Source organism: Rana temporaria, chromosome 3 (genome assembly GCF_905171775.1).
Source record: "Rana temporaria chromosome 3, aRanTem1.1, whole genome shotgun sequence".
Lineage (NCBI taxonomy): Eukaryota > Metazoa > Chordata > Amphibia > Anura > Ranidae > Rana > Rana temporaria.
Window position 1 is genome coordinate 43,953,867 of NC_053491.1, and position 69,233 is coordinate 44,023,099.

Here is a 69,233-nt window from a genome sequence, read left to right on the forward strand (position 1 = left end):
TTGGATGGCTTTCCTCTCACTTCCTGTTTAGGCTATGGGAGAGGAAGTGAAGGGAAATCTCCACAGTGGGACATATATTTGGAGACAAATCCTTTTAGGGTTGTCCCGATACCACTTTTTTAGGACCGAGTACAAGTACCGATACTTTTTTTCAAGTACTCGCCGATACCGATACTTTTTTTTTAAAATGTGTCCACAAATGCAGCCATGTCTCCCCACATATAAAGCCATGTCCCCCACAGATGCAGCCATGTCCCCCCACAGATGCAGCCATGTCCCCCCACATATGCAGCCACGTCCTCCAACAAATGCAGCCATGTCCCCCCCACAGATGCAGCCATGTCCCCCCATATATGCAGCCATGTCCCCCCTATATCCAGCCATGTCCCCCATATATCCAGCCATGTCCCCCCATACCTAGATGACGCCGCCGCCCCCGCATGGTTAATCAGCGTGCGGGGAACATTACAGCTTCCATTTGAATAGCTGTAGTGTTCCCCGCTGCGCCGCGTATAGACACTCCCCCTTGCTCGGGATTGGACAGATCACCCGAGCAAGGGGGAGTGTCTATACGCGGTGGGAAACACTACAGCTATTCAAATGAAAGCTGTAATGTTCCCGCACGCTGCTTAACCAGGTGGCGGCGGTGTTGTTGCGGTATGCGGCGGCGGCGTGGGGGGCGAGTATCGGATGAGGCATTTGCGGGAGTACAAGTACTCCCACAAATACTCGGTATCGGTCCCGATACCGATACTGGTATCGGGACAACCTACTTGTAAATTATATTTGGTGACATTTTATAACGATGACTGCAAAGTACAGGAGGCTGTCTGTGCATTACACAGGAGAAAAAAAGTTCATGGGGAGTCTATAAGCCCGGTCACATGACCCGTCCCGGGGATGACCGCTCCGCTATAGGACGGACTCCGCTCATAATGACATTTGAACGTACACAGCCACAACCACAGCCCCGGGCGCATGCGCACACCCTCCCTCCTGACCTGGGCGTGGTCTCTTCACCAAGCCCGCCCTAATGGCCCATTGGTGGGAAAGAGCCTTGCGCAGGCGCACACCCTCATATGTGAACAGGGCGTGGTTTCTTTCCCAGTCCCCGGTTGCGTCACCGAGAACAGCCAATCGGGTGTGAGAGCGCTGGAATCTTGTGGCAAATTTGAAAAGTCTGTGTGTGGTGAGGAGAGGGAACGGTTAGTGCGGTGACAGGATCTAACATACAGAGGAGAGAGATAGGGGAGAGGAGCGCCGCCATGAGGAGAAGGTGGGTGACATTTCATCAATTAGTGCTAATTATTATTATTAGGTGAGCTGAGGTAAGGAGGGGTGCGGTGGACCGGCGGGGGTGACTGGACGGTGAATGTTATATATGGGAGGTGATGGCGCAGTGTCCCGGGTATGTACCGGGGGCTGTTAGGCCTGGAAGTGTCCGCGGACCGCCTCCGGTTATTGTCATCCCTGCAGAGCCACGAACTGTCGGTGCACTACAAGTTTCAGCATTCCCAGTCTGGTCATAGCGCCCCCTGTGGAGGAGGACTGACCCTGAGTACTTGTCATGTCCCCTGTACATTGTTCTGATGGGCTCTGTACTGTCTGTATACAGGGAATCCTAAACACAGAACCCTGTGCTAGTAGAACTACAAGTCATAGCGCCCCCTATGGAGGAGAGCTGATTCTGGGTGTCTTATGTCTCCTGTACTGTCTGTATACAGGGAATCCTAAACACAGGAGCCTGTGCTAGTAGAACTACAAGTCATAGCGCCCCCTATGGAGGAGAGCTGATTCTGGGTGTCTTCTCATGTCTCCCTGTACTGTCTGTATACAGGGAATCCTAAACACAGGGGGGCTGAGGAAGGGACTACAACTCCCAGCATGCACTGCTTTCCCTCTACCTGCTGGTCCGGGCACTGTGCCCCACCCCTGAAACCTGTCTTGAGTTTCACCCACAGATAAAGGGGTGATTGTTTCCATTCACTGCACTATGAGATGTGTGTATTGTTGGTAAACTGGTTCTGGGTTTCTGCATTTCCACCTGCTGTGTATGTTCTGTTATGTGTCTTTCCACGCATTTTTGGACTTATGATTTCATGACTGTGGCAGTGGTTCTCAATATTTGGCACCTTTCAAGGGGGGAGGGGGGTGCAGATACCTATCTAAGGTATTTGCACCCACTTTTGGGCATGGACTCACGCCCCCCCGTCTCTTGGCAAACACACTGGTCCCTGGAGAGAGCGGGGGCCAGAGGACGGGCCGCGCCGCTCGCACTTTCGCAGTAGGGAACCGGGCAGTGAAGCCGCAACGCTTCACTTCCTGATTCCCTCGCCTAGGATGGCGGCGGGGGCAGCTGAGAGACGAGCGATTGCTCGGCCTCGGCTGCCGACATTGCAGGCGCGCTGGACAGGTAAGTGTCCATTTTTTTTTTATTAAAGTCAGCAGCTGCAGTATTTGTAGCTGCTGGCTTTTAAAAAAAAAAAAATACAATTCGGGTGGACCTCCGCTTTAAGCCCCATACACATTATTAGATTTTCCAAAACCGTATAATATGAGGTCAAACCTTTAGGAGTTTCAATTTGTATGCAATCAGGTAGGCCCTTTCACTACATCGTTTGGGTAATCTGAAGCCAAAAATCTAATAGTGTGTATGGGGTCTTGGATATAAAAGCTGTTCAAAATACCAAGCCATTGGGCCAGATTCACAAAGAGATACGACGGTGTATCTCCAGATACACCATCGTATCTCTGACTTACACTGGTCCTATCTATGCGTCTGATTCATAGAATCAGATACGCATAGATAGGGCTAAGATCCAACAGGTGTAACTGTGTTACACTGTCGGATCTTATTTTCACTTTAAAAATGGCGCCGGGGGCGTTCCCGCTGATTTACGTTGAATAATATGTAAATCAGCGAGATACGCAAATTCACGAACGTACGCGGACCCGACGCAGTCTTCTTACGACGTTTCCGTAGCGGCTTTCCCGGCGTATACTTACCCCTGCTTCTATGAGGCGCAGCCAATGTTAAGTATAGCCGTCGTTCCCGCGCCAAATTTGAATTTTTTTTACGTCGTTTGCGTAAGTCGTTCTCGAATACGGATGGACGTCGTTTACGTAAGCGTTGAAACCACTGACGTCCTAGCGACGTCAGTGGGAGCAATGCACGCCGGGAAATTCCATGGACGGCGCATGATCATTTAAATCGGCGCGGGAACGCACCTGATTTAAATAGTACACTCTCCCCTAGCCGTGGAATTTGAATTCCGCCGGGGGATTTACGATCCTCCGCCGCCGCAAGTTTGGAGAATTACCCACTTGCCTCGCAAACTTGCGGGAGCGGATCTTAAATCAGGTAGATCGAGCAGATATAAAGATCCACTGATCTACGTGAATCTGGCCCCTTGACTCTGATTAAAGTGGTTGTAAACCCCCAAAAAAAAAAAAAAACTCTGCAAGACAAAGGCATAATGAGCTAGTATGACTAGCATACTTGCTCATTATGCATTACTTACCTTGGATCGAAGCCGTCCTCGTCTCCCCCTCCGGCCGCAGACATATCTCGCGGAGGTTACTTCCGGGTATTGCCGCACTGGCGCTGTGATTGGCCGGAGCGGCGATGACGTTATTCATTCAGAAAACCAGCATTCTCAGTGCGCGTGCGCCGTAGGCAACGGTGCATACTTTTTGGCAAATATCTCCTAAACCGTGTAGGGTTTAGGAGGTGCTGCAAACACCTACAGGTAAGCCTTAATCTAGGCTTACCTGTAGGTGAAAGTTCTAAGCTATAACTAAGCCCTAGTTTCAGTGCGAAACACGTCAGCAGTGAGGTTTTATTTTATGTTGCTGTGACTTGTAGTGCTGTCCTTCTTTTAATAAAGGCTACAACTTGTTCAGAGTGCGGCTGTCCAGAAACAATTTTTGTTCCTGCTTTGCTAAGTGCATTGCCTGCACCTGAGTTGTCTGCAACGGAGGATATTCATCTGGGTTCCCACCTGGAGCGGCTACTCCCTTTTCCCCTAGGTGAAAGTTTCGAATGTCGGGTTTACTTCCATTTTAAAGCACCTGTGCAAGATAAAGGAAAACCTGCAAATGTGGGCTGTTGGGGGGGGGGGGGGGTACTCGAGGACAGAGGTTGAGGACCACTGCTCTGTGGAAGCTCAGTGTTTACCTGCATGGGGGGATGCACAGGTTTTCTGTGCAGGCAATCTCATTCACGATAATTGGGATGCAGCAGCTGCATGGACACAGCCGCTGCTCCTAATTTGTCATCCATGCATGTGGGTGCCGGGCCCTGAATGTACACCGCTTGTAGTCAGGACTGTGTGCCAGCACTGATGTCAAATTGAGAGCAGTGGCGGTGTCCATGCAGCTACTGCGTCCCACTTTTCGTGAATGAGTTGGCCTGCATGAGGATGCATGGAACACCTATGCAGGTAAGCGCGACTCTCCCACGGGGGACACATTTATATGTTCTGTATGAACGAGGCCTTTCATGTGTTTTTGTTTTGTGTAATAACCGCTGTGACATTATTACTGCTATGAGGAAAACGCTGAACCTCTTGCGGCCCAAGTAATGCATACGTAAAGCAGCAGAGAGGGTGAGCTTTAACATTCACACCGCACGTATGTGTCAATGGGCGGCAGGGGTTTCTGTGCTGAGCAACACTCGTTGCACACCCCCAGCACAGAAAGCAAGCTGTCGGTCAAAGGGAACCCCCCAGCTTCTCATCTGTTTATGGATAAGCAGGGTGCCGGCTCAGAGAAGCCCATCCTTGCTCACCATTTGTAGAAAATAGATGAATAAGAGACGCACTCCACTCTTCTCATCACCACCTAGCTAACGCATTTCACCATTAAAGGCTTGGCCACTGTCCTAGGACACATCATGATTGCAGATATAGTGTTGATGTGTGAATAAAAGTACCTGAGAAGAGTGGAAATATCTGTGTTTGGGGCAGTATGCGCCCAGGGATGAATACCTGGGTGCATAAGGCCCTAAATGTAAGTACCACTAGGCGCGTCGTCCGGCCCCCCTCCAGCAGCTGTCAGCCTCTCATAGGATTTGACAGGCTGCCAGCAGTGGGGCTGGATGGTACACTTGTGCTCTTCACCTGCACCAAAACACCAGAGCTTCATGCATGGGGGGGTGCATAGGTGAACTCCCAGTGTGAACGGAGAAATGAGCTGAAGTTAAATATTGTTTGTTATGCATCACCAGGGAAATGACTCACCTGTAATGAAGTGTGACCCACGGCTGGCTGCTGCATAGTGTAGAAATTGTCCCCACATTGCTGATCATTTGACACTGCAAGGGTTATATTGTACTAAATGCTGGGCGTTTTTTTTTTTTTTTTTAAACCCTAAAGTCTATTTAAAGCAGTAGTAAACTGCTGTTTTTTTTTTCTTCTGGAACCTGCAAGGTAAAGCCATAATGTGATAATGTGCTAGCAAGCATATTATGTGAGACTTGCCTTAGAAGGAAGCCCTTCCAGTGGCGAGCTGTCACCGCTGACGAGGCTTCCATCCCCCCCCCCCCCCCCCCCCCCCCCCCCAGCCTTCCTTACACATTCGCAGACTCCGGCTGTGTGAGTGTCCCGAGCCACGATGATATTGCACATGCGCGCAGGATCTGCTGTTTACGGGACACAGGACTCTGAAGGAACGGCCGGGTGGCATTCCTTCAGCGCACGTGTGACGTAGCCGGCAACATGTATAGTAAATATCTCCTAAACGGCGCACATTTAGGGGACATTTACAGTACCTATAGGCAAGCCTCATTACAGTATAGGTTTACCTATAGGTACAAAATTATATGTAGCACTACCCCCGGAGGAGCTGCTGGTTGGTTTTGGGTGGCACATTTACCTTGTGGCTCTTCTGAATTCCTAGGGGTGAATGGTGCATATAGCAATAGTAAAGGAATGTCCGCAACAGGTGTCTTTTCTGTGCTCTTTATTACCCAGCCGGGTAAAAACAATGAATCGGTGATAAAAGGATAGAGTTTGGAAGAACAGCAGATTCAGGCGTAGTATTTATAAACAGTCCTGCTCCCATAAGCAACACTTCTACCTGAGTGGGCTTAGCGTACCAGGACAGGCCTCTCTCACTGACCGGCAGCTGGAGTATCGCTCGAACATTTATAGGATAAAGTCTCTGCCACAGACCTTCCTTTGAATGAACCTGGATTTGAGGGAAAGTCTCTGCCACAGACCCTCCTGGAATGAACTTCAGGGAGACACCTCTGCCACAGGCCCTCTCTGATTGCAAATGCGGAGGCAATCCTCCTCGGAAGAATTACGCCTGGATCTCCTTCTTAACGTCGCCCAGGTACCGACTGACAGGTGATCAATCCTTCAGTGTCCGGCTACCTTGATCCCCGGTTGTTTGTTGAAATCCTTTTGGACCGCCAGCCTCTCATTGGCTCTCCCCAGACGGACTCCCCACCGAACAGCTCTTCCGCTTGGGATCTTCAAAAGTGGGTACCCACTGGGTCCCCGCCATTACTCAAACATTCCGGACCAACCTGGTCCCGCAACCAGGAAAACTGCGTGGCACGAGCACACCAGCCAGGTAGGCCATAACCCCGGGGCGCAGTGATGTGGTCACGCTAAATGTGGGCGCCACACTCGAAGAAGACCCAGACTCAATGGCGTCTGTCCCATAAGTACCCTTGCCCAGCGAGGACACTCCCTCTTGATTGGCTGCTGAAAAAGAACACCCAAGTCTCGACTCTGCTGCTGCCACCTGTCGCCCTGCGGTGGGATAGCACCCCAGCAACAACAGAATGAGCCTGCAGCACAGCCAAGCTACAACAGAGACCCTATATGAACATTGTAATTTAGATCAGAGTCATTAGTACTCTGATCACCTTCTAAATTTTAATAGCACCGGTACTTGGAAGTAACCAGGCACTACATATACATGGGAGTTTATTCCCAGTTTAAATTCTAACAATACATGTACCATATAAAGTTTTTTTTATTTTTTTATATTACATTATGTTTGACAAAAAAAAAAAAAAAGGTAGTTCATCTACCCAAACCTTTTGTGAGTTGCTAAATTTCCATACTCCCTGCTAATGGACTGTTATCAGTCAGCTTTGGTATTTGCTATCTCTGTGGACTGTTATGTAGTTCTAAAATGGGTGTGAGGGGGGGGCAGCAACTTGGAGACCAGCCCAAGCAGATGAAAATTTTAAAAGAACGGGCCAATGAATGACAGGATCTTCCTTCTCCCATCATATACTACTTGTTATATGAAAGGAGGAGGTGGGCAAGTGGCACAAGGACTCGGCTGCAAAAGGATGCTGAATGCTATACTGAGTGTCACTCATGTTTAGGTCGGTATGCGTTCAGAGATGCATGCTTGTGGAGCACAGAATGTCCTACATTCCAGGCATACATCTCTGATCACATCTGTTCCTAAACACCAGTGACACTCCGTACAGCGTCCAGGCACTAAATATTCCATGCACTATTATGTGAGCGTCGCCTGGTCAGGTGTTTGCAGTGTTCTGTGGCTGTAGATGGGGAGGAATGCTGGTTCTTGGTTAACAATTAACACATTTATTTCCCAGCTATTTATTGCTGTTCACTGCAGAAATGAATGGCATGTTGGTAATAAGTAACAGATCTCCTCAAGCCCAAGATATTGTGCATTTATAGGACTATTGCTGTTAGAAGTCCAGAGAGAAATAATGGGGGTTATTTTCTGGTTACCCGCAATAATAATGAATTTTACTTTGTCAGTTTATGTTTCTTTACTTGTGCTAATTTTGAACTTTTTATTGTAGTATTACACATGTGAATGTTCTAGCTTGATACTTTTGCCATCCCCCTATTCTGATGTTGTGGTTGGAGCATTTCTTGTATTCCTCTTCTCAGAGTAGTCATATCTGAATATTAAATCCACTAGATTACATTCACAGCGGTGATTGAGGCCAGTGCTAATTGTAGTGCAGTTTATGCTGCGGCTCTCAGGGCCAAGGTGTGGCTGCTGGGCCGAATTCACGTTGTGTGTCTAGCAGTGATCACCGCAGGTAATTGCTGGCTCTGCAGAGTGGCTGGCGAATAGCTGTGATTACCAGCAACCTGTCATTAAAGTGAACAGGGCCAGTGGCTGCTGAGAGCTGCAGCAGAAACTGCTGCATACATATCGCACCGGCCTTGAAGCAGAACCTCGCCCTAAAGGTTTTTTTCTCATCCCTTTAAACCCAAACACATATAAAGTACACAGGTTATGTGGTTCATTAAGCTGGAAATTAAACTCGCTGCCTTATCTGCATTAAATTGGCTTCAGAACCTGTGTAATTTTATGTGTTTGGGTTTAAAGGGATGAGGTGGTACCCCCCGCTCCCCCCACATTCGTCTGATCACCTTGGTGATCTGAGCAGAAGTTTGGTCCTCCCTCCTTCCCCTGCAGCCTTCTAGGACCCCTCACAAGTCCCAGAAAGCTGCAGGACCAATCGGCTGCAGCTCGCATTTGCGCAGTGAGCTGCCAGCTTTCCATAGTAGGTATGCCGGGGACCAAAGCCTTATGAGGATAGCGCTAGATTTTGAGACAGGCAAGTGTCCTATTGTTAATTCAGCAGCTACAGCTTTTGTGGCTTTGTTCACTGGTGGGAACCATTTGTGAGTTAAACATCGAAGCTGACTTGATCTGTGGATGTTTGCCTGGCTGTCATGCTAACCCTCTTGAATTGATAATCAAAGCCACCAACCAGAACAAGTATACAGGTAATGGCTTCATGTTTTTGATTGGCCATACATTGTTGTTAGGATTTTTTTTTTTCTACCAGCAGACCAATTCCTCCATCCAAACAAGCTAGGCTGATGCAGAAAATCCCCTCTACAGGGACACTGTATTCTGACGATCGCACCTGCTACTGTCCAAGTACATTGATCTCTCAACATGTTGATTGTTTAATCAACTTTTGGCATAGGAGGGAGCCCACACACTGATAGAAATTTAGCCAGTCTATGCTGATCCAATCTAATTTCTATCAGTGTATGGCCAGCTTTATGCTGACTTTACCGATCTGCATAATTGGACCAGGTCAGCAAAAAGTCAGTTCTTTATACAGCATTTGTTACTTCAGTAATCACACATTTGTTCATCAGACGGTTGTGTAACCCCGGGGGCTGCTTTTGAGGCCCCACTGCACTATATTGGGGTCGGTGCCTTCTGTGGATACAGGTGAAGGGTAAAGCATCTATGCTTGGGGGTCACCAATTCAAAATCTTCTGTTAGGCAGATACTTCTCTCAAACCTTCATGTGAAATGTGACGGAGTGTGGTGACTGAGAAGGCTTCTGGTTGGGTCACTTTGTTGCGGCTTGTCATGTATTGACGGGTAAACATGGTCCGTCATTTTAGCACACAATACAAAGTGAGACAATAGTGTATCACCAGGTAGTCTGGAATGCTGCATCCTGTTTTAAATGCTAGTTGTTTTACTTTGCAAACCATTTGTATTACACTGGGTTTAAAAAGTGATGCCATTGGCATTTTTTCTATTCCCACCAAATGAACTTTGTCTATGCCCACTTTTTTTTATTATTTTTCTGGGTTTAATTTTCACATGTATAGAGATTAGTTTTATTTGATATGTCCCAGTTCTTGGATCATTTTGATCATGTTCTTCTACTTTTGATACTGGGCACAATCAGGAGACATGGATCCAACCTGTCTAGTTTTGTCTATGACAATAAAACGGCACAAAAGAATAGTCCAATAATGTTTGAGCCATTTTGTTACGTTGCTATGAGGTTTAGTAATACTATTGTTGTAGTGCTTGGGGGTTTTCAGCGTCGTATGTTGTGGAATAGTATAAAATAAACCAGTGTGTAGATGTAGAAAAGCACTTTCTTTCCAGACAGCCCAGTGATCTCATCTTCTCAACGTCAAGCTATCCCAGTAAGTAGTCTGAGGGTGGGGCGGCGTGTGCTTGTTCTGGCTGCATTTGAATTCCAGCATGGTGCAGTCACACTATAACTGACACTTACAATATGAAAAAGAGATTGGGCAAAGGGTGCCATCTAAACTCCATTTTTGTAATGTCATTCTGGTGTTGTGTGTGTGTGTGTGTGTGTCTGTTTTTTTTTTTTTTTTCTCACATTTATCTAAAATAATTAGGGCTGCAACTAACGATTATTTTCATAATCGATTAGTTGGCCGATTATTGTTTCGATTAATCAGTTAAAGCGGGGGTTCACCCGTACATAACAATTTTTTCCCTTCGCTTCATGCTCATTTTGTCTAGGGGAATCGGCTAGTTGTTTTAAAATATGAGCTGTACTTACCGTTTACGAGATGCATCTTCTCCGCCGCTTCCGGGTATGGGTTGCGGGACTGGGCGTTCCTATTTTGATTGACAGTCTTCCGAGAGGCTTCCGACGGTCGCATCCATCGCGTCACGATTTTCCGAAAGAAGCCGAACGTCGGTGCGCAGTATAGAGCCACACCGACGTTCGGCTTCTTTCGGCTACTAGTGACGCGATGGATGCGACCGTCGGAAGCCTCTCGGAAGACTGTCAATCAAGAAGGAACGCCCGCTCCCGAAGACCCATACCCGGAAGTGACGGAGAAGATGCATCTCGGAAAACGGTAAGTACTGCTCCTATTTTAAAACAACTAGCCGATTCCCCTAGACAAAACGAGCATCCATCTAAGGGGATTCTTTGAAAAAAATGTTTTATGGGTGAACTCCCGCTTTAATAACCTTAGAAAAAAGAATTTTGTGGCGATTTTGCATTTTTTAATTTTTTTTGGGCCAATTTGTTGTTGGGCAGATTAAAAAAACACAAATTGCTGCAAAAATGCATTGCATGCTTTTCTGTAGCTTCTACGTTGAAGTACCGTATATTGAAACAAAACACCGTTTTGCTTTTAAAAAAAAAAAAAGTCCTTGCCCTTTCCAAATACACAGCAGCTGAAAAAATCATGGATGTGAACGTGTCCCATAGGAAAACATGTAAATGAACCGTAGTGTGTTTCTGCAAAAACACCTGAAAACACAGAGGTGTGACCCCAGGCCTGAGATGTTTAGTAACATAATGGAGGTTAAAAAAACTAACATTAGTACAAAAAGAGCAAATAATCGCTACTGTAAGGGGTTAATTTTTTACTGTGGGACAGTGAAAGTAATGTTTACAGTAGCGATTTGCTTTTTGTACTAATAAAGGGCTAATTTTTTATTTTTTTTTTGAACCCCATTATGTTAATGGACGATTAATCGATTATAAAATTAATTGATTACCATTTTCATAATCGATTAGTTGATTAATCGATTAGTTTCGGCCCTAAAAATAATACAGAAATATTGATTTGCCTATGCACCACATGCAGCCAAGTGTCCCAGGAAAAATGGTCCTTGGGTAAAAACGTTTCACTTTGTGATGCTTATTATGAGCATCAAAGTATTCAAAATGCCAGCAATTTCAGGCTGTGCATGGGGACTTGATTTACACCCCTGATCAATAAACATATTCTCCAGCACACCATGGCTCTTCAATTGCAGTCCAAAACTTTTATTGCAGAAAGATCACATCGCAAAGGAATAAGTGCAACGTTTCAGAGCCACGCAGGACCCCTTCGTCAGGCATGTAATGAAGGCATGACGTTGCATGCCTGACGAAAGAGCCCTCCGTAGCTCCGAAACGTTGCACTTATTCCTTTGTGACGTGATCTATGATATTCGTTGTACAGTTTGTAATCACTACAGCACCTGCTACAGATGAGCCTGTAATCGAGGAACATGTGCAATGGGAATAAAGACCAGGTTGATTACACCCCTGTCATTCAGTTATTACATGTCAGAGACCCTTTGTCCTCTGAAATTTGGTGTTTGAGAGAATAAGGATGGACTAAGTTTTAGAAATGTGAGGTTTTAATATTGGCTTGAGCAAAGTGTGAGAAACAATGCCCAGGCTCGGTCTAGTACCCAGGGATTCTGTTAAGGCACATTGATCACTAGGGCATGTGTGGTTCTTGCTTTAAATGTTTTTTAGGCAAGGTTGATGTCAATTGTTTATCTCAGGGCTAGACAAATCCTAGAGCTGGAAACCAAACCTAATTAAGACTCCATTCACACTTGCAACTTGTTTTCAATTTATTTATTTTTAATATATATATATATATATATATATATATATATATATATATATATATATATCTATATATCTATATATATATATATATATATATATATATATATATATATATATTATATAATATAATATATTATATTTTTATATATAAAAATATTTTTTTTCTTTAATACAAAAAAGTTTTGACATGTAACCAGGATTCTGTTACATTATATATGTATACTTGCTTATTATTTGTTATACAGAGTCCTGATCAATCTACAGAAAACACCTCATTATCAAACAATATATACAACATCCAATCTGCTTTCATTACCATTCATCCCACGTCTCCCTAGAAAAAAAATAATAAAAAAAAAACACCCCCATTCCCCTATTTTCTTGCTTTTCCCGTACCTGATTTTACTCTTTCCTTCTCTTTTAAAATTCCCCTTCATATTTTCCCCCCGTTTTCAATTCATAAGTATTCTTCCATTCCTTTTTGAAATCCTGAATTTGTCCCATTTTTGCCATATTACTGGCATTTGACTGTTAATATATCCTTCTTCTCTTATTTTTCCATATATTGTATTTCGTTAATTTCACATATCCAATCTTCAATATTTTTGGCTCTTATTTTTCTCTCCATTTACATGCTATTATTATTCTAGCGGCAGATGTCATATGGTGAAAAATATCTTAATGTTCTTTATTGATTCTGGCATCAGATAATAGTGAAGTATCCAAAGTTGGACTCCTCTCTATTCAACTTTCATGTGACTTTGGACATCAAAGTCGCATGACAAGTCCAGCCCATTCTTTTCAATAGCACCTGTTGAAATTAGTGTGACCTAATCAGTTTAGTCCTGTAGACAAGCCAACACATCTGACTTCGGAGACCAGGTTGCTCAGGAATTTAGCTCTGTAGATGGAGGAATCTTCTTTTTTTTTTTTTTTTTGCTGTCAAGGAAGATCCTAACAATGGTCGCCAGCCTGAAGTCCTAGACCCCTCGTCAGTGCAGGGGACTTGATTGCTGGAACAATTCTATCTTCTGATCAACGTTCAGGAACTCTAAGCTGTCTGGTTGTCCCAACAAGGCTGGACACCCCGACTGAAAGGTTATAAGACGAGGATTCAATCAGACAATGGCACTTCAACTATCAGGGAGGAACAAGAAGTCTTGCTGCAGCAAGAGAAGTAGAAGGGATTCTAGATTTGGCAGAACTACATGGTCTAGCCTTATCCACTGTATACCTCCGCCATCAATGTCTGAGAGTCGGTCCCTACATCCGGGAGTTTTTCAGGACCTGCTGCAAGTGGGGGGGCTGCCTAATGTGGGCCTTCTGACATCCAGACTCGACAACAAACTTGACAGGTTTGTCTCCAGGGGTATAGATCCACTGGCTGAAGCAGTGGATGCTTTGGTGGTTCTGTAGGATCCGTATAACTTGGTCTATGTCTTTCCTTATATCCCTTTTTTTTCTCGTATGCTCCACGGGATCAAGGTGTGGTACTTTTTAACCTCCTCAAATTTCTAGCAGACACCCTGTGAGCTTTCCCGAATTGACTGGATTTTCTTATTCCAAGAACCAGTTTGTCACCTTTCATCACAGCCCCTGACTTTTTACAGCAAGTTGAAGTCCAGGTCTTGGGAGATGGAGGTGTCTGATTCGGTAAATTGCACTCTGTTAAAAGCGAGAAAAGTTACCCCCTCCCCTGAAAGGTTTACTATTGCACTTGGAAAGCTTACTTTACTTGGTGTGAGGAGAGTAAATTTCACTCCTGGAAGAATCCTGATATTTCTGCAATCAGGTCTGATCTGGATCAGCATTTACCCCTTGAATACCATCAAAGGACAAACCATTGGCTTGCAATCTTATTCCAAAGACCGCTGTCCTCCCATTCTCTGGTTAGGAAGTTTGTAGAGGGTGTTTTCATATCTAGATCCTCCAGTACAACTAACTGTTTCTTTATTCTGGTTCTTTCAGTCTTGCAGAAACCACCCTTTTACCCTGTCTGGGATATTCCCCTATCCATAGTTGCATAGGTTAAAAAAAAAAGACACAAGTCTATCTAGTTCAACCAATAAAAGAGGAAAAAAACAATCGTACAATCCCATATACGCAATCCTATACCCACAGTTGATGCAGAGGAAGGCAAACAACTCCATTAATGCATGATCCAATTTGCTACAGCAGGGAAAAAAAATCCTTGCTGATCCGTAGAGACAATCGGCTATTCCCCACATCAACTTTCCCTATAAATATTCGCATCCATTTTATATTCTGTGCATTTAAGAAAGACTCCCCAGGCCTTTCTTAAAGCAATCTACTGAGCTGGCCAGAACCTCCTCTGGAGGGAGTCTGTTCCACATTTTCACAGCTCTTACTGTGAAGAAACCTTTCCGTATTTGGAGATAAAATCTCTTCCTCAAGACATAAAGGGTGCCCCTTTGTCCTCTGATGACCTTAAAGTGAATAACTCGCCACCAAGTTCACTATATGGACCCCTTATATATTTATACATGTTGATTTATATCATCTCCACTTCCCAAGAGGGAATACATTTAGTTCCTGTAATCTTTCCTCATAGCTGAGCTTCTCCATGCCTCTTATTAGTTTGGTTGCCCTTCTCTGCACTTTCTCCTGTTCCCCGATAACCTTTTTGAGAACTGGGGCCCAAAACTGAACTGCATTTTCCAGATGAGGTCTCGCTAATGATTTGTACAGGGGGAAAATAATATCTCTTTCTGGAGTCCATACCTCTCCTAATACAAGAAAGCTTTGGAAACCGCAGCTTGGCATTGCATATTATTATTATTATTATTATTATTATTATTATTATTATTATTCACTAAATTATCAATGCTGCACTGATTATCAATGCTACACAGGCTTGCTTCTCAGCCACTGCTTCAATTAGAAAAACTGACTTTGTCATCCTTGATGGGGACCATAAAGGGGAATCCTGTTCTTACTCACAATATTGTGGTCACTTTGCACATGTTTATTTACCTTTTTAAAGGGGTTGTAAAGCTTCGTGTTTTTTCACTTTTAAAGGGTCACTAAAGGAATTTTTTTTTTTTTTTTAGCTAAATAGCTTCCTTTACCTTACTGCAGTCCTGGTTTCATGTCCTTATTGTTCGTTTTTGCTTTGATGTTGCTGTAATTCCTCTCTGTTCTGGACACTTCCTGGTTGTCTGTTTCCTGATCACCACAGTACTGGGAGATTTCTCACTGTGGTGACTAATCAAGGAGGTAAGATTACTGTATGTAAAAAGAAAATGGATTGGTGCTGAGGAGTTTTAGACAAAGTATCACTACCATCTATTGTCTGACTGCCCTCTATTGGCTCTCTGTACATCAGAGAACCAGGGAACAGCAAAAATGAAACTACACTGCAGGCACATTATATAATTGGTTTTTATCTATTTTTAATCATTTTTAAAAGGAATCAGTTAACTATTATGTCTCTATACCCTGTAAACAGTCATTTCAGCTAAAAAAATATTTTCCCTTAGTGACCCTTTAATGCATCCTATGCTTTAAGGTGAAAAAACATCTTGCACTGTCTGGCTCCCCAGCCCCCCTGTTTTACCTGAGCCCTGAATTTCCGTGGGCGTGATCCCGCGTCGCTCTCTCCACGGCTTCGCGGCTCTTCATTGTATAGATTGATAACAGCTAGAGGTCGACCGATATTTGGGGGGTGTGTGTGTGTGTGTGTGTGTATATATTTTTAGCAGAGACCCTAGGGAATAAAATAGTTATTGTTGCAATATTTTATGTCACACGGTATTTGCGCAGCGGTCTTTCAAACGCATTTTTTTTGGGGAAAGAAATACACTTTAACGAATTTAAAAAAAACTAAACTGTAAAGTTAGCCCATACTTTTATTTTTTTAGTCCAAAAGGTTTGATTACTTGTTTTTGTGTATTTAAGATATATATATAATTATATAATATAATTTTTTTAAATCTAATTTATACATACAAGTGCACTGATTTGGAGGCTTGTTGTGTTTAAAATAAATGTTTAAGGCCTGGTTCACACTGGTACGATTTGAGATGCGATTTGAAATGTCAAATCGGCGGCATTTGTCGGCAATCGCACCGTCCTATTCGGTTTGACGCCGCATCTGCGGCGCTGCACCGATTTCAAAAAGTAGTTCCTGTACTACTTTTTGCGATTTCAGGCCGCGATTTACATTGACATCAGAAACCTGCACATATGTCTCTGAAATCGCATCCGAAATCGGGACTGACAAGCGGGTGTGAAATCGTGCGAGTTCAGCTGAACTCGCACGGCTTCACTCCCGCAGCCCAGTGTGAACCTGGGCTAAATGTAAGAAATTTTCTGTATTACTTAGCGGAGTAATAATGGAACTTCCGCTTTTCGGAATCCTCCACCCCACCCCCCCCTTCCGGTGTCACATTTTGGTACCTTTCAGGGGGGAGGAGGGAGCAGATACCTGGGGAATGCAGGTATTTGCTCCCTTTTCTGGGCATAGATCACCGTGGTGACCTACACCACATCTGGAGCCTACTCCGCCCCCCCTGCTGTCTTCTGGCAGACGCATAGGTCCCAGAAGACAGCAGGGACCAGTGGGATCTCGCAGTGCGACTCGCACATGCACAGTAGGGAACCAGGAAGTGATTCCCTTACCGAAGATGGTGGCAGCAGAACGAGGGAGAGATCGGCTTCGGGTGCCGACATCACGTGCGCCCAGGACAGGTAAGTGTCCATATATTAAAAGTCAACAGCTGCAGTATTTGTAGCTGCTGACTTTTTTTTTTTTTTCAGCGGAACTCCGCTGCTTCGACACTGGACTGTCATTCTAGTGGCGCTATTTGGCTGCTAGCGGGGCGCTTATATCCCAGCTAGCGGCAGATGAAGGGGTTTAATGCTCTCATGTAGCGCCACTGCAGAAGTGCTTTGCAGGCTCTTCGGCAGCGGTGCCATTCATTTCGATGGGCAGGAGTGGTGGAGGAGCGGTATACACCGCTCCAAAGATGCTGCTTGCAGGACTTTTTTTTAACATCCAGCCAGCGCAATACCTGAGTGTGAAAGCACTTGGGCTTTCACACTGAGACTGCAGGGGAGCCGTTTTTGCAGGGACTTTACAGGCGCTATTTTTAGCCCAAAAGCGCCTGAAAAACGCCCCAGTGTAAAAGGGGTCCAACTGTTAGGCCGATTTTCATCTTATAAAATCTAACAGATCGGCCCAAAAAATCGGCATCATATGTCGGCCATCGGCCGCCGCGATTTCTATGCATCGGCCAGAGAAAAACCCATATCCCGCTGCTGTCAATCAAATCCAATGACGCAGCCACCAGGGGGCGGGGCCGAGTCATACACTTGGCGGCTATGCCTATGCATGCCAAGTGTATCACACAGGCGCGCACCCGCAAGGTAACCCCCTTGGGAGAGAATTTCCCAGAGAGGGTTATCTATTCTGGGAAGAAGCCACTGTGGGACCCCAGAAGAGGACGATCTATGCCACTCTGTACAAAACAAACTGCACAGTGGAGGCAAGTATGATATGTATGTTCAAAAAAAAAAAATTAACCTTTTTAGTATCACTTTAATATAGTATTGATTACCAGCTGCTGTATCTATTATTATTTTTCAATTCCATCCTTTATGTGTAAGGAGGAGTGTCAGTCAGCATCTCTCCTGCTCTGCTCCTCCACGCTCATTGGAGCACTGAACTGTGGAGGGGTGGAGAGCGGTCGTCTCGGCAGCTCGCTGAGAGGCTGAAAATGCCATCAGTGCAGGCAGCTGGCGGATCCATACTTCCTAAGTCGGGATGATGCACTGCCTTGACTGATCAGCAGTGGGCGGACTTCAGACCTCTCTCGGCTGAAAACGGGTCACAGGAGTGCAAAACTAATTGCACTACTGTGACCCTTAGGGGAAGCCCAGCCTAAAAAGCTCAGGCTGGATTTTTTTTTTTTTTTTTTACCCATTCTATCCGATTCAGCAATGTGCACAAGCGCAGCAGCTCCATTAGACAGATTGATGGCACCAGGCTCCCCCCGCTGTCAATAAACAGCTGTGATACGGAAGCGGGGTCGGGGGCTGAGTCCCGCTCTCTGTGTCAATGGACACAGCAGCGGGACTTGGGTGCGAGCGCACACATGGGTGCCCCATGGAAATCGACTTTCTGTGTGGGCACCCAATGAGGAGGGGCCTGGAGCGCTGGTGGGGGATCTCAGAAGAAAAGGATTGGGGTTGCTCTGTGCAAAACCATTGCACAAAGCAGGTAAGTATAGGCATTATTATTTAAATGGGTGGGGGGGGGGGGGATGTGATCGTCTACAACCACTTTAAGGACTCAGATTCACATGTCAAAGAGCAGTCTCTTAGGTCTGTGAGTGCTTCTTGGGCTTTTCAGCATCGGGCACAATGTTTCCAGTTTAGCAAGGCTAAGGTGCGTGTTCAGGCCTTTATCTGATGCCAACTTTGGGTGTAAGGTCCTTGAGGCCGCCCTCATTTTTATTGGTTTGGTTATGTGGGCCTGGTAGTGTTTTGTTACTGTTGCCCACCCCTCAGTTGGACTGCTTTTGGACATCCTCAGTGTCTTGGTAAAAAAATCTTCTGTTGTCATGAGCAAGAAAAAAAAAAAAAAAGATTTTTTTTATAATTTTTTTTTTTTTTTTTTACACTTGCCAACAAATCGTTACTTGGAGCTAATTTATGGACACAGGTTTGTTGTATGGACACATTGTGCTCTACTCCTAATACTGCTTTTCCATAAAATAAATCATGTTTGGAGTGGGGAGGGGTTATGTCTGGAGAGTCAATAGCTTTATTTGTTTGCCAGTGTCCCCTTCTTCCTGTCGGCGGCAGTATAAACCATTTGTAATAACTGAATCCCGTATTCCTTAAAGGAGCACCCTATAGCATTTCAATACAGCAAACATTTATTAAAGAGGTGGTTCACCCTCCATGACAACATTTTACCATAAAATTAGGCATAGTAGCGCGAGCTACAGTATGCCTGTCTTTATTTTTTTTATCCCCATACTCACTGTGCACTCGTAGATAGAAGATTACGACTCCCCGCGGGGAATGGGCGTTCCTATGGAGAGGGAGGATGATTGACGGCCGGCTATGGCACGTCACGCTCCCCGAAGACAGCCGGAACAGGTCTCGGCTCTTCACGGCGCTATACGGCGCCTGCGCACAGACTATGCGCAGGCGCCGTGAAGCGCCAAGTCCTATTTCGGCTATTTCCGGAGAAGCGTGACGTGCCAGAGCCAGCCGTCAATCACCTTCTCTCTCCATAGAAACGCCCATTCCCCGCTGGGAGTCGTAATCTTGTCTCTACGATTGCACTGTGAGTACGGGGATAAAAAAATAAAGACAGGCATACTGTAGCTCCCGCTACTATGCCAAATTTTATGCTAGGGTTTTTTTTTTTTTTTTTTTATCAATAGGGTGAACCCCCGCTTTAACTATAATCACATTTAGCTTTGATAAATAAACTTGTAATATTTTGTGATGATTTATCTTGCAGCATTCCTCTTCCTAATAGTGGAGGTGTGTCTAATTAGAAAGTTATTTGGGGGAAAGACTTGTACCCCCTGCTACTACATACATGGCAATACCGAGGAACTGATTGCAAGATATTGGATTTCTCCTCAAGCCCCCACATCCCACCAATACTGAGCAAATTCACCAAAATATGGTGAGATTGGCTGCAGTCCCCTGGGCTTGCTCCTCCACAAGGTTGTTGGTGGCATTGTGGAGAGTAGGGGGTAATATCACTATACGGTCTAGAGGCCCGCAGGGGTCAATAGTGACTCCAAGTGTGATGCATTGCGAAAGGCATCTATTTGGAATATCTGTTCTGTTTGACCCGGAGGAAGGTGCACACCATTTGTGTTGCTCACTGGCTAATTGTTATGTTCTGTTTTTTTTGTTTTCTTGTTTTCTCGGCTTCTCCTTTGTTACTGGAGATGCATTTGACAGTATAATGCACAGGTTTTTTTTTTGGGGGGGGGGGCATATGTTATGTACTAAAATGTGTACAACTTCTTGTATGTTTTCTGCATGAGCTGCCTGTAACCCAAATGTCTATTTTTTTTTTTATTTTTTTTTAATATGATTATTTCTTTAAATAAAATCTTTTTTTCTAATAAAAAAATCTGACTTTTCAAAACTTATGAACAGTGCTTGGCGGCGATGAGTACCGACAATGGGAGCTGCAGTGCATCCCATGCAGTGTCTTATCTTGGCACGGCTGGGCCAGGGACTTGATGGGAAAACAAAGGGATAAAGGCGCGCCGTACTTTTGGCATGGCAGTCTATATTCTCTAGCAGGAATCTCAGGGGTGCAAACTGACCACACCAACATGGGTTGGGTCTGCTTCTGTGCTTGGTGTGGTCAGTTTAAAATGAGAACCAATAGATACCAGCAGGATCATCGGGGATATACAGTAGTAGGGTTGTCGCGATACCGATACTAGTGAGCATTTTCACGAGTACTTGTACTCGCACAAATGCTCCTGATGCCAGATCCGATACTTTTTTTTTTCTTCTAGAGAGCTGGTGGAGGGGGCGGAGAGCCGAGCAGTCCTCCAAGAGAAAGCCAAGCCCCCCCCCCCCCCCCCCCGCCTAGTTGATCAGCACGGGGAACATTACAGCTTTCATTTGAATAGCTGTGTGTTCCGCGCCACGTCATATATAGCCCCTCCTCCTTGTCCGGGCAGTTTGATAGACAGATCACCCATCCCTGGATTGGATGGGTGATCTGTCTGTCAAAGTGCCCGGACAAGGGGGAGGGGCTTTATATGGCGCGGCGGGGAAAACACAGCTATTCAAATTAAAGCTGTATTGTTCCCCGCGCTGATCAACTAGGCGGCGGTGGGGGGAGGGCTTGGCTTTCTCTGTGGGGGGCACATGGCTGCATTTCTGTGGGGGGGGGCACATGGCTGCATTTCTGTGGGGGGGGGGGGGCACATGGCTGCATTTCTGTGGGGGGGGGGACACATGGCTGCATTTGTGGGGGGACACATTTAAAAAAAAAAGTATCGGTACTTGTACTCCGTCCTAAAAAAGTGGTATCAGGACAACCCTATACAGTAGCATAACCTACAAAAATAAAAAGGTTACAGGCTGCAATTGGTAACTGGTATGTGATTGACAAAATGTTATGTTTTTGGGACTTTAATGAACTCCAAGAAACCGTTTTTATGGTAAGTATAAAATCATGTTTTTGTGTTTTTTTTATGTACTCATTAAACATCAGTCTGGGGAAAAAGGGATTTTATACAGATTTGCGAATAGCATTTTATTTTACATTCCACCTGCACAAATACTTACTTCCTTTTCTCTCTCTTATTTAGTGAGGCAATTGCTGCAGAGTCTGTAGCATGCTTGAACTCGGCATTAACCCGTCTTCGGGATATATGGGAGGAAATTGGAATACCTGAAGACCAACGGCTACAGAGGACTGATGCTGTAAAGAGACATGTAAATGTAAGTCTGTTGGTCATTTTTCACAATGGTATTGATTTTAGTTGTTGCAAGTCCTCTTTTGACACTGGTGCGTTTTTCGGGCGTTTTTCAGGCGCTTTGGCCCTTAAAAAAAAAAAAAAAAAAGCCTGAAAGAAGCCTCATCTGCAATCCCAATGTGAAAGCCTCAGTGCTTTCAGAGCCCTTTCACACTGCCAGTGCCCGAAAAACGCTGGTAAAGCGCTGCTAAGACCTCTTTCACACTGGGGCATTTTTCAGGCGCTTAAAAAAAAAAAAAGCTCCCTCAATGGGAAGGGGGCTTTAGGAGCGGTGTATTCAACGCTCCTAAAGCGCTGCAAGGAAGCTGCTTGCAGGACTTTTTTTGACGCCCTGCAAGCGCAGCACCTCAGTGTGAAAGCACTCAGGCTTTCACATTGGGATTGCAGATGCAGCTTCTTTCAGGTGCTTTACAGGCGCTTTTTTTAATGCTAAGTGCCTGAAATACGCCCCAGTGTGAAAGGGGTCTAAAAGCTTCAGATTTGGGGAGGTATTTTCAAAGCATTTAACAACCATTACCCAGTTTTCACAAATTAATTCTGGGATTGTTGAATGAAGGTGTTAAAGTAGAAGTCAATTCAAAAGCTAACTAAGCTTAAAGCGGGATTCCACCCATAATTTTTTTTTTTTTTAAAGTCAGCAGCTACTAACAGTGTAGCTGCTGACTTTTAATAAGGACACTTACCTGTCCTACTTGCCCGCGCTGATGGCCCCCCTTGATGCAGGTCCCGCGCCGCCATTCACACTAGGGGAAACGTGCAGTAAAGCCTTACGGCTTCACTGCCCATTTCCTACTGCGCATGCTCGAGTCTCGCGCCAACTTGTGAATGGGCGGCTGCTCTCTGAGAACACACCGTTCCCAGAAAGCAGCGCGCCCCATTCACTAGGAGAAGCTGAAGAAGACAGACCGCGGCTACGAAAGAGGCAGATTACGAACTTCCGCATAGTAACAGGTATTTCGGGTGAGTATACCCTTTTTTTTTAACCTTAAAGCGGTAGTTCACCCCCCCCCCCCCGACACATTTTACCATCGAGACAGGCATTGTAGCGCGAGCTACAGTATGCCTGTCCCGATTTTTTTTTAACCCCGTACTCACCTTGTACTCGGACATCGTAGATTTCGGCTCCCGCGGGGAATGGGCGTGCCTATGGAGAGGGAGGATGATTGACGGCCGGCCCTGGCACGTCACTCTCCCCGAAGACAGCCGGAGTAGGTCTCGGCTCTTCACGGCGCCTGCGCACAGGCTATGCGCACGCGTCGTGAAGACCAAGCCTATTTCGGCTATTTCCGGAGAAGCGTGACGCGCCAGAGCCGGCCGTCAATCATCCTCCGTCTCCATAGGCACGCCCATTCCCCGGTATCTTCGATGGACGACTACAAGGTGAGTACGGGTGTAAAAAATTCGGGACAGGCATACTGTAGCTCGCGCTACAATGCCTGATTTTAAGGTAAAAGAAAAAAAAATGTTTTTTTTTTTCGTCGATAGGGTGAACCCCCGCTTTAATGCATGCAGAGAAAACATTTAAAAAATCGGCCTTTAGAACTGCTTTAAAGTGAATGTGCGATTTACATCATGCAGGGAAAAACAACAAGTGGGATGTGAAGACAGAACCAATTACTTGTCCTAAAAAGGAAAAGCAGCGGTTCTCCATAGCGTTTCAGCTAACAGAACTAACGCGTTTCATATGTTTTGTACCAATGTAGTGCCTGATCTCTTTGAAGGTTGCAGTTCTTTGTTTTGTATACAGTTGGGTTTTAAGATGTATTCTTCGCTTATCTTACCTGTGTTCACTATGTCCTGTAGATTCTTTTAACAAGAATGATAGAGGAAGAAGAAAATTTGAGGGAACGTCTTCTAAAAAGCATTGATGTCTGCCGTAAAGAACTGTTTGTGCTCTGCAATGAATTGCACCTTCCTCCATTTGAAGTGAGTAAATAGTGCTATTGTGAATGAGACATAATCCATTTTGTTTAAGTGTGCCAACCAAAGTCACACTATTGTTTCTACTACACACTCTATAGAGCAGGGGTAGGCAACCTTAAAGAGATTAAGATCTACCTGAACAACATGGGAGAAGTCAATAACCCAGTGTCGCCTCCTCACACCTGATTTAAACCTTTTTAATTGCCATACTACTGTGTCACAATTGCGTACATTGCACAGCAATCATGGGTTTAAATCGGGTGATGAGGAGCCTCCTCACCACCTGTCAACACACTCTGAGCGCTTTTCAGAGGAGCAGCAGTGCCTGCTGCACTTCTGAACGAGTCCTTAGTTGCATTTGGCAGCGGTATCCTTAGACCTCATTCACACATAAAGTTGAGGGGTTGAAAAACTACAAGATATAATCGAAGTCTATGGCTAAACGCAGGAAAGTTGCAGGTACACTGCATCTGTGGGCATACTGCATCACATCAGTGTGAAAGCAGCCCTATACTATTATGCCCAGTGTATTGCTTCCCACTGACCTGAAGATCTCGGGATTCCTGCTGCTGGCACCACTCCTGGAGAGATCAAGTGCAGTTGGTATCACTACACATGGGGCAGGAGCTGGCACTACAGAGGAGGCATAGGCTTATGTGGCTCTTGCTCCCTACCACATCTCCAACTTTACAAGTAGTCCCTCTGCATTGCACTCTGATGCTTTGGAATGGCAGGTCAGCAAACTCAGACCAAGATCTACCAGTCGCCTGTTCCTGATCTACTGGTAGAACACGATCTACAGGTTGCTGACCCCTGGTATAGAGGGTGGCCAGGCAATCTTGATAATATCTACTGATTTCTAAAAGTTTACAGCTTTTTATTGGCTAATGTGAAGGATAGCCTGCAAAGGGGATTTGCAAAAGTGTCTAGTTTAATAACTGTGCCTCCTACATTTATGCATGTAAACTATATTGGTAGCTCTTTCACATAATACAACTTTTAAAAATGTTTCCCCAAGTGTTGGATAGAACGTGTAAGGATTAGAATCCTTGTCGGGTTTTTACTTGTACTTGAGGCTCAGTTTTTTAAAGATTACGGGCCCTTTCACACACACACACACGGACAAACGGTCCGTTTATTACAAGTCCGTTTACGGACTTGTAATGTATCCCTATGGGATTGCAGACGTTAGCGGATGATGCATCCGCTAACGTCCGCAAAGATCCGCTTTTGCGGACGGAAGAAAACCCTATTTTTCTTCCGTCCGGCGGAACGGATCGGATGAATACGGACACACGGTCCGTATTCATCCGATTTCCCCATAGGGGAGAGCGCAGGAGAGACAGGGCGGTCTCTGCACTGTGCGGGGACCACCCTGTCCGCCGACAGCTCAGCGGGGATTAACGGAGGAATCCCCGCTGAGCCAAACGGGCTAACGGAGCGGATCAATACGGATCCGCTCCGTGTGAAAGAGCCCTACCCCTCACTGTCATAGTAACAATGGTTTTATCATCCTAGCTTTTTTATTACCGTCTGTGCCCTCCTTCCGTCCCAACTGGGGTTCTAGCCCTTCCTCAACTCTGTGTTGGTATTGGAGAATTTTCCTCACTTCCTGCTTTTTATCTTTTAAAGTAATTGTAAAGTCTTTGTGTGTGTGTGTGTGTGTGTGTGTGTGTGTGTGTGTGTGATATATATATATATATATATATATATATATATATATATATATATATATATATATATATATATATATATATATATATATATATATATATATATATATATATTAAAAAAAAAAAGTGTTGCCTGCTCTGTGCAGTTGGTTTTGCACAGCTGCTTGCTGTGGGGGCACCTGAGTCACAGCTCCCTTTTGTCCATTCAGACATGGAGCCCTGACCCCGACCCCTCTCACTCCTGATTGGCTCCCGCTGCTGTCAAAGTAACTTGGTCAATGGCGCTGCTGCTGTGTCTCAGCCAATCAGGAGGAGCGTCCCAGAAGGCTAAGACACTCGTGGACATCGCTGGAGAGAGATGGGGCTCCGGTAAGTAATTAGGAGGTACTGGGGCGGCTTCTACACACAGAAGGTTTTTTATCGTGATGCAAAATGCATTAAGATCAGAAAATAAATAAAATAAAAAACGTCTGCCTTTACAATTCCTTTAAGGCATTAAAAAAAATCTGTCTGCTCATATTTAATTTTTTTTTTTTTTTTATTTTTTTTTTTTTAAATGCTTGCTTATTGTTTGTTTGGTATTCTCTTTTTCAGGCAGATGAAGAAAGCACTATCCTACAGCTTGAAAAGGACATGAGGACACGAGTTGAAGTTATGTTAAAGCAAAAAAAGGAAAGAATTCAAGAACTGAAGCAGTTAAAGCAGCGTGATCAAGAACTGTGTGACATTCTGTGCATGACTCCATACTTCATTGACATTCCGGTTCCGAGCCTGGATGAGCTGGACCAGTTCAGGAGACATTTGGCTGCACTTTGTGCTGAAAAGGTATCAGTAAAATATTCTTGCATCTAAAAACTGTAAATAAGGAAAAGGATGAAATGTGAAAAGCGGTCATAGCAACCGGTCACTTTCTTGCTGTTAGAAAAAGAAAACTAGCTATGGACAACAGCTTTACTCTTCTCCAAAATGTATATATCAAAGGAAGAAAAATGTATTCTTGTAAAATCATGAAATAAAAAGACAGCCGTAGTCCCTTCCAGCATCACATATAAAACATCCATTGTTAGTGTTGCACACAAACAAACCTAGCCCTACAAAATATATACACAAGATAGAAAAATCTACCCACTTTAAAGCCTGGTACACTGGAATTTATATATTTTTTTAAAAATGTTGGCCATTCATCCCAGCAGGCTTGATAGTTCACCATACAAACACAATCAATGTGCTTTATCATGCTGTGCCTTTGTGTTCTAACAGGGGGCTAGCCTCCTCCTCCCCCAAAGCAAACGTTTATCGGCACTGATTAGATGCCGTCTCTCCAGTGTGCCCATTTGACAGAAGCCAGTTTTGAGACTGGCTTTTGTAAAACAAACAGCTGTACAAACTGGCCGAAAGTCAGCCAGTCAGACTTAAAGCAAAGTTTTTTTTCAAATGTTTTTTTTTTTCCTGATGCCTTTTCCTGTTGAGAAATGTAAAGTTAATTTTGTGGGTGGAACTCCACTTTAAGTCTGTTATCTTGATACCCTCCATAGAATTCAAAAGCCAGCCTGCCTGTGGGACAAAAAAATATTTTAATATCTGACAGATGGGAGGCAATACTTTTTGGAGACTAAGGCTCCGTTCACATATTTCTGGCCACAGTTTATAAAAGAAGTCTGTGCAGTTTTTTTTATTTTTTTTTCACCAGGCCGGGTGTGTATTTTTACTTGACATCGCTCCTGAAATTCACATGACTCTTCTTAAAAAGGGGCCACGACTGCCCCGGACATATGTGATCCGGCTTCATTGAAAGCTGTTCGGTTCACATGTTATGCAAATCAGATGCACTTCAAAACGCATCCAATTTGCATATATGTGAACCGAGCCTGACCGTTTAAACAAAATATTTTTCCAAAGACCTTTCCTTTCCTCCAGTTCCTCAGTACTAGGTAGAACTACACCTGTATTAATATTCTTGTGCCATTTTTATCCTCTAAGGCTTTGATATCCTAGGCTGTGCAAAACTTGTGGCATCACAATTTCCATGTCTTTCTTATAGAAGCTGAGGAGAAAAACCATCCCTGCTCAGCTCAAAAATAACTGCTGGCCATGTCCTACGCACAAGATGGGATACATGACCATGATAATTCCTCTAAGCATTGTTCCAAAAGACCAAACTCCTGCAACCTCCCTACTTCCACGGCATCAAAAAGTCACATAATCAATCCCCTTCTCCTAAAATCTGTTAATTTAGCTCCAGATTATTTTCCTTACAACAGCTTGCCAAGCCCTCTGCTGCCTGCTAAGTCCCTTATTTCAATAACCGTGGTGTCATCTGGCCTTAAAGTGGTTGTAAACCCTTACAGACCACTTTAACCCACAGGTAAGCCTAGATTAACCACTTCAGCCCCGGAAGAGATTTACCCCCTTCCTTACCAGAGCACTTTTTGCAATTCAGCACTGCGTCGCTTTAACTGACAATTGTGTGGTCGTGCGACGTGGCTCCCAAACAAACTTGATGTTCCCTTTTCCCCACAAATAGAACTTTCTTTTGGTGGTATTTGATCATCTCTGCAGTTTTTATTTTTTGCGCTATAAACAAAAATAGAGCAAACATTTAGATAGATATAAATTAAATGAATATAAATTAAATGAATATAAATTAAATAACAATAAATTTAGTTTTATTGCATTTTTATTTTATTTAAATTTTTTTTTTTTACTAGTAATGGCGGTGATCTGTGTGTTTTTTTTTTTTTTTTTCTGTGTGGTGTTTTTTTTTTTTTTTTTTTTTTTTTTTTTAGGGTGACATTGCGACAGACATATCAGACACATTTTTGGGACCATTCACATTTATACAGTGATTAGTACTATAAAACTGCACTGATTACTGTATAAATGTGACTGGTAGGGAAGGGGGCGCTGAAGGGGTTAAATATGTTCCCTAGTGTGTGATTCTAACTAGGGGGAGGGGACTCACAAGGGGAGGAGACCGATGTGTGCTCCTCTGTACTGGGAACACACGTCGGTCTCCTTACCTGACAGGACCTTGGATGTGTGTGTTTACACACACATCCACGGTCCTGCCGTGATTACGGGCAATCGGGGGTGCCCGTCGGACATCGCGGGCACGCGCACCGGGTCCCGCGCCCCCTAGACGGCCGGGAAGCCCAGGACGTCATATAATGGATGGGAGATCCCATCTGTGGGCGTCATTTGACGATGGGCAGGTAAGGAAGTGGTTAAGGCTTACCTGTAGGTGCAACAAATATCTCCTATCTCGGCAGTTTTTACAATGTGAAGCTGATCGGTAAGCCTATCCAAAACCCAATTACAAAGAGTTGGACCTAAAACAGGTAAAATTTCATTGCTTGCTAAATTAAAATCGTTGACAAGCATTCAGACTATTTTTAAGCAGAATGTAAAGCTAAAGGCATCGTAAGTAGCTTTATTAGCCCTGAGAGCAAATTTGATAACGAACTCCTCCGAAACACATTTATTAACATGCCGGAGAACCAATTTCTCAAAGCACTTCATAACGATGGACGTAATTGCCACAGAGCAATAGTCTAAGCAAGAAATAGGTATTTATTGATGACATCCGACACAAAGTAACAACCTCCTGTCGAAGTGAGATGTTAAAATTATCAGCAAAGACATCTGCTAACTGGGATGCACAGTTCTTTCAAATAATTGCTAGGATATCGGGCCCTGCAACGTTCCTCTTGTTGAAGCCTGGTAAACTCTCTCACATCCTGAGCAGAATCATAGAAAGGCTTGTCTCTGTAATATGCAGCCAGTTTAGTAATCATATCATTATTCAAATGATCGAAAAGGTGAAAAAAAAATCATTTACGTGAACTCGAATACACTGGTGTATTTTCTTAACCTTTTCTTTTTTTGCTGCCACCACAGGAGCGCCGGGAAGCTGAGTTTGTTAAAACAAAGAAACAAATCATTCTGTGCATGGAGGAACTAGATCGCTTACCTGATACAAGCTTTGAGAGGGATGTGGTGTGTGTAGAGCAAGAAGCGTTCTGCCTGTCAAAAGAAAATCTGGAAGCTTTGCACGAGCTTCTATTTCAGGTGAGATACTCCATAGTTTTTTTAAAGCTTTTACTAATGCATCAGCTGGCAGCGTTAAATAATTGCCTATTTGTGGCAGCTAATCAAGGCATTGAGCATGTTACAATGGTTAAAGAATTGGGTAAAATTAAATTATGCACCTTTTCTGATTTACTAATTGTTTTTGTGACTTGCAGCTAGAAGAAAAAATTGGACAAAACCGAGTACTAAGTGAGGAGCTGCGGTCTAAAATCGTAGAACTCTGGGATAGACTTGGGATTCCAGAAGAGGAGAGGAATGCTTGTGCTGCTCATATGACTGGTTCAAAAGGAAAAACTATTCAAGCAGTAAGATTGTTTTTTTTTTTTGTTTTTTGTTTTTTTTCTGGGGTGAAGGTGAACTTTATAACATTTTGCCTTTCCTATTGTTTGATCTGAGCCGTTGGTGTATTTTATAGATGGGTTAAAAAATAAATATTTGGAGATTTTCCCGTCCTTTCAGAGACAAAGAAAGTAAGTGAAAGTGAGGGGAAAACAAATGTTTGCCATTGGAAGATTTATCTCTAGCCTCCTGTTCTAGTGACGGCTGTAAAATGATGGATTTCCTACCACTTTCTGTCCGGTTATCATCAGGAGAAATAGAGAACTCTCCCTAGTGGGGACACAAACTGCAATAGAAAACTCAAAAGGTTCTAACACCTCATCACTCTCTCTCTCCACACATGGGCGGGCCTTCTTGCCCTGCATGTGGGGAAACCTTTTAGCTTTGTGTGTGCTCATCAATGCCCGGGACCAGATGGGCCTGCGTTCATGTGAAATGTCAACATTATGACGGTACATTGGGTAAGAGATGAGCCATACACTGTGTGCAGCAGATAAATATACATATTCCCTCTGTAAAACATGTTGTCCTGTGTTACTACACACTTTCCCCAATGTATGTTGCATTAAGGTGGGCCAATGCACTCTCCACCAGTCCAGTGGGCCTCTGCCACCTCACTCCCAGTGACAGAATGGGGTCTCGCCAGCACTAGTGTGGACCTCATGCATACCCAAAATGAACTTTTCTCTCTCGCGTATCATGCAGCTTGGTATGTGGGGTCTCCGCACCATGGGTTTGGTTCCAGTTAACTTTTGGGGGAACTGCATGCAAGATAGTTGTTGGGCGGTGTTCTGGCTCCCTATCTAACCCTGTGAAGCAAAAAGCGCTATACATACCTTTTCTGGAGCTGGTCTGGTCTCTAGCGGCAGATACTGTGTAGAAGAGACAGCCAAAACCATCTGGGAAGTGACGTTATCCATAGACTTACTATGCGACTTCCATTGTCAATGGTTACCGTTGCTGACAGCTCAGCGCGGGTCCAGACCGAATCTGCTGCAAAAGGTATGTATAGGAATTTTTGCTTTACAGGGTTAGATTAGTCTTGAGGCCCCATACACACGATTGGGCTTTTTGACGACAAACCTCCAACAGACCTGTTTTTGCAGACCATCTGACTGTGTGCGCGCTCCATCGGACAAACTTTTTCACCGGACAAATGTTTGCTGTGTGAACAGACAAACTTTCCGGCAACAAATGTCCTACCTCGACCAATCTGATCGTGTGTACACAAGTCCATTGGATTGGAAGTCCGATCGTGTGTATGAGGCTTTAGAATGTGGCTGTCGTGAATTTAGTGTTAGTTTTTTTGGCTGACCTTTAAAACATTGGGATACCTTACAGCGGTAAATTGCATCACTTCCTAACTATCCTGTGGATACCCTTGCATGCCTGAAAGGTGAGGTCCCCAAAACCTAGTGAATCCCTTGGGGTGGCAGATGAAGGAGGTCACATTCTTCCCGGGGACATGGAGCCACCAGCTCCCATGCGGTCTCGCTTGCCAAAGGCGCCTGGTGTGTGTGTGTGTGTGTGTGTGTGTGTGTGTGTGTGTGTATATATATATATATATATATATATATATATATATATATATATATATATATATATATACATATACATACACATACACATACACATACACATACACATACACACACACACACACACATACACATACACATACACATACACAAAGGAAGGCGAGAACCAGAAAGCCTGGGAAACTGGTAGCAAACACTTAACTCTTCCCTAGTAAAACAAGGCTACCGATAGCAGTCCATACTATGTGTGGTTAATCCACAAAATTCAGTTTTAACCACAGTTCTTATTATTTCTTTTAAGTTGCAAGATGAACTGGACCGTTTGCAAGAACTGAAGATGCAGAATATAAAAAATGTAATTGAAGTTATTCGTACAGAGATAAAATCCTACTGGGACAAATGTTTTTATGGTGATGAACAAAGACAAGCGTTTGTTTCCTATTATGATGGTAAGTAGATTTACTGATGTACTGTAGACTGTTATTGCTGTGTATTACAAAAGCTAACTATTCATCACTTATCAGAGAACTACGGTGAAGACCTGCTCAGTCTGCATGATGCTGAAATCAACCACCTTAAGGAACATTATGAGGTGCATAAAGAGATGTTTGAAGGGGTCAATAAGTGGGAAGAGAACTGGAATCTTTTCTTGGAGCTTGATGTAAGTAAATCGAGAGCAAATAAAATTTTACTGTGCTCATGGAATAGAAAAGTAACTTTAAGAACTATGATGGTGTTCCCTTCAATTCATAAAACTGTATGTGGGTTAGTAATGTATTTTTACAGATCCTAACATTTGCCCATGTGATTCATTCTCTGCCTGCCTTTTTCCTTACCATCTTTAGAAAAAAGCAACAGACCCCAACAGGTATAATAACCGCGGAGGAAATCTTTTAAAAGAAGAAAAACAGCGAGCAAAAATACAGAAAATGCTTCCAAAGGTATGATATCTATGGAAACCTCTTGTATTGTGTTTGGCCTATTCTCTCTGACATGACTGCTATACTTCTGTGAGGATGTTGTCTATTATCTTTAAGGTATTAAAGGGGTTGTAAAGGTAATTTATTTATTTTTTTCTCCCTAAATAGCTTCCTTTACCATGGTGCAGTCCTCCTTTAAAGCAGGAACAAAAATTGTTTCTGGACAGTTGTAGCCTTTATTAAAAAAAAAAAAACACTACAAGTCACAGCAACATAAAATAAAACAAAACCTGACTGCTGATGCATTTCGCACTGAAACTAGTGCTTATGATTAAGCACTAGTTTCAGTGCGAAACGCGTTAGCAGTCGGGTTTTATTTTATGTTGCTGTGACTTGCAGTGTTTTTTTTTTTTTTTAATAAAGGCTACAACTTGTTCAGAGTGCGGCTGTCCAGAAACAATTTTTGTCCCTGCTTTGCTAAGTGCATTGCGTGCACCGGAGTTGTCTGCAACGGAGGACAGTCCTCCATCACTTACCTCATCCTTCCATTTTTGATTTTAAATGTCCTTTATTTCTTCTGAGAAATCCTCACTTCCTGTTCTTCTGTCTGTAACTCCACGCAGTAATGCAAGGCTTTCTCCCTGGTGTGGAGTGTCATGCTCGACCCTCTCCCCTGGAATACAGGAGAGTCAGGATGCTCTCTACGTTGAAGATAGAGAAAGGAGCGGTGTGTTAGTGGGCGTCCTAACTCTCCTGTAGTCCAAGGGAGGGGGCGAGCACGACACTCCGCACCAGGGAGAAAGCCCTACATTACTGTGTGGAGTTACAGACAGAAGAACAGGAAGTGAGGATTTCTCAGAAGAAATAAGGACATTTAAAAGCAAAATGGAAGGATGAGGTAAGTGAAGGAGGACTGCACTAAGGTAAAAAAAAGCTATTTAGGATTTTTTTTTTTTTTTTACCTTTTACAACCCCTTAAAGTATTTACTAAAGGGGACCTTATATGGAAACAGCTATATTTAATATATTCTACAGTGCTTCCCTAACTTTAAGTGTATAAAGACAGTATTGATGATAGAATGAGAAGTCACCCCCTGCCGCATCACAATGGTAATTTCAACTTGTTTTGTGTAAATACTGACTTGATAAGACAGCCGAGATGGCTGATCACAGGAATTGAGGGAGCCAGCACTGCAGCACTGTTGGCTTATTCTAGGTTAGGAACATTTTTAAATTAAACCTGCTGGTCATAGACTTTCTACATGAACGGATAATGCACATCTAAAATGGCTTACCTATGTACATGCGCTGATGTGCAAACACAAAGGGGTTGATTTGCTAAAACTAGAGTGCAAAATCTGGTGCAGCTTTTGTATAACCATCTACCCTATCACAAAGTAGGAAAACCATCAGACCAAGAATTGTAAACTAAAGGTGAAATTTCCGTGTTTGCGGTCAAGAGAATTTTTTTTTTTTTTTTATTCCTTATTTAGATACAGTGGAACCTTGGATTACGAGCATAATCTGTTCCAGGATAATGCTTGTAATCCAAAGCACTCGCATATCAAAGCGAGTTTTCCCATAAAAGTCAATGGAACCAAAGATATGTTCCACACTGACTTCTATGGCATGCAATACCACACATGGCTAGAGGTGGAGGCGGAGAGACGCGGAAATACTCGGAGCCCGCTCGGCTGCACTCAGGAATTTAGTATTTCCGCACGGCTCTGAGTGTCACGGCTCCCCCGCGCCTCTGGCCAAATGCGGTTCTACACACCGCAGAGGCTTGAATCCTGCTCGTTTTGCGAGACAACACTCAGTCAGGATTTAAAAAGAAAAATCTCGTATTGCGAAACGCTCGTTAACCGTGTTACTCGCAATCTGAGGTTCCACCATATAGGTATGTTTTTATAGTAACTAATCTGTTTATTGTCTTAATTACAGCTTGAAGAAGAACTAAAGTTTCGGATTGAAGCATGGGAAGAGGAACAGCAACAGGAATTCTTTGTGAATGGCAAGAAATTCATGGACTATGTAGCAGAGCAATGGAATCAGCTTCAGCTAGAGAAAGAAAGGGAAAAACAGGAGAGAGTAAGACTTGTATTTTATTTTTTTAATTTACCACTTGCCTTTTTTTTTTTTTTCCTTTTTGCAATTATAATGTTCCCACACTTTTACCCTGGTACATTTACTATAAGAACATGGGAAAAATCTGTTTTGATTTTGTTTGGAGATCTTGTACAACCTAAATAGGATCTTCACCCTAGGCTAGAGAGAAAAATAAATAAAAAATGAGCAGCTACAAATACTATAGCTACCGACTCTCTTTTAATAAAAGGACACTTGCCTGTCCATGGATCCACGCTTTCCTCACCTGGGCCGATTCTTCACTGGTCTTTGGGTCCCGGTGCAGGCATCTTCATTGTGGTAAGCCGGCTAGGACTCCTTGTGTGGCTCCGTAACTGGCTTCCTGCTGCGCATGTGTAAGCCACGCTCCCCCCCCCCCCTTTTTTTGTGTGTGTGTGTGGTTCCTCAGCCTCCTGGGACCTGTGACATGATCCAGAAGGCTGCAGACAAAGAGCCGAGGGGATCCAAACAGAAGTGGGAGCGGGTACCTATCAAAACTAGCTACTAGCTCCCAAAAACATTTTAATGTGCCAAATGTAGGGGAGGAGGAAATAAAGCAGCACTTCCCTTTTTTAGGGTGATACTCCTCTTTAAGATCACAGCAAACTTTTTTTTTTTTTCCTCCCCTCTCAATCTTTTAAATGCAGTTAATGAAGAAGTCTCGTCAGTTAGAGGAGGAGATGCATTTTGGAAGTGCTCCAAGGACGCCTAATAAACGAAGAGTACTTGGCTCTACTACTACTACTACTCCTAATAATAAAGTGCGCAAGGTAAGCTCTATCTATAATTGGAATTTTTTTTTTTGTTTATGCTCCTCTTTTCAGTAGTAAATTACCTTTATTGAATTGATACTGCTAATGCTCTTGGTCATACTACTGTATAACTGTTCTATGTTGTATGTAGATAGTTTATAAGTACTATATGCCCAGGATAAAGTTCAAACTGTTGAGTGCTAAATGAGATCCCTAGAAAAATGACAGTTAAAAAAAAAAAAAAAAAAAAAAATCGTAGAATTAAAATATGTGTAATATTGTTCAGGTGGAAATCCCGGAGCACATTAAATGTACCAGGTAGAGGGGTAAGTTGAAAATAGCTGAGCATGGACAGATTAGACTAGGGAAGTGTCTTAGAAGAAGAGTTGAGATTATATTCTACAGTTTGCTGTAGTATGACCAGCTTCAAAGACTGAAATCGTAATCGCATAACTGTATGACACAGAAATAGGTGTCGGTTTCTTCCCCCTTGCTGTGAGTGACGGTTGATTTCCTTATCTCGTACACAAGTGTGTGTGTGTGTGTGTGTGTGTGTGTGTGAGAGGCATTCTGTGTACTTTGCATCCCACCCACCCCAGGGGTGGCCGGTGAGCTATACGCTCCAGGGCACACATATGACCGGGCTCTATGTCCGTGTCACAGTGTGCCCGGCCGACAGCCATGCCGTAACTGCAGACGTTGGTTCTGTCCGGGATGCCTCCAGCCGATGGTCACAGGACGGGTAAGTAGCAGTCCCCTTGCTTTGGCAGGGTGGTGCGGCTGGTGCATTTCTGGGGAGGTCGATTGGGGGTCGGCCCTGCTTTCCTCTCGCCCTCCTTTTCCCCACGTTCTGGGTGGCGGGTCGGCCGTGAGGTGGGTGGTCCGCCTGGCTGGCTCCTTCCAGTGCCTTGGGGCTGTATCTGCTTAGGGGGTGCTGTTTTGCTGCCGTGTGTGCGGGGGGGGTCCCGGGTGTTTTCACTGCTGTATGTGTGTTTTTGTTTTTTTTACTGCAATTGCGGTCACCATGTTGGCGGCGCCGGGCGCCTTTGTTAGAGATCGGCAGGCATTTTCTTGTAGCCCATATGCTCTTTTTGCATGTCGGTGGCCATTTTGGAATGGGTTTTTGCCTGTAAAATCGGCGCAAACGGCTCCAGCACACTTCCTGAGGGACGGAGCAGCCAGCAGCAGTTCAGGCCTGGTCGGGTGGTGAGTTCTCTGCTGCGGCCGGGAGGGTGGCCTGCTGGTCTTGCCTTGCATTCCAAGGGTGGCAAAAGGGTGGGTCAACATGGCATCCGAACCAGATGCTTCTCCCCCAGACATGCCAGAGTTGACCCTTAGTGCCCCTGTACCTGCGGTCTCTGTGGATGCTATGATGGCAGTCCTAGAGGCGTTTGTTGCCAGGATTGAAGCAGCATGTGGCCAGAGGGGGGTAAAAAGCCCCCTCCCACCACCTTTTTCTAAGGATGCCTCTGACACGGAATCGGGCCCAACTACTGCTCCCGGCCCTGGTTCCGAGGTGTCGGAGGATGCAGGCCTAGTCCACATGGACAGTGAGGATGACTGCATCAGGGTCAGCGCATGATGGGGCGCTAGTGGGAGCTCTTATCACTGCGGTTCGGGATACTCAGAAAATGAAGGATTCGGCAGAGACATCTGAGATGTCGGTCCCTTTTGGGTTCCGCAAGCCAGCCCACACTGTAAGAGTGTTTCCTTGTGTTCCTTATCTGGGAAAAATTTTGTACAAGGAATGGGATCTGCCGCAAAAGTTTTTTTTCTGTTCCAAAATGCTTTGCGGTCCATTATCCTTTTGAGGAGCACTTCCTGAAAAAGTCGACCTCTCCTCCGTCAGTTGACCCCACTGTGTCCAGACTGAACAAAGCTACCACGTTGCCTGTGGAAGGGGCTCCCGCTTTCAAGGACCCCGCAGATAGGAGAGCTGAGGCTGTGGCCCGCTGGGTGTTCACGGTGGTGGGGTCGGCCAGTTGGTGCAGGGCCTAAAATTTGTCTGAGTCAGCCCTGTTTCCCTTGCTTTCCAGGGCCTCGCCCTACGCGGTGGTGTTGCGCCGCCTTGTCTGGCTGATGTGTTGGTCTGTGGACCAGTCTTCTAAGAAGGCCTTGGTGGACTTGCCAATTACCGGTGAGACTTTTTGGGGCTTCTCTAGATGACATCATAAAGGATGCCACGGGAGGTAAGAGCACTCTGCTCTCACAGTCTGATAAAGGGAAGGAGCCGCGCCGTAGGCAGGGGCCCTCCTTTACCGCCCCCAAGTGTTTTTTTTAGTCCCCCCGGTGCAGCAGGTAAACGTTCCCACTACGTTAAGGCGCCCGCTGAAGGGCAGAAGCGCCCCTGGTTCCGCAAGACCAACAAGCCTGCGGAAGAACCTGCTTCCGCATGAAGGTCTGCCCCCGCTCGTCTCTCGGGTGGGGGGGCCGGCTTTGCGAATTCATGGCTCGGTGAATGTCTTCTTTCCGACCGGTGGGTTTGCGAAGTAGTTTCCTCGGGGTACAAGATAGTTTCTCTTGTCCGCCAAACAGATTTTTTTCCTTCCAACCTCCAGCTTCCTCCGGGTCATCGGGAGGCCCTGTTTGGGGCTGTTCAGGATCTGCTGGTCAGGGGGGTGATCGTGCCGATTTCTTTACTGGAACGGTTTCAGGGGTTTTACTCCAATCTGTTTGTAGTCCCCAAGAAGGAAGGGGTTCGTCCAATCCTGGATCCCAAGGCCCTCAACTGTTTTGTCAGAGTACAAAAGTTCAGGATTGAGTCGGTTCGCTCTGTAGTACCGGCACTCCATCAAGGGGATTTCCTGGCATCCTTGGATATCAAGGACGCGTACTTGCATATCCCCATATGCGCAAAGCACCAGAGATTTTTGCGGTCGGGGGAGGACCACTTTCAATTTGTGGCCCTCACTTTTCGGCCTGGCCTCGGCGCCAAGGGTTTTCACCAAGGTGCTCGCTCTGATTCTGACCCTGCTGAGGCAGCGCGGGATCGCTTTTGTAGGATACTTGGAGGATCTTCTTCTGCTAGCTTCTTCATGCTCAGAGTTGGAGGTGGATGTGTCTATCACCTGCCAGACCCTCCAGGAATTCGGTTGGCTGCTAAACGTTCAGAAGTCAGTGTTGGTACCGTCTCAGTGCCTGGAATACTTGGGGTTGGTTCTGGATTCCTCGGAGGCGAGAGTTTTTCATCCCACAGAGAAACTAGACACTGCAAACTGTGTGGTTGTACAAAAGTGGTTGTCGCTTCGCTTTTGCATGCGAATTCTGGGTCTCATGGTGGCCTCCTTTTTGAGGCTGTTCCGTATGCTCGATTTCACACTCATGTGTTAGAGAGAAATTCTGTCGCGTTGGTACAAGCTCGCTTCGTCTCTGGATTACCAAGTCCAGGTGAGTCGCCTGGTCAGGTCCTCCCTAGTGTGGCGGCTGACATCTCCGGTGCTTCGGGCCAGGAAGTCGTTCCTGCCGTGCCATTGGACGGTGGTCACCACGGGTTCCAGTCTCTCCGGCTGGCGGGGAGTCTGGGGTGTTCTGTCAGCCCAGGGGCGCTGGACTCGGGAAGAGTCCCGCCTGCCAATCAATGTCCTGGAACTCCGGGCGATCAGGCTGTGCCTCTCCAAGTGGTCTCTGAGACTGCAGGGCCTCCCGCTCAGGATTCAGTCGGACAACGCCACGGCTGTGGCGTATGTCAATCATCAAGGGGGCACACGGAGCTCGGCTTCAGCGGCGGAAGTCGCTCACATCCTCCGGTGGGCCGAAAAGAACTGCACTGCAGATTGGTTTTGTGGTTCCTGAATTAAACCCTGTCGTAGTAATTGAGGGACTGTAGGGTAATGCTGCTTAAACTGCATGCATCCTAAACAACTGTGAAAACTGATTTCCCTCCCAGTAATATAGTGACTTTCCTTGCTCCATTTTGTCATGTTTTATCCAGAAGATGGATGTGTAACCTGCATGGTAAATTTTCATTAACTCCACGCATGCTTTTCCTCCAAAATCATTATTTTTTCTTTAATTCGATGTACTGCTTTTCACAAAATCCCATAATTTTTGTAATGTAGTTAAATTTTTGTTCTATAAATGCTACTTCAAGCGGTGGTTCACCCTCATTACCAACATTTTAGCATTAAATTAGGCATAGTAGCGCGAGCTACAGTATGCCTGTATTTATTTTTTTAGCCCCGTACTCGCTGTGCAATCGTATAGATAAGATTCCGACTCCCCGCGGGGAATGGGCGTTCCTATCCAGAGGGAGGATGATTGACGGCCGGCTATGGCACGTCACGCTCCCTGAAGATTGCCGGAGTAGGTCTTGGCTCTTCACGGCGCCTGCGCACAGACTATGCGCAGGCGCCGTGAAGAGCCAAGTCCTATTTCGGCTATTTCCGGAGAAGCGTGACGTGCCATAGCCGGCCGTCAATCACCTTCCCTCTGGATAGGAACGCCCATTCCCCACGGGGAGTCGGAATCTTCAATACAGGATTGCACAGTGAGTACGGGGCAAAAAAAATAAATACAGGCATACTGTAGCTCGCGCTACTATGCTTAATTTTATGCTAGAAGAAATTTTTTTTTTTTTTTTTTTTTTTTTTTTTATAGGGTGAACCCCCGCTTTAAGTCTGCTCCAGCATGAATGTAACTAGGCCATGCATGTGCTTTTTGTTTCTATCCCTCTTTCTAATACTAACTTTTTGCTTGCTTTTCCCTCAGCTTAATGGCACATATATTTCCAATACCACCAATAGCACCCTGCGCTCTGCATTCAGTGGGACACTATGCCATTCTCCTGTGACACGTCCACCTCCTAGTGGTGGCAAGGTTAGTTCAAGGCAACATGAAAACTTGATGCTAAAACTGTGCATAAAATGTTATATTTACCCATGTATTATCGGATTTCACATTAACAGCTTTTATTCAATTGGCTCAATGCTTGGCCTAACTGCCACAGTTCCTGGCTTAGTCAGACTGGATGTTAAGCCCTTTCCACACAGGGTGGATTCTGCCAGAAGTCCCCCTGCTCAGTGTGTAATCTGTCCGCTGATCCCCACTGAGCAGGTGGATGGCTAGTCTTTGTCTGTCTGCATCGCTTATGCAGAGTGGGTACAAACACAGCCTGCTTTCCTCTATGGGCTGTCAGATGTAAACGGACTGCCTGTAACCCATTCGTCTGTTTTTAGCAGCTCAGATCGGATTGGATGTTGGTGAGTGTAAACGGACACTTGGCTCTTTACATCCGCCGCTCCATAGAGGATATGGAGGGTCTGATCACGTCCGCCTGAAAGACTGACAATCAATCTGTCTACCTGTGTAAATCCTTAGAGGTTAATAAGGTGAGTAGCAGTGACGGGCACAGCAATTAATCATTGGAAGTGCTCAAGTGATCCCTTCCCAGCTGTGGCCCAGTTCAAATTCTTAGGTCTTATTCTAAATTGGTGGTAAAATGCATATGTGAAAAGTTTTATCAGCAAGCTATATTTTGGACAGTGGAAGAAAATTAAAATATATACTTTTGGGTTTAGGTTTGCTTTTATGGACTTGTGAATTCCATATTTAATACCTTGTAGTTCGAAAGTCTTGTTATGCAGTATCAAGATCTGCTAGTTACAATGTCTTTGCGAAAGACCACTTGAAACAAACCTGTTGGGCACATCATTGTGTCCACCAATGCCCTGCACTAACCTCTTGATGATTCTCTAATCGTTGCTGGGTAGTCACTGCATTGCACATACAAACTATACAGGGGGTCTCAAGTTATATCCAATTTGGATACATCCTGCAATGCCCAATATTTGCAGTCAAGCGTGTATGTGTGCTTCTACTGGCCGCTGGGATTCTGGCATAAGTTTTATAAGAACGGAATTTGTGGGTCTTGGTTTATTTTTGTGGTATATCTCCCATATAGTGTCGCAACACTATAGCCCAACTTTGGACCTGCTAATTATACAGCTGCATCAAAGCAAAAGGTGTTGGAGCTCATTCTCTTTACAAAGCAGTCGCAGTATTAAAAATACCTACTGGTATGCTGTAGAACAGGATCTTTCCTCTCGTTGTGAAAGCAGTGGTCTCTCTGCACAGTTCCAGCTGGCAAGTCTGAGCTCAAGCTCTCCAACCAACAGGGAGAATAAGCTTTGCTGATTGCAGTTATAGGTCTGATACAGCATGGTATGTTTGAATCTCTGCAGAGAGACAACTGTTCCTACACAGAACGTGATATATATTGCTATACCCAAGTTGTTTTGTTTTATTATGTACTACTTGGGTATAGCAATGTATATCACGTTTCATCATGGGTACAATCAGGTTTTAAGTTATTTACTTTATGATTTACCAATCATGCCTGTCAATATATGTATAGTATCTATTGTTAGAAATTTTAATTGCTTGGTATACTCTGATGTACTCAATAAATGTTATTTTAATTCACCAATTGATTCATTATATTCCGGTGGTGTGTTTCATTTTAAAGTCCCACAATCCCGATCACCCCGCTTTTCCTACCTCCCCTCCCTTCCCCCCCTTTATCCCTTCCCCAGGTATTATACTTACAAGTATTGGGACTAGAGACCATGGCTTAGTTCACTGGCCGCTGTCTCATCCATAGTCCCTTAGTTACCTTGCTATTTTATTTTTTACATATTCTTTCCCTACCCCTCCATGTTGCCCGCTTCCCTTTCCTCTATATACGGCTTTTCCATTTAGATTGTGGCTGCTTTCTAAAAAAAAATTAAATTATTTTGCAAACCTTTTGGTATTGCTGCACCTGTAATGTATTTAACTGATTTAATATAACATTCATTGGGCTTTAAATGCAGTCCAGGTGCGCAGAAATCTGAGGATTATCAAATGTAGTTGCAGATAAAATGAGGTGCACTTTGGCTGGATTGTTTGAATGCTTTGTATCCAGTGCTGAGTGTGCTTTATTGGCAGGAATACCAGTCTTAAAAGGAGAAAAATTTGAAAGAAAACAAATGCAGCCACCACATCTAAGGACTAGGAAGCTGAAATGCTATCGGCTTTTGCTCTTGAGTTTAGATGCTTTTGTTTCCCAACTGCCTTGCATTCTCCATGCAATCATTTGGAAAATCCACTGGGGTCAGTGACACCGGCTACTTGGGGGATTGTTTATAAAAATATGTGGAAAATGCCCTTCAGAGAAGGGGGCCCAAGTACAGCTAACAGCAGAGCCCTGGCTGTTAAGGCTGTGCTGTGCCTCAGGAAGAACTGCACACCATGGTCACAGATAAGATACAGCAGGAGTTTCACCATGCCTCATCACTGAATTAAACTTGTGTCATTGGTGGTAAATACAGTATTCATTGACTAATGCCTAGAGTCCTAAATGCTGCCATTTGTCTATAAGATGCACTGTTGCCTTTCTGTTTTACAAAAAGTTTTTTTTTTTTTTGTATTTTACTGTTTTAATTCCATACAAATCTTGTTTATTCCTTTAGGCTGGACTTCCTATCCGTACCCCAACCAGAGTGTTCAAAACTCCACAGCCAAGGAAGTTTGAGAAGAACAAGGAAAACGTTTCCACTTTAAATGGAACCGCTATAAGCGGTGGGTGCCACCTCTCAATTCCTGCCCAGCGTAACCACAGCGTTAACTCTGTTGCCAGCACCTATTCTGAGTTTGCGGTAATTCACATTTTCTTCGAAAACCACAAACCTCAGCACACAGTCAGTCAGAGGGGATATACTGCAAAACCTGAGAGTTGGTACTTAACGTGGCAGTCCATGCAAAAACTAAAACCCATCTATAGCCATCAACATTCTAACACTAAGAAAAGAAAAGAAAAAGCAATGCATACCTTTTTTCTACAGGTGATTAACCCGATCTCCAGCGGCGGAAGCTCTGATCCCCACACCGAGCTGTCGGCCGCGGCTTCGCTGTGTGGGCAGGTGCAGAGGACACGTTCGTCAACGGGAGTCCCCATAGTAACTCTATGGGTGACGCCACTTTCCATTCATTTCACAGCTGTTGTCGGAAGTGTACTCGGCAGAACTTCCGCCGCTGGAGATCGGGTTGCATCGCCTGCAGAAAAGGTATGTATACTTTTTTTTTTTTTTTTTTTTATAGGGCTAGACAGGTTGGTGTTCAAATGTTGGTGGCTATAGAGGCAGGGATTTTTAGTTTTTTGCATGAACTTCCACTTTAAGGAGTTGTAGTGATAATTGTTCAGTTGTTTTTGAAGGAAAATTTTAGGAACTTGCAATAAAATATCATCAGATATTAAAGTTGTAAACCCACTTTTCAAAAAAAAAAAAAAACCTACAAGACAAAGGCATAATGAGCTAGTATGCATAGCATACTGGCTCTCTTGTCAAAGTTTGAAGTAGAATTTCAGGCTAAGCCTACGCTGACTAACCTGAGCAAGACAGATATGTATATGTACCTGTTTTCAGGCCTCTCCGATCCAGTCATGTGATCTGCCGTGTCAGCCAGCTGCAGGGGAGAGGAGGGAGCATACCAACAATGAATGGGCCATAGGAGCCTATGTGTGACATCACCGCCTGAGGCTTTTCCAGCCCTTGTTGAGCGTTCCTTCCCCTTCCCTGCAGATGCCGCCACTGGCTGACACAGGGTATAACATGACGGGAAGAGGGTAAAAATGGGTAAGTATGTACATCTTTCTTACACAGGTTAGTCAGCATAGGTGTTGGGAGGAGGGAGTGAGCATTTTTAAGACTAGTTAGGTTTAGCATAGAATTCTAATTTTAAATGAGAAGTTCACCTTTAAAAATAAATGCACATCTTTTTTGCAGGTAAAGAAATTAATTAATTTTTTTTTTTTTTTTTATAACCTGTTAAAGAGGAGTTCCGGCCCCCAACGAAAAATGTAAATCAGCAGCTACAAATACTGTAGCTGCTGACTTTAATTATTAGTACACTTGCCTGTCCAGGGATCCCGCAATGTCTGCATCCCAGCCGATCTTCAGATTGGCTCTCGGGTTCTGCTGCCGCTATTCGTAGTAAGGGAACACGGCAGAATATATATATATATATATATATATATATATATATATATATATATATATATATATATATATATATATATATATATATATATATATATATATATATATATATATATATATATATATATATAATTTTTTTTCCCCCCAAATGCCATAGCCCCTTAGGACAGTTAAAGTGCAGCTAAAAAGTTCTGCTGTTTTATATTATGAGCAGGAGGGAGTTTTATTGTAGAAGAAACATGCACCTACCTGCCTTCTCACAACATCCCCTGGACAGTACAGTGAGCTGCATATATGCACCTCCGCTTATATGCACCTCAGCTTAGGCCAATGCAGGTGTCCAATAAAGAGGCATTGCACTCTTATCCTAAAAATTACAGCAAAGGCACCTTTACAAACAGATGCATACTTATAAAAAATTTAAGGCTTTTTATTCTTTGCATACCTTCTTTTTCTTTTCCTCCCAATTTTTTTTCCCCCATGGTGCCGGTTTTTACAAAGGACAGATGAATCCATCTCCATTACTCCCTGAAATGCTGCCAAGAACTCTCTGGATCTGCCTGGAACATGTGACAGTGCACATCATATAAGGGAGAAGCCTTTCCCCACCAATCTTGTGAGATTGTTTATAAATCAACGGAGGAGTCCACCCTAAACTCATTCGGCTGGGCTTCACCTATGGGTCACAGGAGTGCAATTCTTTTTGCACTCCTGTGACCGTTTTCAACAGAGAGCGGTTCTGGATCTGCCAGTTGCCTGGACTGATGGCAGTCTCAGCAAGCTGCTGAGATGGCCACTCCCCGCCCCTCCACAGCTCAGGGCTCCTATGAGCGTGGAGGAGTGGAGAGATGCTGATTGACAGTCAGGAGCTCTTTGCTCGGGGAGATGAGAACCTTGCCATCAGTGATATTCGGTGGCTCGTTTCTCAGTGCAGAGGTGCCAGGGGACAGATGCAGCAACGGTCTGATGTTGCATCCACCTAGGAAAGAATTAATCTACAAAAAAACAAAAACTATACTTCTAACTCCCTGGAAGGCACTTTTCATGATGCAACTGTGAGGCCAGGGCTATGTCACCAGTTTTTTTTAAGAAACCGAAAAGTAAAAAAAAAAAAAAAACCCTATTTGTAAGAAAAGTTCAGTCTTTGTATGACCTCCTCTAGGTCTATTGGTCTACATTTCTTTTTCTTTATTCCATCATTAATAGTCAGAAGTAAGGCTAAATAATTTTTCCATGATCTGCAAGTCTGAGTGAAAGGAAGAATGATTTCCTATTTGCATTAAAGCTGCATGCTAATGTTTTTTTGTATATTGAAAGGTGAGGAAAGGTCCACTTTAAGAATAGGGAGTGGGACTTGGTGAGAAATTGAGAACCTATAAACAGCATGGGCCTAGGATCCAAGGGGGCTTCATAGAGACACAGGGATTGATGTGAAAAAGAACACTGGTTCTGCAATGATACTGTAAGGCCAGGTCCACATATGTGTGGCTGTGGTTTCCAGCCTGGGATTAGGTGTGATCCAGGTTCTGAATTTCTGCCTGAATTTTCGCCTGAACCGGACTCAAAACGCACAGGACCGTTTTGGAATTCGCACCACGGCTGCCCCGGACATGGATGAACCAGCTCCATTGAGAACTGGTCACACTTGCATGTCATGCAAATTGGATGTGGTGAAAGCTGCATCCAATTCGCACATATGTGAACCCAGCCTCAGGCTTTTGGTCATTGGGAACTCATTATCCAATAACTGAGAAGGCCTGCCTCTTTGATTTTGCAAGCTTTATAACACCCAGCAATATCTCCCGCCCGCTTAAGCCTTTTTGCGCTATGGTGTATGGGGTGTGCTGCATCTGCGAATGTGCTCTGCAGTGATGATCTCTGAAGGATTACCTTAGTGGGTGGTTATATTTAAACTAAAGTTACAATCGTTACCTCTGGATCAATGGTCCGACGTCCCTCCCCAGCATTTTCTCCTTGGCTTTTGCCAGGTGCCACTCTGGCCATCTTGATTAGCAGACATGGGACGACATCACTCATTGTAAAATATAAATCCTCCATATAGGAGGTCGGCAAAAAAAAAAAAAAATTGCTCCACCTCCAATCACCGGAAGTTCAGTCTTTGTATGACCTTCTATTGGTCTACATTTCTTTTTCTTTATTCCATCATTAATAGTCAGAAGTAAGGCTAAATATTTTTCCATGATCTGCAAGTCTGAGTGAAATTTACTTTGTGAAAATGAAATTCATGCACTCATGCCATTTCCAGTCAGAGAAGGAACTAGCTTCTTACTCTGTGGGTGGTACGTGCTTCCACGGCTCCTTAACACACCAGAACCCCAGATCTGTAGTTATGCCAAGAGTAATCCCTTGTAGGCACCTTGCTGCTGTTTTTGACTTTCCTTTCGGCTTCCCCGTACCAATTCCATTCCCAATAACTGCACTAGCTCTACTTCTGTTGCCTTACAGTTCTCCAGAAACCTCCTTTCTCTACACCTGACACTGTTTCAACCAATGTGGCAGGGTTTACTACAGCTCTTTAGCAGTATTTTCTTAGGTGTTCTATCAGCCCCAGCCATTACTGTTCATAATGTATCTAGGGGGTAATTTCCCATCTTTGATCCCTAGCTCTTTGATGTCTGCAATGCTTCTTTACCCAAGATCAGAGAAGCTGCCACTCTTTGTGTCGGGCTGCTAGTGTATGTCATGTCCAGTAGTTGTGATTAGCAAGTTACTGCTCTGCCTGTGGGTAGTCCTCACATCTGCCTTTTGGTTTAGTTCCATGTCTGGCTGATGCTGGTGCCCTTGAGAGTGGATGTTTCCTTTTAGCTCTGCAAATCTGAGTGCAGGTTTTTTTTTTCCACTTTTATAATGGTGTACTCTCTACAACAGCCTTGAATTTCTAGAAATTTCTGCAGTGTTCTTTAGATGCTGGTACATTCAGGCTGGATATTTAAAAACATGGAGACCTCTCCAGTTGGCTAAATAGCGCAGGTCCGCAGTTCATTATCTATATTGAGATCATCTCTGCTTGAGTCCAGTGATCAGCCGCCACAAGTCATTGGTGTTCCAGTTCACACACAACTGCAATTCAAGGGCCAAGTTTCTCTGCCTAGTCCCATCTTTGTTTTGGGCCTTCCATGTAGCTCCCACTCTGACTAGTTCTCTCTGTGCCTCATAAAGAGCAATGAACCAATTTGAGATATTCCCCTCTCTATTCCTAATCCATCAGGTGGTGTTTCTTGCCATCTTCTCATCTACAAGGTGGCCTTGTTCTGCAGGGTATCCCTTCTGGTTTTGTATAGGGACAAGGTGTGTTTGGGCTTCATGACTTTTTTTTTTTTTTCCTTGCCCAAGTACATTTTTACCTTTCACCCCAACCAGAACATTCTTCTGTCCCTTGGTCTTGCTCCAGTTCACCAAAAGGAAACGTCCCTCAATCTTCTGGATGTGGTTCAGGCTGAGAGAGTCTGTCCCTCAATCACTTCTGGAAAACTGGTTTATTTTATGTTATCCTGGGTGGTTCCCATAAGCCTACACTGGCTCTTCATCACCATCTCTAGGTGCCCTGGACTGCATCGTTTTAAACCTTTTGGTTTCAATGATCGGATTCTACCCTTTCCGCTCTCGGTGCACTCGCTTTAGATCTGAGAGTGCTTCTAGTTCTTTTGGCATTATGCAATCCTGCACATTTGCAAGACTGTCACCTGGTCTGTTTCATAAATTATACCAGGTGGATGGTGTGTCCTCTGATGCCAACTTCAGGCATTTGGTTTCTCCATGCAGTTCTTTAAGCTGCAGGCAGCCTTGTGTGGTTTTTTTTTTTTTTTTTTTTTTTTTGGGTCTGTTAGTCTTTGTTGCTGTGTTGCCAATGTGTTCAAATTGCTCAGCTTCTCCCAGGACACTACAGACTGGTAATGTTGGTCAAATACCTGCTACCCTGCCACATGCTGAGGTTATTCCCATTGGCTCATTTCTCACTACAGGAGCTGGCAAGAGAACCATGGGTAGCAGCGAGGGAGCAGGTCATTTACACACAAAAAAATTAGGTAACTAACAAGCTCATCTACTATATTTTTGATTGGAGGAATGCACTGTAATCGTGCATATTGTCCCAATATCCAAACAACGTTCAGCAAAAAATGGGAAATCTCTGCTGTAGCAGAATAGTCCCATAGGTTGTTCCTCTGAATTAACTAAGCATATACAAAAAAAGAGGAGATGAAAAAAACACACCACCTCCCAGAAATAATTCTTCAACAAGGAACTGCTGGGGATTATAGACTTTATGCAATAAATTATACAAAAATTGGAAAAAGCACACCTCCCTCCACCATATTATTAAGTGAAGACTAGTCTAAACCAGGGTTTCTCAACTCCAGTCCTCAAGGCTCCCCAACAGGTCATGTTTTCAGGATTTCCCTCAGATGAAACGACTATGGTAATTACTAAGGCAGTGAAACTGATCAAATCACCTGTGCAAAATAATGGAAAGCCTGAAAACATGACCTGTTGGGGCGCCTTGAGGACTGGAGTTGAGAAACACTGGTCTAAACTATAAACATGGGTGGCCACCCGATCAGCCATACACGCCACAATGACTTCATGACTCATCCATCCAGGTTAGATCCCAAATCAAGTGGCAGTGTAGGCTGTAGAGTTCTCATTCAATAGGAGTATGAGTTCAAGCTAGCCAGATTGATTGGGAAAAGATAGGGAATTTTTGCACGCTCAGTCACTATATGTACTAAGTTGTACAATCCTTTTCATGGGAAGCAGTACTTGCAGGTCCCTTATGGTCAGATATGTTTAAGTCCAGCAGGAGATACTAGCGTGCACTAACAATGTTCTGTTCAGGACCGCTGATTTGCAGGGAGTCCATGCAGTTAGCTGATAGCAGATCAGTAGTCAGGCATACAGCAGTGTGAGTGCCGTGTTTCAGCTTGGCACTATCCAAGGATGAAAGCACTGGTCATATCTGAAAGTGGTTGGGTGCTTGGCCGTGTAGGTGGGACACCCATGTTTGGACTACAGCAAGTGTAGTGGCAAATCACTACCATTGTTGGTGCACGCTAGTATCTCCTGCTGGACTTGAACATACGGGACCTGCAAGTACTGCTTCCCATGAAAGGATTGTTCCAGTGATTGAGGACGCACAACTGAAGGGCAGCCAGGCTGATGAAAACGACAGATGGTGAGCTGTAACAACCTTACCTGTCTTTATTTTCACGCTGTTACAGCGGGACATTTGTCCTGAATGTTGACGACCCCTCTTAGTGCCACGTTTAATCCAGATGAATATGTGATTGATCCAGCACTTGAATATACTAAGCGGCCCTTTAAATGGCTATTTCAGTATTAATAGCATCCTGATGTTCCAACTTGTACAACTTAGTACATACAGTGACTGAGCGTGCAAAAATTCCCTATCTTTCCCTAATCAATCTGGCTAGCTTGAACTCATACTCCTATTGAATGAGAACTCTACAGCCTACACTGCCACTTGATTTGGGATCTAACCTGGATGGATGAGTCATGAAGTGATTGTGGTGTGTATGGCTGATCGGGTGGCCACCCATGTTTATAGTTTAGACTAGTCCTTATTTTAATAATATGGTGGAGGGAGGTGTGGTGTTTTTTCCAATTTTTGTATAAGTAATTTATTGCGGTTTACTAAATAAAGTCTATAATTCCCAGCAGTTCCTTGTTGAAGAATTCTTTCTGGGAGGGGGTGTGTTTTTTCCACCTCCTCTGTCTCCTCCTTTTTTTTTTTTTTTGTATACATTTACACACACAGGGCCAGATTCTCAAACGAGATACGACGGCGTATCGCCAGATACGCCGTCGTATCTCTAAGTTGCGTGGTCGTATCTATGCGCCTGATTCTTAGAATCGGTTACGCATAGATTTCCCGTAGATCCAACTGGCGTAACTGTGTTACACCGTCGTATTGTAACTGCATATTTACGCTGGCAGCTTGGTGGCGCTTCTGTCGAATTCCGCGTCGAGTATGCAAATTGGCTAGATACACAAATTCACGAACGTACGCCCGGCGCAGTACATATACGCCGTTTACGTTAGGCTTTTCCCGGCGTATAGTTACCCCTGCTATATGGTGGCGTAAGTGCGGTGTACCAATGTTAAGTATGGCCGTCGTTCCCGCGTCGAAATTTGAAAAAGTTACATCGTTTGCGTAAGTCATCCGTGAATGGGGCTGGACGTCATTTACATTCACGTCGAAACCAATGACGTCCTTGCGGCGTACTTTGGAGCAAGGCACACTGGGAAATTCCACGGACGGCGCATGCGCCATTCGGGGAAAAACGTCAATCACGTTGGGTCACAGTACATTTGCATAAAACACGCCCCCCTGATCCAAATTTGAATTAGGCGGGCTTACGCCGGCCGATTTACGCTACGCCGCCGCAACTTACGGAGCAAGTGCTTTGAGAATGCAGCACTTGCCCGTCTAAGTTGCGGAGGTGTAACGTAAATCGGATACGTTACGCCGCCGCAAAGATACGCGATCGTACGTGAATCTGGCCCACAGTGTGGCATAACTGCAGTGGCCAGGGAGAAAACAAGCAGCAATTCAATTAAAGCATATTTATTCTTAATAATATAAAACCTTAATGGTGACTGGAAAAGTTTTTTTGTTATGGAAGTCAATGGCTTTCTTCATGTTTGCTTCAAGCACCGCATGTCCAGTTGCAGTGTTGGCATTCACGTATCCTCCCTTTTTTTTTTTTTTTTCTTCTGAAAGCTAGATTAAGATTGCTCAGCCCCGTTTGTTCCTGTGTTACTTTTACTAAAGAAGCTTTAGGTAGTTTAGTTTTTGATTCTTTTCTTAAATTCCAGATCACACAGCATACACTCATTGTTTACACAAATTCATATTGGCGAATTTGATCTACATGTTTTCACTGATATTCTGTATTTGTAGAGGGATTCCACACACATTGATTCTACAACCATTTCCTCCAGGTCTGTATCCAGAACACAAGTGTTTTCTGCATGCCTATGGGGGTTCATCTTAGGTGATCTCTGTTCTTTTCCTGAAGCTTGATACATTCTTTATGGTTTCCTGGGATTAGTACAACAATACCTACAGAAGTAAAACATTGGTTTGGTTAAGTTTTAAAATCTAAAGAGCCAGTGGATGGATAGGCCTGCAGGAAGAACTGAACAAAATATCACACCAGTATATCACCCTCGTGTTCATTTCATAGGACTACCACTCTATCCCATACATCCACCCTACTAATATCACTGCTAGAACCCACGAGGACAGATGTATTCTAGGATACGCGAACCTGACTGTGTTGCTGTTTTAACAACCTGCTTGTCTTGTCTATTTCTCTATTTTATAACAAATATGTCCCAGCGCCATTTAAATAGCTACCTACCATGCAAATACTAATATTTTATCTGCTTTTCTCTTTCAGCTTGTTACTAACATTTAGCCTAAACTCTGAACTAACCGTATGCTACATGTTTTTGTGCTCAAAACTAGAAATCTGCAAAACTACATCTAACATTAAGCCCTGGTTCACACTGGGTACGATTTGAGATGCGATTTGAAATCGCAGCTGCGAAATCGCGGTAAAATCGCGCATTTTACCGTGATTTTGAATTCGCAGCAGTGTGAACCTAGGCTCAAACTTGTATGTGATAGTCATGTGCTTCATAATCATGAGTTCATAATATAGGAAGATTTATGTAATGTGTGACAAAACAAAGTGCAATTTATGGAAGATTTAAAACGCTCGCCCTAGTAGAAGAGACAGAAGATAGGGAAGGAATTCTAAGCTATGCTTTGTTTCGCTGGACTTTCACTCTGAATGTGAGCAGCAACTAGAAGATGAGAGTAGTTGTATTAACTTTTTTTTTTTTTTTTTTTTTTTTTTTAAGGTGAGCAAGGGTTAGGATGCCTTTCAGGTTTTACTGCTGTTTTGGGGCTCTGATAGAGAGATTATGCCCAAATTTCTATTCCGGGGACAACCTTTTACAAGGCAGAAAGTCAGGAAAACGGACAGCAATAAAAAGCTGATTGCTGTCCACAGAATAGTTGGTAAAGGGGAAACCTTTATAAGGAAGCTCTGGACTGAAGTAAAGCCTGAAAGGGGCTCCAATCCTTTCCCACGTTATCCAAAACAAAAAAAATGGCTATACGTTTTTAATAAAAATGCAGCATACTGCTCTGAATTGGTTTGCTTTATGCAGGAAGATGGATCAGTTTGATATAAATGATGACTTGCACTGTTGGTGGTATACTATCTATGAGCTCTGTTTAAAGCGGAACTAAACCCTCCTTTCTTTTACTACCAGGGAAGCTGCCTTCTGTTTAATGTCAAGTTGGGATGGTGCTGCACATGTCATCAGTTTTGACACTAACATTTGATGGCTTAACGGTTTGATTGAACATTAAAGTGATTGTAAAGGCAGAAGGCTTTTTTTTTTTTTTTAATCTTTAAGAAGCTTTGTGTGCAGCAATGCTTGCCTGAGGTCCATCTAAATCCAGCAATGTTGTGAGTGTCTCAGGTGCCCTAGACTCCCCTCCTTATTTGCTGAGGCAGCAGCGCAGCACCATTGGCTCCTGCTGTCAATCAGCCAATGAGAATGGAAAGGGGGTGGGGTCAGGCACAGGGTGCTGTGGCTCGGATTATCCATAGCAAGCTGCTTGTTGTGGGGGCACCCAACAGGAGGGAGGGGCCAGGAGCACCGAAGAGGGACCCACAAAGAGGAGGATCTGGACTGCTCTGAGCAAAACCATAACTCGGGCAGGTAAGTATAGCATGTTTGTTATTTTTAGCTAAAAAAGAGACTTTACAATCACTTTAACATAAGCACACTAGTACCAGTATTTAAGGTGTGCTTTAAATTTTAACTTTTTGGGAAACAGATCTGTGGGTTTAGTTCTGCTTTAACAGCTGACTGGAAGGCACCCCCCAGTATCCACTGTGGGGATGATGATCTGCTTGTAAAATGCTTGCTTTGGCTGTATCTGTTAGGAATGTTTTGGAAAACCACAACCCTTAAGCCTGGTACACGCAATGAGAATAGTAGACCATTTTATTTTTTATATTTTTTGCCCACTAGTCTCGTATTGCAAATGAATAGGATACTTGTTATGAGGATTTTCATAAGACAGAATACAACTTCCCATGATGATGTAATGTATTCTTTCGTTTTCGGACGTGCACAAGCTTGGTCACTCCATTTATTTTTATGGATTAATACTGTACTGATTAAACGAAAATCCTTTTGTTCTGTTATCTTACAAGAACATTTTTCGGGGTTGTCCCTATTGGATAATTTTCCGTGAACTGACGCCATAGTCTCTCGAAAGCGGTGTACTAACAGATTATGATCCAAAAGTGGTATTTTTCATCCGATTGTTCTCATTGTGTGTACTAGGCATCACAGTAGTCATTTAAAGCTCCACTTTGTCTCTTGATCTCACCATGTGTTTTCTAACCAACTGCTTACAGTACTGCATATTATGAGCACCCCTTTGGTGTTAAAGGGATTGTAAAGGTACAATTTTTTTTTTCCCTAAATAGCTTCCTTTACCTTAGTGCAGTCCTCCTTCACTTACCTCATCCTTCCATTTTGCTTTTAAATGTCCTTATTTCTTCTGAGAAATCCACACAGTAATGCAAGGCTTTCTCCCTGTTGTGGAGTGTCGTGCTCGCCCCCTCCCTTGGACTACGGGAGAGTCCGGACGCCCACTAACACACAGCTCCTTTCTCTATCTGACTCTCCTGCTGCCCAAGGGAGGGGGCGAGCACGACACTCCACACCAGGGAGAAAGCCTTGCATTACTGTGTGGAGTTACAGACAGAAGAACAGGAAGTGAGGATTTCTCAGAAGAAATAAGGACATTTAAAACCAAAATTGAAGGATGAGGTAAGTGAAGGAGGACTGCACTAAGGTAAATGAAGCTATTTAGGAAAGAAAAATTTGTACCTTTTACAACCTTTTTAAATGTATCTGATAAGCTTTGTCTCTGTTGCTAACACTGACCATTACTTTTCCCTTAATGGTCACTAAATGGAAGCTTCTCTTTGGGTTCTCTATGTTTCCTATACAGCAACTGACCAGAATTGCTTTCCTTATCACTTATCAATATTTTTTCAACACTTCTTGCATTGAACATTTTTGAAAAGCATACGAATAGTTGAATTTAGCATAATTATTCAGTAATATAATTCAATCAAATTGGTGACTACACTACTAATGAGGAGTGCAAAGTTAATGGCACTCTGACTTTAGACTGCAAGTCTGGCATATTCCGATGTTAAAATGATATGACTTTTCAAAGATGTTAATTTGCATGTTTCTTTTTCATGGTTCTCCTTCTTTGTTTTTCCTCCAGTTAAAGAATATTTTTCTTTTGCAGCGAGAACTTTCAAAAGCTACAAGAGCTGACACCAACCTCGGAATCTTGAACTCTACAATATCCAATATGTAGTGTCCAGACTGACATGGATTGAGATGTACATTTTGCATCGCCTGCCACTTGCTGTGGCTCCAGTGTGTATATAGTTGGGGGTTCTTTCTGAAGAACGGTGCCTTCCAGGACTCTAAACAGACAGGAAATCTGCACTGAAGCCCATGCTTATTTTGCACTGTCATTTCATCTCTTAGCTTATTGATAAACCTTGGCCTCAAGATAAACAATTCATTATACACTTTTCTTGAAGGTTGCCAAATGGTAGTATGCATTTATTCAAGCTGTACTGTATATATTAAGCGTGCTATAATCCCTGGATATGGATATGCTGGCTCCAGTTCTCACTGCAAGGTTTAATGTTTTATTTGTATATATACGGTTTTTAGTTTTGAATTAATCCTAAACACGTTTTGCACATGTAAATGTCACTACAGCATTTCCACAAATGGTTTTATTTTCCAGTGATGGCTGTGATGCAATTTGTGTTGGAAGGGTTTTTAGGCATAAGTTTTACTTGTGAGCGCTCTTTAACCTTCAGTGTTCAGCGCACCTAGTTTTGACAAATACCAGCTCCCACTTCTGCTCAGGCTGCCTAGACGATCCAAGCTAGAAGTCTCCCCCCCCCCCCCCCTGCAATCTTCTGGGACAAGTCACAGGTCCCGGAAGACTACCCGACCATTGAGGAGGCGCAGCACGACTTGCACATGCGCAGTGCGCACTCGGCTGTAAAGCCGCAAGTTGTCGCAGCCGAGTGCCCACTTTTGTAATGCCGGGGAGAGGAGAACTAGTGAACTGAGGGTTTGGACAGCCACATCGCTGGATCCTGGGACAGGTAGTGTGTGTTTTATTAAACGTCAGCAGATACACTTTTTGTAGCTGCTGACATTTAATAAACACAAAAAGGACGAACTCCACTTTAGGCTAGGTTCACACTGCTGCAAATTCGAAACTGCGGCTGCGTTTTTGCCATGATTCCAGGAAATGCCAGTCTATAGAGCTGAATTGGCATAGGACACGGATCAATCTCGCACAGGACTCTTTTTTTTTTTTTTCCCGCAGCTTATATTTGCAACGCATTGATGTGAACGGCACTAATGTTAAACTATGTAATTTTTAAATGACTTGCGAATTTGAGAAATCACAATGGCTCAAATTCGCAATAGAATTCGCAGCAGTGTGAACCTAGCCTTTAAAGGGGTTGTGAAGGTAAAAAAAAATGTTTTAAATAACAAACATGTCATACTTGCCTCCTGTGCAGCTCGTTTTGCACAGAGTGGCCCCGAACCTGGTCTTCTGGGGTCCCTCGGCGGCTGTCACGTCTCCTGCCCGCAAGAACTAGCCACCTTCATGAGAGTGAGCTCGCATGGTGGTTAGTTCTTGCGGGCACGCTCCTGTGATATAGCCGCTTACTGTATTACACGGCTCCGCCACCCGGCGCATCAGACGCGATTGACAGCAGCGCGAGCCAATGGCTGCTTTTAATCAACCAATGAATGAGCCGAGAAGACGGCGCAGGACTTTCGAGAGTGAAAAAACTTGTAACTTTACAACCTCTTTAAGAACATTAAAGCAGCGCAAATTTACAGTATATTTCTATTTTACTGTAAAATTATCCATGAGATATTTAGGGTTGGGGGGCTGAAGTTTTTGGCAGCACATCCATACTCCATTTAAAAGTTCAGTGAGCTAACCAGAATCTGCCCACAGATGTCTCTCTGGAAGAATGATGCCATGCCAGTAATCACATCGCCAAACTAGAGGGTACTTGTTCAATAGGGTCATCGTTGCTTAGTAGAGTGGATCCCTTTAGGACCTGTCTACAGACCTCTTCCTTGGAGGAACAATGTCACTATTGTATCTATATGGCCAAACTAGAGTGCGTCTGTGAAATGGGAGCGTAGTTCCTTTTTTTTTTTTGGTGGGTTCTCCAGAACCTGCCTACAGACGTCTTCCTGGATGAATGATGTCACTCCTGTATCTACATGACAAAACTAGAGGGTACCTTTTTAATGGGGACATGTTTTCTTAGAAGCTACCCACAGATGTCTTGCTGGGGGATTAGAGCAAATCCTGCATCTACATGACTAAGCTAAAGTACCTATGAAATGGGGAGTTGGTTCCTTAGTATAGTAGGTTCCCCAGAACCTATCCTTTCATGTAGGAACTATGTCACTCTTGTATCTACATGACCAAACTAGAGAGTACCTGTGAAGTGGGGGATATGGTCTCCTTATCGGAGGTAGAAAGCACTACAGTATCCATTATTAAAATGGGAGTACATGGTTCTGTATGAAATATTACGTTTTTCCTGTTTCCAAAACGGTCATTTCTGTTACATCAGGAAGTAATGCTTTGTTTTCATTACAATCACCCCCAGTTTTAGGTGACAGAGCCCAAGACTCTGAAATCTGACATTCATGTGTTCTCTTTAAATGTTGGGGAACTTTTCAACTAATGATCTAAATACCACTATGAGTTACAAAAACTCATACTACTATTTACTCGTTTATGCAGAAAGGTACTTTTATGTCTGAAATACCCGACCCACAGCATCATTTAAAAAGTTAAAACTGCTTTGTGAAAATGCACCTGATGTATTGCTTTAGTTTTTGTACAGTTCTTGTATAGTAAATTAATCTATATGCTCAAAATGTGACTTGTGTATTCTTTTTTTTTTTTTCTGCACACAATTGTGGTTTCAATAAGAAAAGCCCATTTGAATAATCAATACATGATCATAAATTACACTGGTCCAATGTAACTGTGTGTGTGCGCCACACATGGCTGATCCCAGTGGAAGCTGGAATTGACTGTAGTAGGTATTGCTACTACAGCGATTGCTGCTGACTTCCAGGTCCCGTTCCAAGAGGCTACCCTGCTATTTAGCCACGGTGTGGCTGACTGATCGAAATTCCTAAATAAGAACTTCTGCTGTTAACACTCAAATTTATTGATTTACCTGGACTAGAAGATTGTCACGTTCAACTTTTGTGTGATGTGGTACTGGATGCTAGCTGAATTACACTTCTGGTAATCCTTTCTCCTGATCAGAGCCACTGAGTGCTCTGGCTTAAAGGAGAAATATGTTCAAAGCTCTTTTTTTTTTCAGACAGTACACCACGTGAGAATACTGCAGCTAGCACAATCACCTGCCTGTCAGTAAATTAGGAAGAGCAGATCTAGCTAAACTATGTGTGTGTGTGTGTGTGTGTGTGTGTGTGTATAATATATATATATACACACACACACACACACACACACACATATATATACACACACCACCTGGGATGCATATATATCCTCTACACCAGTGGTCTCAAAGTACCGGCCCGCGGGCCATTTGCGGCCCGCGGACCAGTTATAAATGGCCCGCAGGCAGGGCGCCATCTGGTGGTGAGCCGTTGGTATTACAAGTTATTACCACCAGATGTGAGCTGGCGCCATCTGGTGGTGGCCGTTGGTATTACAAGTTAAGCATTACAAGTTAAACAGCAATTCTAATGTCATTTTACACTATTTTCACTGCCATCTTCTTCTCTCTAATTAGAACCCCCAAACATTATATATATTTTTTATCCTAACACCCTAGAGAATAAAATGGCGATCGTTGCAATACTTTCTGTTACGCCGTATTTGGGCAGCGGTCTTACAAGCTTACTTTTTTGGGAAAAAATTACACTTTTTTTAATTAAAAAATAAGACAACAGTAAAGTTATCCCCATTTTTTTTAATATTCTGAAAGATAATGTTACGCCGAGTAAATTCATACCCAACATGTCACGCTTCAAAATTGCGTCCGCTTGTGGAATGCCGACAAACTTTTTTACCCTTTAAAATCTTCATAGGCGACGTTTAAAAAAATCTACAGGTTGCATGTTTTAAGTTACAGAGGAGGTCTAGTGCTAGAATTATTGCGCTCGCTCTACCAATCACGGCGATACCTCACATGTGTGGTTTAAACACCGTTTACATATGCGGGCGCTGCTCGCGTATGTGTTCGCTTCTGCGCGCAAGCTCGTCGGGACGGGGTGCGTTTTCTGGCTCCTAATTTTTTTAGCTGGCTCATAGATTCCAAGCAAATTTGTCAAACCCTGAGTTACACCAGTGCTGGTGGTAATAATGCGCTCGCTGACACCAGTGCTGGGGGGTTAATAATGTGTTCGCTGACACCAGTACTGTTGTTTTTGAAGTTTGAAAGTTTGCATGCGGCCCCCCATGGCATATGAAAACTTGTCTTGTGGCCCTCAGGTAATTTGAGTTTGAGACCCCTGCTCTACACACTGTAACTGACTAGCCTGCTCTATCTACCTGCAAAAAAAATTCTGTGTGTCTCTCCCCCCCCCCCCCCAAACACACTACACAAGGTTGACCTGCATGTGGCCTTTTATAGTGTGGGGCGTGTACTAACCCCCCCCCCCCCCCCCCTGGCCAAAGCCACCCTGGCTTTGGCCAATTATGGCTCTCCGTTTTTTTGCAAGCTGTGATTTGCCAAGCATGCGGGTCATAGTGCATGCTTGGCCAATCATCAGCCAGCAATGCACTGTCACAGTGAATTTTGGGCCGTGACACGCCACTCGAATTTGGCACGAACAGCCCATAACGTTCGTATTTTGTCGAACATACGATGTTCGATTCGAACACGAAGCTCATCCCTAATGAGAACGGTATCATTAGCAGTAATCGGCATGGACTCATGAAGACTCGTTCTTGCCAAAACAATCTATTAACCTTCTATGAGGAGGTGAGTTGCCATCTAGATAAAGGAAGGCCCGTAGACGTGGTGGATCTGGATTTTGCAAAAGCATTTGTTACAGTTCCCCATAAACATTTACTGTACAAAATAAGGTCCATTGGCATGGACCATAGGTTGAGTACATGGATTGAAAACTGGCTACAAGGGTAAGTTCAGAGGGTGGTGATAAATGGCGAGTACTCGGAATGGTCAGGGGAGGGTAGTGGGGTCCCGTGCTGTGACCAATCCTATTTGTTCATATACGACCTGGAGTAAGCAGTGCAATCTCTCTATTTGCAGACGATACCAAGCTAAGCAGGGCAATAATTTCTCTGCAGGATGTGGAAACCTTGCAAAAAGATCTGAACACATTAATGGGGTGGGCAAATGAGGTAAAATAATGCATTTGGGTGGCAAAAATACAAATGAAATTTATACACTGGGCGAGGGAATCTAGGATGGAAAAGTACATGGAGGTCCTAGTAGATGACAGGCTCAGCAATGGCATGCAATGCCAAGCTGCTGCTAGCAAAGCAAACAGAATATTGGCATGCATTAAAAAGGGGATTAACTCCAGAGATAAAATAATTCTTCTGCTCTACAAGACTCTGGTCCAGCCGCACCTGGAGTATGCTGTCCAGTTCTGGGCACCAGTCCTCAGGAAGGATGTACTGGAAATGGAGAGAGTGCAAAGAAAGGCAACAAAGCTAATAAAAGGTCTGGAGGATATTGGTTATGAGGAAGGGTTGTGAGCATTGAACTTATTCTCTCTGGAGAAGAGACTCTTGAGAGGGGATATGATTTCAATTTACAAGAACCGTACTGGTGACCCCACAATAGGGTTAAAACTTTTTCACGGAAGGGGGGTTTAACAAGACATGTGGCCACTCATTAAAATTAGAAAAAAAGGAGGTTTAACCTTACACTGCGTAGAGCAGGGGTGTCAAACTGGCGGCCCTCCAGCTGTTGCAAAACTACAAGTCCCATGAGGCATTGCAAGGCTAACAGTTACAAGCATGACTCCCACAGGCAGAGGCATGATGGGACTTGTAGTTTCGGAACAGCTGGAGGGCCACCAGTTTGACACCCCTGGCGTAGAGGGTTCTTTACGCTAAGCGGCAAGGATGTGGATTTCCCTTCCACAGGCGGTGGTCTCAGCGGGGGGGGCAGCAATGGTTTCAAGAAACTATTAGATAGGCACCTGAACGACCACAACATCCAGGGATATAAAAGGTAATACTGACAAATAACCACACACATAGGTTGGACTTGTGTCTTTTCTCTTTCGTTCATAGACGGACACAGCATCCTTTGACCTTCGGGTTATATTCTTCCTACCAGGAGATTTTAGGCAGAATTTCCACAGCACTCAAGGTGTTAAAACTTTCCCTCATGCCGCTCCTCCCAGGGGGCGTGGCTCCCCCAGGCATAACCCACACCCTGCTCCAGCAGCTTCAGTTTGTTTCTGCCTAACCGTCAGGAGAGTCAGGCTCTCTCTGGAGTCCTGGACTCTGGAGTTTTTTCTTGCAAATTTTTTTGCATTTTGCGAGTTTTTTCCTCGCTTTTTTATTCTATTTTTATTTTTGAATCCTGCGATTCTTCTATCAACAGCCGACTGGGTGACAGGCTGGGTCCTCGACCCTTGTAGTCCCCCCAGGTTCGGCCTTCGAGCGTGTGCCGGCCCTCAGCTCCGCTTTGGGACGTCCACGACAGGCCCCATTGCTCCAGGGGCGGCCGGGGAACTTCGGTTCTAGGGCACACATATGACCGGTCTCTATGGCCTTGTCACAGTGTGTCTGGCTGACAGCCATGCCGTTCGCGGACGTTGGTTCTGTCTGGGATACCTCCAGCCGGGTAGTCGCAGGACAGGTAAGTAGTGGCCCCTTACTCAGGTAAGTGGTCTGGCTGGAATGTTTTCCCTTGGGAGGTCGACTGAGGGTTTTCCCCTGCTTTCCTCTCTCCCTCCTTCCCCCTTTGGGTGACGGCTGTGCAGGGGGTTTTTTCCCTGGGGCTCATATTTTATTTTATTTTCACTCGGGTATGGCTGGGGCTGTTCTGTGTCACTGCAGGGGACTGTGGTGGACATTCTGGGCATTTTTGTGTGTGCTGTGTGCTGTTTTGGTGTACTGTCATTTTTGGGTACACTGTCTTTTTAAAACTGCGCAACGGCGGCCATTTTGCCGGAGCCGCGCTTGTATTATTCGGCGGCCATTTTCTTGTGGCCGGCGCCGTTTTCAGCACTAGTTCGGCCTCTAGTGGCCGTTTCGGCGGGGAAAAAAGACCGCGAATCATCTGAGGGGACAGACGCAGCGCTGCAGCTTCTCCTCGGCACACACTTGTCCTTCACAGACCGCGCTGTACCAGGGGGGTGGTGAGTCTCAGGGGGCCCCAGACTGTGCTCTAGCGGCCGGGAGGTGACCTGTGGGGGACTTTTTTCCTGCCATTGGCAGTGGGGGTGACACGGCAGCTGCAATATGGAGCCTGAATCAGGCCCCTCATTCCTCACAATGCCGGAATTAACCCTAAGCGCCCCTCCCCCTGCCACATCTGTTGAATCGGTGTCGGCTGTCCTGGAGTCTTTTCTCACCAGGTTTGAAGCTGCCAGTGCTCGGTTGGGGGGTAAAAAGCGCCCCCCCCCGGAGGCTGTTTCTGGGGATATCTCTGACGCAGAATCTGATAACGCTGTTGCTGCTTCTGGTTCTGTCATGTCAGAGGATGCGGGCTTAACCCACATGGACAGCGAGGATGACTCTGCTGCGGAGTCTGCTGACAAGGAATTTGTTGGAGCTCTTATTACTGCGGTACGTGAGACTCTTCATTTAGAGGATGTGGCGGAGACAGTTACAAGCATGACTCCCACAGGCAGAGGCATGATGGGACTTGTAGTTTCGGAACAGCTGGAGGGCCACCAGTTTGACACCCCTGGCGTAGAGGGTTCTTTACGCTAAGCGGCAAGGATGTGGATTTCCCTTCCACAGGCGGTGGTCTCAGCGGGGGGGCAGCAATGGTTTCAAGAAACTATTAGATAGGCACCTGAACGACCACAACATCCAGGGATATAAAAGGTAATACTGACAAATAACCACACACATAGGTTGGACTTGTGTCTTTTTTCAACCTCACCTACTACAGTATGTAACTATATGTGAGTACACCGATGGATCGTGGGACAGGTGAGTGGCTGTTGTGGTGGAAATTTGAAGATGTATTGTCATAATGGCACCCAGTCTTAGTACTTCCGCAGCCCGCTCTAAATGGAGCTGGCTGGGGCGGTCTGAGGCTGGTTGAGTCTCGTCTGGTAGTAGAAAATGTCTTGAGGTTGGAATGTGATGTTTGCGGCATGGGCATATGTCCGCCCACGAGGGGCCCTCTGCGCATTTAGCACAGACGATCGTTGAGGGGATGCGCTCACTCCGCAAGCACACGAGTGGTTATGGATAGATGTGCGTTCTTATCTGGGTCTTGTCTGATAAGCATGGCTTGGGATTCGTAGCGTACGCCTGTAGATAGCCTCCATTCCACCTTAATAAGGGTATAATCTGGATATGCATTATTCTAAGGAATGGTGCAGATTCAGGATTCTATCAGCGAATAATACAAGAGCTTGTGATTGGTTCTAGAGGCAGGGGGGCACTCCCTGACTCGGACACGCCCATAAGACTTTAGCAGCATTGTATGTATTTCTATTCATTGTATTATATTCTATTCCTGTATTCTATGGGACTTCCTGTTAGAAGGAATGTCCTTATATGGTGTTGGCTGTGTCAAGGGGACATCATGTAATGACCACTCCCATGGGGGAGGTGTTTAACTGGTGCAGTGAGCACTTCCTGTTTGGGTAAATAAAATGAGCTGTGCTGAGCCAGGAAGGCCAATGATGGTGATGACGGTGACTTGAGAACTAGCTGGTGTGAGGTCTCTTGAATGAATGGCAGAGAATATGGTGAGTGAATCTATTTAGCTTAAATAAGGATTATTTCATTAAGACGGATTCTGCGCTTAATAGCACAGGGCAAAATGGCGGTATGCTCTGCATACAGCCCAGTTTTTGCCACAACACTGTTTATTAAGAGTCGGCAGCTAGACTTTTTTTTAGCTGCTGACTTTAAATAAACAAATGTCCGAAACTCCAATTTAAGGTACCATTTGCACGGATGTTTAGCCATACCAAATCCCAGCAGCAGGAATATACCGATTTCTGTGGCTGGCGTTGACAGCTGCCGAGTCTGTACACTGCAACAGCAGGTATTCATTTCTGTTCACACAGCCAGAGCTTACCTGTGGTGATCTTGTATATGCGTTCAGCCACAATTACCTCAGGTGATCACTGGCTGTGCGAAGAGTGACGAATACCTGCGGCAGCTGTTAATCCCAGCCACAGAAATCAGTAGCTTCCTGCAGCTGCGATTCAGTGTAGCTAAACGACCATGCAAATTACCAGTGTAGCCCTGGCCTTTCTTCCCACAGCTTTTTGTCCTCATTAAAGCTGTTTGTAGTAATAAAACCAACTAACTACATACTGTATACCTGGGTCACCAATAAAAAGGAGAAGCATCATGTTGCAGATAGGCCTAATTTCCTGGGGCCGCCACAATTAACCTGGCCACATACCATAAGGTTCAGCCTGAGCATGTTATTGTTGTATAAATTATTACAGTGGTTGATAACCCACCATTACATTTTTCATAATCCTCTTTTTTTTTATTGTAATGCCCCCTGTGACTGCGCTTTTATGAAAATAATGCTGTAGATACCTTGCGTACAGAGCGCTGATCTGCTCTCATTGAGCCGTTGCTTCACAGATGCAGTGGGTGGGGCTGGGGATTCTCCGCTGACGTCAGTCAGGAGAGAGGCGGCCCCACCCACTGCATCTGTCAGGCTGAGAGACTAGAGAAGCGGCGGGTCAATGAGCGCAGATCAGCGCTATGTAAACAAGGTAAATACAGCATTATTTTTACAGTAAAAAAACTGAGGATTATATGAAAAATAAACAGTAATTTGAGCAGCAGGATGGGAGGGAGCGGCCTGGACACAGAGCTGTCAGACCGAGAGGGGGGGGGGGGGGGGGGGGGGGGCACACAAGAGACACAGAGCAGGCTGCGGATGGAGGCAAGCTCGGCAGCCATGATATATCAAAGTCAGCATACAGGGGTGGTATAGCCAGGCAGAATCAGCCAGGTATTACAGGGAATGAAATGACACAGCACAAGCGCTGTGCTGTATAACAACCACTTCAGCCCCGCCAAATGACCGGGCCACTTTTTGTGATTCGGCACTGCGTCACTTTAACTGACAATTGCATGGACGTTTCGACATGGCTTTCAAACACAATTGATGTCCTTTTTTCCCCCACAAATAGAGCTTTCTTTTGGTGGTATTTGATCATCTCTGCAATTTTTATTTTTTGCGCTATAAACAAAAATATAGCGACTATTTTGAAAAAAAAAGCAATATTTTGTACTTTTTGCTATAATAATTATCCCCATTTTTTTTCTCAGTTTAGGCCGATATGTATTCTTCTACATATTTTTGGTAAAATAAATAAATAATAAAAAAAAATATTACAATAAGCGTATATTAATTGGTTTACGCAAAAGTTATTGCATCTACAAAATATTTTATTTTACTAGTAATGTCGGCGATCTGCGATTTTTATCGTGACTGCAACTTTAAGGTGGACACATTTGAGACCATTGTCATTTATACAGCGATCAATGCTATAAAAATGCGCTGATTACTGTAAAAAGGACACTGGCAGGCGCTGAAAGGGGTTTGGTCGTTTTTGAGCGTTTCCATTTCCCATAGAAAGTAATGGAAACGCTCGATTCAAGCGACTAGCGCGACAACGAGCGTTTGCTACGGGCGTTTCGTCGCTTTAATCAACAGAACATTTCACCCAGGCAGAAGATAAAAAAAATCTACCAACATAGCAACGAAAAGATGATCATTTTTCCTATTGGCTAAAATAAAAAAACGTCGGACGACACTGTATGCAAACGCGCAAATAAGCATTAATACGTACGACAAAACGCCGGAAAAAAACGACCGACGCTCAGGTGTGAATGCAGCCATATAGGGGGATTCAGAAAGACTTAGGCCGGCGTATCAGTAGATATGCCAGCCTAAGTCTGAATGTGCGGTACTTAGGCTCAGATACGAGCGGCGTAGGTGTCGTATCCTAAAGTGTAATTTTTAGGCTGACCGCTAGGTGGCGCTTCCATTGCGGTCGGCGTAAAATATGTAAATCACTAGATACGCTGATTCACGAACGTACACCCGGCCGACGCAGTACAGATATGCCGTTTACGTAACGCATTATCAGGCCTAAAGTTATTCCATCAAATAGCTGGAATAGTAATGTTAAGTATGGCCGTCGTTCCCGCGTCGAAATTTGAAAATTTTACGTAGTTTGCGTAAGTCGTCCGTGAATAGGGTTTTACGTCCACGTCAAAACCAATACCGTGCGGCATACTTAGCCGCAATGCACACTGGGATATGTACACGGACGGCGCATGCGCCGTTCCAAAAAAACGTCAATCACGTCAGGTCAACCCAAATTAACATAAAACACGCCCCCTCAGCCTATTTTGAATTAGGTGCGCTTACGCCTGCCACATTTACGCTACGCCGCCGTAACTTAGCAGGCAATTACTTTGTGAATCATGTACTTGCCTCGCTAACGTACGGCGGCGTAGTGTAAACACGATACACTACGCCGCCACAAGGATAAGCCTGCCTACCTGAATCTAGCTAATAATCTCCAACAACACCCAAATAATACGTCACTGTGATAAACTAAAATATTTATTCAGCATCCTGGCACAACACATACGTATTCCAATGTCTACATATCACATCTATAACACAAAACTTTTTGGGGGGAAAAAAATTCACACGTTTTGGATGATCCAAGCTCTTCAGATCTCCATGGCCAAGTTGGCCATATCTTCCTGCAAATAAAATAATACAAAAAAAATAGTTACATACACAGCATTTTAAAGCAAGCACTGTTATGAACTACAATCCCCGACTGACGCACAAGTCTGATTTGAATTGTGTTGAAATACCGTATATACACACAAGTATAAGCCGACCCAAGTATAATCCGAGGCACCTACTTTTACCACAAAAACTGGGAAAACGTATTGACTCGAGTATAAGCCTAGGGTGAGAATGCAGCAGCTACTGTAAGTGGAAAAAGAGGGTCAACAATGCACATTTGTACGCATCACTGTGCCCATTTGCAGCCTGACCTCACTGTGCCCATTGCATAATCACTTTGCCGATCTGTGTACCCGAGCCTGTGACATGCAGATTCAGACGGCGGTTGGGCAGTGTTAAAAAGTCACGCTCCTCCTTGTCCTGTTCCGTGATAGGCGGAACACTCAAGTTTCCCAGCAGACACTACATCGGCGTATGTTTAAGCTGGCGTAGCGCAGCTCAGCTTATTTGAGCTGCGCCAACGTAAAATAGAGAGGCGAGGCAAGGCCAGTATTCACAAATCGCTTGCTCCCTAAGTTACGTCGGCGTAGCGCAAATGGCCCAGCGTAACCCCGCCTAATTCAAAATAGGCAAGTAGTGCGCGTGCTCCATGTAAAGTACCCGTGACCCCTTGTAAATGAGACCCCTCAGAATCACGTCGCAAATACTCATTGCTTTCGACGTGAACGTCACCTACGCCCAGCCTCATTCACGTACACTTACGCAAACGACCTAAAATACGACGGCTGTTCCGTCGTCCATACCTTGCATGGGCTGCGCCATCATTTTGGTGGTTTATCTTTACGCCGGCGTATGTCTTACATAAACTGCGTATCTTACTGCGACGGGCGTACGTACGTTCGTGAATCGGCGTATCTTGCTCATTTACATATTCAACGCGTAAATCCACGTACACGCCCCTAGCGGCCAGCCTAAATACGCACATAAGATACGACGGCATAGGAGACTTACGTCGCTTGTATCTTGGCCAAATTTAAGCGTATCTGGTTTCCAGAATACGCTTAAATATACGATACGCCGCCGTAAGTCTTTCTGAATCCGGCTAACTGTGTTCAGTGTTCCCCCTATCACGGAACAGGACAAGGAGGAGCGTGACTTTTTAACACTGCCCGGCCGCCGTCTGAATATGCATGTCACGGGCTCGGGTACACAGACTCTAGTATAAGCCGAGTGGGTCATTTCCAGCCCATAAAAAAGGGCCGAAAAACTTGGCTTATACTCGAGTATATACAGTAAATCTACCATCCTGACAAAATATAGTTCTATACTAAGAGTTCAGCTTTGGAGCATGTTACACCTGTATTTAGGGTGCAACATGTTCCAGGACCCCTCTCCCCCGCAGCCACTGTCGCATTTAACCACTTCAATGCCGGGCATTTTCACCCCCTTCCTGCCCAGGCCAATTTTCAGCGTTCACATTTTGAATGACAATTGCGTGGATGTGCGACGCTGTACCCAAACAAAATTGATGTCCTTTTTTTTGCCCACTAACAGAGCTTTCCTTTGGTGGTATTTTATCATCTCTGCGTGTTTTTTTTTTTTTTTTTTTGCGCTATAAACAAAAAAAAGAATGACAATTTTGAAAAAAAAAATATATTTTTTACTTTTTGCTATAATATATACCCCAACTTTTTGGGGATTTTTTTTTTTTTTCCCCTCAGCTTAAGTCAAAATGTATTCTACATATTTTGGTAAATCAAATCGCAATAAGTGTATAGTGATTGGTTCGCGCAAATGTTATAGCATCTACAAACAAGAGGATAGATTTATGACTTTTTTTTTACTAGTATTGGTGGTTATTTTTCTTACTAGTAATTGTCAGGACTGCGATATTGCGTCGGACAGATCGGACACATTTGACACTATTTTGGGACCATCCACATTTATACAGCGAACAGTGCTATAAATATGCACCGATTACTGTCTAAATGTCATTGGCAGGGAAGGGGTTAACACTAGGGGGTGATCACGGGGTTAAATGTGTTCCCTAGGGAGTGATTCTAACTGTAGGGGGAGGTGACCGATCGGTGTCCGTATGTACAAGGGACATACCATCGGTCTCTTCTCCCTGACAGGACGTGGCTCTGTGTGTTTACACACACAGAGCCACGTCCCTAGCTCTGTAACTGGCGATCACGGGACATTGCGGCCGCCAGGCACCCGTGTGGCCGGGAGGACCGAGGATGTCATACGACGGCCGCCCAGGATGGCAGAGCCACCTTGCGGACGTCATTTCCCTGTATGTGGGATGAGAAGTGGTTAGGTGTGGCTGCATGGGGCTTCACATCTGTAAATGAAGAAGCTACAAGTGCTGATTAGTGACCCTTGTAATCCATTGATACTTCCAGGCAGGAAATGTCTGCAGGAGCCTGGCATTGCACCCCTGATCCACCCATCATGTGTGTAATGCTTTGCAGGCTCTTGTGGGAAAAAATGATCTAATTCGCTCCAGCAGGGAAACAAATTCCTTCCCGATACCCCAGGAGGCGATTGGATATTCCCCAGATCAACTACCCCCTGGTGCAAATACCTATAAATGTTAGTATCCAGTTATATTGTGTACATTTAGGAAATGATCCAGGCTTTTTTTTTTTTTTTTTTTTTTTTTTTTTAAACAATCTACTGAGCTGGCTAAAACTAGTTCTTAAAGGAGTTTATTCCACATTTTCGCAGCTCTTACTGTGAAGAAGCCTTTCTGTATTTGGAGGCGAGATCTCTTGTATCGTGTGCTGGAAACCATTTCATTTAGAATTAGACTATAATAGCATGGGGGGGGGGGGGGGGGTTGGTTTAACCCTTTCAGTGTCATTTTGCATGTTAAAATGAGCATTTTAGGCCTGAAGATTACAAGACAGAACATTAAGTCCTGCTCGATTACTTCATGCCGGACTCCTTTGCGGGTAGAGCCATGTAAAACATTAGAAATAACTGTTTAAAATCCAGAAATGCACCGTCTCACCCTGCTCTGCACATGCTCAGTTGCTCTCTATTTTTGACATTGTGCAGAGAGACTAGAGGCCAAGCTGTTGATAGCCTAAAGATTTGCTGCTGCTCAGGGGAACTGGGCTTCAGCAAAATGGCAGCCTCCAGCAAGAAAT

At 44.3% G+C, this 69,233-nt stretch overlaps 2 protein-coding genes across 6 annotated transcripts in view; one reads left to right on the plus strand and one right to left on the minus strand.

Annotated features, from left to right (window-relative positions):
- Nucleotides 1-1,081: 1,081 nt before the first annotated feature.
- PRC1 (protein regulator of cytokinesis 1) lies at nt 1,082-55,308 on the plus strand. 5 transcript variants are annotated; one of them, XM_040342474.1, is made up of 15 exons: nt 1,085-1,276; nt 21,445-21,577; nt 23,416-23,538; nt 25,803-26,033; nt 29,106-29,276; nt 29,453-29,602; nt 31,476-31,623; nt 31,699-31,835; nt 32,020-32,115; nt 34,039-34,185; nt 34,869-34,991; nt 39,681-39,788; nt 42,422-42,607; nt 50,889-50,929; nt 54,348-55,308. In XM_040342474.1, exons 1-15 carry the CDS (start codon nt 1,266-1,268, stop codon nt 54,394-54,396), a joined length of 1,854 nt encoding a protein of 617 aa, XP_040198408.1. In that variant the 5' UTR covers nt 1,085-1,265; the 3' UTR covers nt 54,397-55,308. The 5 variants fall into 5 exon arrangements, with proteins under 5 accessions (XP_040198410.1, XP_040198408.1, XP_040198412.1 ...); XM_040342478.1 differs by having other exon boundaries at nt 1,086-1,276; nt 42,422-42,530; XM_040342476.1 differs by lacking the exon at nt 39,681-39,788 and having other exon boundaries at nt 1,082-1,276.
- Nucleotides 55,309-65,921: 10,613 nt separating this feature from the next.
- RCCD1 (RCC1 domain containing 1) overlaps nt 65,922-69,233 on the minus strand; it is a 17,680-nt gene continuing 14,368 nt past the window's right edge. The window contains exon 8 of the mRNA XM_040342479.1: nt 65,922-66,083. Within this exon, the coding sequence (XP_040198413.1) occupies nt 65,938-66,083 (146 nt within the window). The 3' untranslated portion in view covers nt 65,922-65,937. The remainder of the gene's footprint in view (nt 66,084-69,233) is intronic.

Bases quoted from the DNA above. Each gene is read 5' to 3' on its own strand.
- PRC1 (XM_040342474.1), top strand. The intron at 29,603-31,475 runs GTAAGATTGTTT...ATTTCTTTTAAG, and splicing joins AAGGAAAAACTATTCAAGCA to TTGCAAGATGAACTGGACCG. The intron at 34,992-39,680 runs GTAAGCTCTATC...CTTTTCCCTCAG, and splicing joins CTAATAATAAAGTGCGCAAG to CTTAATGGCACATATATTTC.